Here is a 71314-nt window from a genome sequence, read left to right as displayed (position 1 = left end):
TAATCCTAAATCAAATAGCAAAATTAGGAGTTACCTTTTGAATAACAGTTTGATGAGGAGTGATGAGAGGGATTTGAATAAATACCATTTTGATCACCTTTGACTCTTCATTGATTGAGCTATTATTGTTCGTTGCATGCACGTGGGAATTCCAGTGTGCCTCGAGGGTAATTTTGTCCTTTTAACCCAAAAGTCCACGTATCACCTCCATAATTTTCTTGATTATTTTTTGCTCCACAAATGCCCCCACACTTGTTGGGCTGCTCAGAGGAAATGGCAGCACGTGTAGAGATCATCCCTTGATTTTAGGAAACATAAGATTGTTTCCTATTTTGATGTAGATTTCCATATTAATTGGAAATTAGATCCTTCTAGGAAAGGGAAATAAATCACTTCCAAAGTCTATTTAAATCTAACTTAAGTAGATGATTAAATCAACTTCAAAGAACAATTTATTCTACCATACAAGAAAGAGAAAGTTAGAGGATATTTGTTCCCCCTCCCTTAGCAATCTTCTACACTTGCTCGTGCAAATGACTGTCTTTCGTTGCTTTCTTTGTCTTCACGCTGCACCAAGGTAAGAAAAAAAAATTAATTTTTCCTTGTCTTCGTAAATATTTTGGAGCCTCGGGGCTTGAAATTTGGCACGATAGGGATTGAGGATGTGTGAAAAAGTGGCTTGGAAAGGCCACGACACTATTACAATGGGTGGCATGGTGTAGCGGTGTCTCGGCTTGGGCTGAAGGCTGGCGGTGCGAGCCTAGGGCTCGGCGCGTGGTTGGTTTGGGCTAGGGCGCTTGGATTTAGGCTGTTGTGCCTGGGCTTGTGTTAGAGAGATGAATGAAATGCCTTGGGCTTGGCCCGTGCGAGCAAGAGACTGAAGGAAGCACGGGGGCGCCTGCCCCATTTCTGCTGATTTGGGTCGAAAGAGATAGACCAGGTTGTGAGGCCTAACGCGGCTGCTAAGCTCTTGTAGTTTTAGGTTATGGCTTGGTCCTTAAGCCTAGTGCGTTGCCCTCTTGTTTTTTTTTTTTTTAGCCATCTAATGATTCTTCCTTGTATCTTTGTAGAATTTCTTCGAGTATGTCTTCTTCAAGCCACAAGAGTAACGATGGTATGCTGCAGTTGTATCGCCAAGACGGGTCTTTGAGTAAAGTGGGCTACTTCAAGGCTGCTCACTTCAAAATTAGCTCCGATGACTCGTTCAGAGATTTTCTCAAAGCATATAGGCACACCATTTTGTCTGGGGTGCGTATAAAGCATGTCAAGGAGGGTAGTAGCCATAAGCCATGTAGTGGGGCTCAGAGAGCTATCAAGTTTCACCCCTAATACTTAGTGTTGGGTACTTTTCCCATGTCGTGTTTCTTCCAAGAAGTGCTTTGCTCCATGTAGTGTGCCCCTGCTCAATGTTCTCCAAATGTGGTCCATGTGATGGTGGGATTTCTCAATCTAAGACAATTCTTAGACTTGGATCTGACCGTCAATGAATTCTAGTACTTCTTTGACATAGGTTATATTGATAAAGTTAGGCAGTCGCAATCCTGCATAGGCACTTTGATTATTCGAGCAAGGGAGATCATGATTGGGCCGAAGAGACTTTGGAGATGAGTGGAGAGTGGGAGTCTAATTCTTCCCTTGAGTTGCGCGTTCCGACAATTTTCATCACCAGTAAGTAGACTGATTAGTCTATAGGCTGCTTTGTGCTTTTGTTGAGCTGTTCTTTGATTTGTTAATTTTCCTTCTCTGCTTATGTAAATTCGGAATTTAGCTCAACTCTAAAGACTTCTCCAGATATAAAGAATGTGCATGTTGCTTTAGGTATCCTCGCTAAGTACCGTGAATAACGTTGGCTGCTTAGTCCTTTTTGTCGGGAGAAAGGTAGGCTACCCTTGAGAGAGTAGATAAAGTGGATCAAGGTGGAGACATTAGCTTATCTGATCGCTGTCGTGGAACTTGCTATGAATGAAGGTGGAAAAAAGAAGTCTTCCTCACCTGCTCAATAGATACCGGTTGAGGAAATATCGAAGACTTCCTCCGCTTCTCGTGATGGTTTGCCTGCTTCCGATAAGCTTATGATTGACTTGACTTCTTCCAAAGGGAAGAAAGATGAGGCTGCTAAATCTGAGCCGATGACACATGCCATGCCGAAGGTAACTAGTACGATTGCTGATAGGATTGCTCAGCATAAAGGTTCCATCGTGCCCCAAATGTCGAAATATGTGCCAAGACGTTCGTTGGGAGCTAAGTCTAGTTCACCTTCAATGAGGCTTGCTACTATGAAGAACGATAAAGTGGACTTCGCTGCTAAAGTGGTGCCAAGGCTTATTCCTTTTGCTGCTGAGATTGGTTCGCTTGCTGAAAAAGAGGAGACTACTCGCTTGGGTAGTTATGAGAAATCCACCAAGTATGTTTCTGGAGAAGCTGCTGAGATTTGTGCGCTTTTGAAGCCAGATCTTCTTGAAGACATAGACGCGTGTGCTAAGCTTGTTAATGGTGTTAGAGGGGTTATTTGTCCAAGTTTCTTTGCAAAGCATATGGCCTAATATAAAAGAACTGCTCTGCTTGCTATGATGCAGAAAATGACAATTCTGGCAGCCGAATCTATGCTATTTATCCAAAAGGTTACCGAGGCTACCAAGGAGATGGCAAATGCTATGGCAGCTGAAGCTTATTCTTCTGCTAAGAAGATCAAAAGGTTGGAGTCTAAGCTCGTCATTTTGAAGGGGTCTAATATCTCTGCCCCTACTTCTCAGCAGCTTGAGATCACTCGCCAGGAGATCGTTGACTTGAAGACTAGGCTTGATGCGATCCAAGTTAAGTATGAAAGTGCAGAGAATGAGATTGAATGTTACATATCTCATATTCAAGATCTTGAGTGTGCCGTTTCTGAGTTTCGTTCTGCTGCTTACGAAAAAGATGAATAGTTGATTGCTACTTATAATCAAGTGATCCACTTTAAGAATGTCTTTGATAGGTTTGAACCCCAAGTGTTGGAACTCTAAGGTGCAATGAAAATCAACGAAAATCTGAAGAAAGAAGTGGATGAGTTGCAACGTTTCTATATTGGTTTGCTCAATGATAACGAGCAGCTGAAGAGCTCGAGGCTTCACTTGTTCTAAGTCAGGCTTATTTCTACAAACTGGGTTATGTAGATCATCTCTTTGGTAGGCCGTCTAACTTTGAGTTTGTTGGGAAAGACTTCAAAACATTCTCTATTTCTCCCGAAGACTTGCTTTCCTTTACTTTTTAGGCTTCCATTGGTGAAGTAGTCGGAGAAATTGGTGCCCAGGCTAGGGCAGCTCGGGGTGAAGCACTGGATGATGTTGCTACTGACAGCGCAGTGACTACTGAAGGTGTGGTGACCAATTAGTCATGGGATGTCCAAGCTATTGAAAAGTAGTTTACTAGGTAGCTTTTAGGAATTTCTTTATTTTCCTTGTTGGTTTTTGCTTTGCTTGAACTCCTTTGACCTTTGCTGTTTGTTTATCAATTTGCTAGAAAATTTAACAAACGTGCTTCCTTTATTTTTCTTCATCTTCGCTTCCTTTGTTTGCGCCCAACCTTTGACCTTTAGACCAGCGGTAGGCGTGCTACTTTTATATAAGCAAATAGGCCCGCGTAGCCTATGCAGCTGTAGGTGTATAACTTTTGCAAAGTTGTTAACCATAGGGTCGGCAGCCGGACGTCCTACTTACAGAAGCAGACAATTACGCGTGACCATTTGGCTGTTAACCTTGGCTTTCTTCAATCTTTTGAGTTGTGTGGCTGGCATTACAACATACTAAAGATTTTTGGGTCATGAAATTTGCTAACCTTTCTTGTCAAAAGTACGCGGTTGTATGGAATTTTGTAAACAAATGTCTGAGATAACTCTTTGCTCTTTATGTAACCAATTTCATGAGTTTCGTAGAAAGTATCACAACACTTTAGGAATTAATGTAGATTTAAACAATCATTCTATGCTTGGCAGATGTGAAGCTTACCGACTGCGTAACATGTCGACAGTGGATAAAGTTTTGTATATACACGTTAACTGTTTAACCTTTCACAAAAATGTGAGGTTGTATAAGTTTAGCACGACCTACTGCTTGGAAAGCAAGCCGTAGGCAGTCTTTCGAAAACCGTAGGCTACCTTAGTGCATTCAGTAGCAGCTTTAGGGTTCTAGGGTAGCCGTTCATAAGGCGTACTGCGTAATGTGCCTTTTCCATCTCTGAGGCCCGGTTCCCCACGAATTAGGCCAAGAGACCTGAAATCCTTCAGTTAGCTAAGCCTTGAAAAAGACCATTATGGCTACTTCTAGGAATCTATGTGCAAACGATCATGCACCTAATCACACCAGGGTAGCCCGACTCATCTACGTCTGGATATTTGGAGTGTATAGTTTATTCGCCCACATCAAAGAACAAACATGGTTGGTCCCTAGAGGGTGCAATTCCTGCGATAAGTTCCTAAGAAGGGCACGATCTTCTTTTGAAATGCAGGAGTGATCAGTTGTTGTAAGCATGCAGCCGAGCCAAGTTGTAAATTACTTTTGAATTCCTCATTGAAAAACGAGTGAAACAAACTAAAACTTGGTCGTAAGGTATGAACTACATAACAACTAAATAGTTATCAACTTGCGAGGTGGTGCCCGTCGAGCTGCTTGAGTCTTCAGGCTTTGATGTAGCGGGAGGTCACGTATGGTACTTCCTCAGATTGTAGGTGGTCTACTATTTTTTTATCTCTTCATTGTTCATGGTGGCGAAGGTGTAACTACCCTTGTCGCCTACTCTGATCTTGTACGGACTTTTCGATATGGGATCCATCTTTTTGGAACCTTTTCTGTGGGTAATGACAAAGGGTTTTCTTAGGACTAGATCTCCGGGTTGGAACTGTAGGATCTTGGCCTTTTTGTTATAGTTGGAGAGAAGTTGTTGCTGGTAGGTTATGATGTGGGTGATAACCTTTTCGAGTTTCTCCTCTGTCAGATCTAAGTTTATGGCCATATCTTTTCTATTTTGCTCGATGCTTGGTAGTAGAGTACTGATACTTGGCACGATGACATTGGGATAAATGATAGCTTCTAAACCAAATGCCAAAGAGAAATGAGTCTCACCAGTTGCTCATCGTTTGGTTGTGTGATACGCTTATAGACATCCAGGAAGTTCGTATGGCCATTTTCCCTTCTTGTCGAAGAGAGACTTCTTGAGGCAGTCGAGAATCATCTTGTTAGATGCTTTGGCCTACCCATTACCTTGGGGATACCTCGACGTGGACAAGTGTTGCTTGATGCCATATTTCTGGAAGAACTTTTCCAAATCTTTGCCTACGAGTTACAAGCCATTATCTGTGATGATGGATTGAGGGATGCCAAATCAACAAATGATGTTCCTCTACATAAAGTGCTCTATGTTAAATCCCGCATTGCCCAAGGGAGTTGATCCTCTATGCCTTATATGTACATGCTCACCTCCATTTAGCACTAGGCCTTTTGGAAGCTCACTAGCTTCGGGTTCTGTAGGAACTCCGAAGTTAAGCAAGAAAATGGCCAGAGCATTCCCATGATAGGTGACCCACTGGGAAGTTTTGTTCGTGTGAGTTCCCAGAAACAAAGTCGTGAGGGCATGGTCGGGGCCCAAAGCGGACAATATCGTGCTACAGCGGAGTCGAGCCCAGGATGTGGTGGACCCTGGGTCGGGGTATGACAATTTGGTATCAAAGCCAATCCCTGGCCTGAAGTGTGACGACGATGACGTCGGGCCCCTAAAGGGGGGTGGATTGTTAAATCCCACATCGCCCAGGGGAGTTGATCATCTATGCCTTATAGGTACATGCACAACTCCAATTAGCAAGAGGCCTTTTGAGAGCTTACTAGCTTCGAGTTCCGTAAGAACTTCGAAGTTAAGCGAGAAAGGGGCTCAGATCATTCCTAGGATGGGTGCCATACTAGGAAGTTTTGCTCGCATGAGTTCCTAGAAACAAAACCGTTAGGTCGTGGTTAGGGCCCAAAGCGGACGATATCGTGCTACGGCGAAGTCGAGCCTGGTATGTGGTGGACCCCTGGTCGGGGTGTGACACTCTATGTTCGTCTAAGTTGTGGTTGTCATGGGTTCTGCTGCCATCCATTTTGTGAAGTAGTCAGTTGCCATGATCATCATGCCTTTGCCCCCACTGTATGAACGGCCAATGACTCATCTGCGGATGTAATTCACTGGTAGGCAGTGCTGGTACTGGCTTGTAGCGTTAACAGTGGTCGCATTTTTAAACTAACTCATTAGCATCTTGATGCATAGTAGTCCAGTAGTAGCATGCTTAAGAGCCTTCTGTGCTAAGGATAAGCCTCCGGAGTGATTTCCACAAACATCTTCGTGGATTGAACTTAGAACCTTTAGGTCGCCAGGAAACGCTAGGCAGCAGAGATGTGGTCCAATGTATGATCTTCGAATAAGAATGTTGTTCCACATATAGTAGCATGTTGTCTTTGTCTGGAGCTTTCTAGACTCTGATCTTTTCATGGGAAGTGTGCCGTTAACCAGGTAATTTATAATAGAATCTTGCTAGTCTAGAGTTATACTAACCTGTGACACCTTAGCTGCTGGCTTTGCCTCTATGCTTGGCTTGTCTAGATACTTCACCAGAATAGAGCGTTTGAGTTGATGGTCGAGGGTGGAGTCTAGGCCTACTAGTGCATCCATGTGGACATTGTTTGCTTACAGAACTTGAGTGAAGGTGTAAGTCTAAAACGCCTCAGGTTGCTTTCGTACCTTCTCTAGGTATTGCGCCATCTTCGGATGTTTTGCTGTGTACTCCCCAGTAGTTTGGCTAGTGATTAGGTGGGAATCAGAATGAATTGCAAGCTTTTTCATCGCTAAGTCTTTTGCCATTCAAAGGTTTGCTAGTAGGGCTTCGCACTTTGTTTCTTTGTTGGATACTTTGAAGCCTATAGTGATTGCTTGCTCGAGCATCGAATCATCTTGGAAATAAAGACCAAGCCTACTCCAAGCCCTTGTAGTTAGATGTGTTGTCGACCTGTAAATGCCAAAAGTTTCCATCGGGTGAAGCAGAATGGCTAGGGCGTCGTTGAGTCACTTTGTTGCGTCGACTGGGCTAGGTGTGAATTCTACTATGAAGTCCGCCAAGGCTTGGGCCTTTATTGTCGTGTGAGGTCGGAAAACTAAACCGTATTGGCCAAGTTCCAACGCCCATTTCGTTACTCATTAAGAATCATTTGAACCATGTAGGATTATCGTAGAGGATACTGAGTCATGACGATGACTGTATGAGCTTGAAAATATGGTCTTAGCTTCCGAGCCGCAATAACTAGCGCTAAACTTTAGAACTGTAGAATACCGGTAGTTATGCCCCCAGCTCTTCTTATATGAGGGTAAAACTCACTACTACTTTTGAGATTGCCAAGTAGATGTATAAGTCATTCGCTGTTTGCGGTTGGATAGTAAAGGAGGTGATATGAGATACTTCTTCAGGTATTATAAAGCTCTTTCACACTCATCATCCTATTTGTCTCGTTGTGCCCTCTTAATTGCCTTGAAAAGGCTTCTTGAACATCATGTTTACCAATCATTGGTAATTAGCTTTAGCATTTTTTAAGCCAAAAAGCATGACCTTGTAGCAGTAGGTGCCTTGCTTGATCACAAACGTGGTTTTCTCCTTATCGGGTTTGTGCATGGCTATTTAGTTATAGCCAAAGTATGCGTCCAAGAAACTGAGCAGCTGGTTCCCGGAAGTTGAATCTACTAGCAGATCGATTCGGGGAACTGGATAAGAATCCTTTAGGCATACTTTGTTGAGGTCGGTGTAGTCTACGCAAACTTTCCATTTGCCCTTCTCTTTCTTCATTACTAGGACGATGTTGACAAGCCATGTTGAGTGTGCTACCTCTTTTATGAATCTGGCCTTCAATAATTTGTCGATTTTTGCTTCGATGATCGCCACTCGTTCGAATATGAAATGTCTTCTCTTTTGGATCACCGGTTTGGCAGTGGGATCGATGTGCAGCTTGTGGCAAGCTATCTTAGGATCAATGTCGAGCATGTCGAAATGTGACCATTTGAAGACATCATGATTTTCCTTAAGAAAAACTGTGAGTTCTTTATTTTCTTTTGGCTCTTTTCTTTCGGGCTCAGACGTGAGCCGATTTTAGCTATCTTCTCTAGCTGCGAGGGATCAAGAATGATGTGTTCGGCGTCCTATTTGGGTTTTCATCCCATTTCATCTTCTGGGGCGTTGATTTGGACACCATTTTCTTGATCTATTTGCTGTAATTGCTATTTGGTAGCTTTGTCATCCATTTTGGACCGCGGTAGCCTTTACGGAGATAAAGGTCTTCTTTTTTTACTCCTTCGGTACTTGCATAGTGCATCGTTGAGATGTGGCCTGGTCGGGCTTAATTTCTCCAGCTTCTCCTCCTGGGATGCGGAATTTTGATACTTGACGAAGGTTACGGCATCCAACTTTATCGGCTAAAGTCACCTTAAAATCCCATTGTAGGGAGACAAGTTGCTTACGATCGTGAAAATCTGCTTTGAGACAACTTGCGGTGTTCTCACGTCAAGTGTAATGTTGTCGACGACAATCGAGGTGTGTCCATTGAATCCGGTGAGTATCTCCGCTCAACGTATGATTATGCTTTCCAGGCCCATCTTCTGAATTGTTGAGAATATAAGTAGGTTGACTACACTTCCATTGTCAACCATCATTCTGTCAATTATAGCGTATGTTAGTTGAACAAATACCACTAGTGCGTCATCGTGTGGGAAGTCGACGCCTTCGACATCCTGCTTGATGAAGCCAACAATAGGTCAAGGTTGGGTGTTGACTTCCTAAACCTGGGTGACTCATAAAACATGCTGGATATTCCTTTTCTTAGAGTTGTTAGTGGCCCCCAAGTGCTCAGATTTGATGAAGATGCCATTGATTTGAATTGTCTTGGTTGACAGGTCTTCATCAGTGTCTGCATTCTTTCTACACTGCGTATCTAGCTTATCCAAGTATATGTCGACCTTGCCTTCTTTCACCAGCTTCTCTAGGTAGTTCCTCTAAGTGTAGCAGTCATCGGTTGTAAGACCAACAGAGCCTGCTGAATCTTCATTTTCTTAGAGTTGTTGGTGGCCCCCAAGTGCTCAGATTCGATGAAGATGCCATTGATCCTAATTGTCTTGGTTGACGATTCTTCATAGGCATCTGCATTCATTCTAGGCTGTGCAGCTAGCTTGTCCAAGTATCTATCGACCTTACCTTCTTTCACCAGTTTCTTTAGGTAGTTCATCCAAGTGTAGCGATCATCGGTTGTGTGGCCGGGACCTTAATGAAATACGCAGTACTTAGTGTGGTCCAGCTTTGAAGTATCTCCCTTTGATTGCTTCGATAACTTGAACCATGGTTCGTTTTTTATGTCGCGGAGGATTTAGTGGATCGGGATTGAGAACTTAGAATAGTTTGTGGAAGTCGTACCTCTTTTGTCGGGGATCAGTCCCTGCACTTGGCCTCCTCCCTACTTTTGTTGTTGTACTGTTTCTTGTCCTCCTTATTTTGAGTTACTGCTGATTCCCTTTGAGGTTGCTCGAGTGCTTTGTCTGATCGTCGAGCCTCCTCCCAAAGTGCATGTTTTTCTACCCGAGCGAAAGAGTTTGCCAGAGTTATATCTTCTTTCAAGATCAGTTCTCGGGTGGTCTATTGGGAGTCCTTTTTAGAAGGATGCACTAGCTATTGAGTCGTCACATCCGACTATCTTTGCGTTCTCTGCTTTGAACCTCTTCACATAGTCGTGAAGTGACTATTTTAGGTTTTTCTTGACGTTGAACAGATTATCAGACTTCTTCTTGATCAAGCGGTATGATGAATACTCTTTGGTGAAAACCAAAGAAAGCTCATCGAAACTTTAGATGGATTGTGACGGCAGGGTGTGGAACCAATCTTGCACCTCGCCTTGCAAAGTGGTGGTGAATATCTTACACATAAGAGCATCGTTGTTTCGATAGAGGATCATTGTGCTCCGGTAATGCTTTTAGTGTCTATCTGGGTCTCCTTCCCCTTTGAATGATGAGAAATATGGCATCCTGTATTTGCATGGAGGCTCTGCCTGCTTGATCTCGTTCGCAAAAAGTGACTTACTTATGTTGGTTATATCATGTTGTAGTGCATCATCAGTGACCTCGTTGCGTTGGAAATCATGCAATCGCTCGATTAAGAGCATCTCTACTTCTTCCTGAATTTGCCTTTGTTGGGGGTAGCGGAGCTCTTGGCTGCCCCCGGTTATAACCTGCTGGTCTAAGCTGCTCTTCCATGTGTTCAGCTTGTATATGCCGCAGTTGCAGTGTATATGGTGCGTTCCTAGCAAGCAAGCTAATTTCTCACAGGTTGCTGGTTGAACATGAGCCAGATTAAGTGACTGATTTTCTCCGTCCATCGTGCTGCCTATTCCGATGTGAGGTGAATGGTGTTTATTGTGGGCTTAGCCGTGAATAAACACTTCGCTTGGAACGTTACTCATGTTGATTATCTGAGTATGGCCCCAACCATGAGTGTATGCTCGTCTGTGGGCCTAACCAAGAGTGCACGCTCATCCGCACGCTAAGATGGGAATATACACTATCTCGGGGGCCTTGTCGAGAGTTTACATTGCCCGAACGTTCGGTTCGTGGCTGGTCGAGGGGTTGCTTGCCAAGACGCTGCTGGAGAGGTTCGTCGTCTGCCTTTGTCCTACTTCGGGACACCTTGTCTAGGATACATTGCATCTTAGTATGCTACAAAAGCTAATTCACTAAGGTCGTCTGCTACGCGAAGGCGCTTGTCAACTCTATGACTTGTCAAGACAAGTGTTGTTCACCATTTGGGGTGGAAGAGCTTAGACGATGTACCTCTCCTTGAGTAGTAGAAATGTAATGGACTCCGGACGCAAAATTTGAATTGGGATATGTCAAATTTACTGAGAAATTGAGTGAAAATACCCTAAGTTCAATCGTCGATCTAGAAATCTGAAATAGAGATGGTTGAACCAGTCTTAGACCGGTTGGGATCGGTGGGCCACGGGAATAAGTTGGGCCATGGAAGTGAGTTGAACCGAAGAAACGAATCGGGTAGTGGGAGTGGCCTGAACCGCTAAAACTGGTCGGGTAGAGAGAGCGGGCCGGATCGCTAGCGTAAGCTAGGTCACTGAAGTGCGTGTACGTTAGGCCTCCTCTCTCCTCGGTGTGGCTTGGGCTAGTTGTTGTGTGGCGCAGGCTTGGGCTTGGCGCCACTCTGTGGTATGGGCTGCGTGCGCTAGGCCACTGCTACTGGCGTCTAGGCCTGGGCTGCTGAAGTGGCAACAAGCTGGGCTGCCTACTGCTCCTCTTCGTATTGTGTTGAGCCTCGTGGGTCATCGTGGTGGGGCTACGTCTCGTCCTCTATCATTTGATCCGGTTCTTTGAACGTAGGAGTTCCGTTCATCGTGGTTTCTGAATTTCTCGTCATTGTATTTTTCCCTTACCTCTATTCAAAGAATTAAAAAAAAAATTCTAGGAATAAGAAAGTATGAAAAATTTACGAACGAATGAGAAATGAGAAACTTTGAATGCGAGAGTCTTCTTTGAGCGTGCAAATTAAACTCTCAATGAAAGCACCAATTTGTGGATGCAAATTTCCGTTATCTTTTCCTTTGACGAAAATGCACCTGCAAAATAATAACACCTAAGATTAAAGCTAAAGCCTCACGTGCCCACGATGAATGGGGGGCTTTGGCCGAAAAATCTCCGATGCCACCGTTAGAATTCTGAAAAGAATGTGTTTAGGAGTATGTGGGTAGCAAATGACTTAGCTTTTTAGTGGGAGAATAAGGCTATTTATAGGGGAGTGGCTGCCGGTCATATATGGTGAATTTGTATGAATAATTGCAAGATATTAATATCTTGTAATTAACTTGGCAATTAATCCTAAATTAAATAGGAAAATTGGGAGTTACCTTTTGAATAAGGGTTTGATGAGGAGTGATGAGAGGGATTTGAATAAATACCATTTTGATCACGTTTAACTCTTCCTTGATTGAGCAGTTATTGTCCGTTGCATGCGCATGAGAATCCCGGTGTGCCTCGAGGGTAATTTTGTCCTTTTAACCCAAAAATAACGTGTCACCTCCATAATTTTCTTGATTATTTTTGGCACCACAAACATGGTTCAATATATGCTCGCCCTATTGAGAGCAAGAACTGTTAGGAACTGAGAGAAGAGAAGATCGAAGTACAAACTCATTCACGATGAGTTCTTATGCAGGTACGAACTAATATCAATTAGTGTTTACTTTTAATTAGACATTCTGACTAGTAGAACGTGGTTTAATAGCTTTATTCGTTTGGGTAATTGCTTAGTGGTGTCTATATTACGCTTTTATGGTTTTCTTATGGGTCAATGATTAGATTTCTTGCGTGTTAAGTTTAAGGTTTGCTTTAATTTTCTCTATTTATAGAAGTCTTCGTGTTTGTTGTTTTATAATAAATATGACAAGACATAATCTCTACGATTGAATGAGTTAGATGAAATCCGAAATGATGCATATGAGTCTAGTCAAATATACAAGGAGAAATCAAAGGCATTTCATGACAAGATGATATTAAGGAAGAGCTTTGCCATTGGACAAAAAGTTCTTCTATTTAATTCTCACCCTTGGTTATTTCCAGGTAAGCTTCATTCTTGATGGGTTGGTCCATTTGTTATAACTGATATTTTTCCTCATGGTGCAGTGGAAATCCAAAGTGCAAAGGCTGGAAACATGTTCAAAGTGAATGGACATAGACTCAAGCCATATTATGAGTCTTTTCCGGAGCATGATGTGCAGGTTGTACCCCTCTAAGAACCATCTCCCCTTGGATGATTACTCTTGGTACCGTCCGGCTGCGGACGTAAAAGCAAGCGCTTATTAGGAGGCAACCCAATATTTTTATTCATTGTCTTTTTATGTCATTTTCAATTTTCCATTTGTTTTTGTTTTCTGAATTTTCTTGCATGCTAAACTGTATTATTTCTTTTCTTTGTAGGAAATTTTGATCGTGTCCACCATTAGAATTGATTGCAGAGTTAGAGTTTGTGGGTCATCACTTGATTTTACTTCAAATTGGGGAAGTTTTAGTTTCCCAACCCAATGATATAATTGAATTGACTTTGAACCACAGTGATCAAGAACTTAGTAAGCATGTGTTGTGTGAAATTCCTTATTCTCTTGTTAGCCTTGTACATGTTTAATCATCTTTGAAAACCAAATGCACATAGCCTTGTTGATGTGAAACTAAAGCATGACTTCAAGCTTCATATGTGAACATAGTGACCATATACAGCCTATGTGAGCTTTTGAGCCTGTTGAAAGTGTGTGCATTTTTCATACATTCATATTCTTTCATGTGTGATGAACTTATGTGACGTACATCTCTAGATCTTGCGTAACGATCTTTTGAAATGTTTATCATTTGATTGCATGAACTTGAAAAGGATAGAGGCATTAGGTTTATCACCTTGGCCCAAATAAGCATGTTTCCTAAAGAAAAATGATATCACTAGATTGCAAATTTGAACCGTATATGTTGAGCCTTTTATGTTTTATCACCAGATATGTCTACCCTTATACCTTACACATTTTTCCTTACCATTTCCAAGCTAGCTAGCGAGTAATGTGAGATTGTCTTATGAGAAATATTTGTGAAGTACTTTGAAGGAGTTTGGAAAAAGAATAAGTGTGGGGGTATTTCATGTTTGTATTTAGTTACATGCAAAATCGTTCAAAAATAAAAAGAAAAAAAGAAAAAAAAAAGAGAAGAAGAAAACGAAAAAAAAAATTGTATACAAAGCAAATAAAAAGTTTTTTAAGTTTCAGTTTGGAGGTATTAGCAGAGTGGTTGGAGAGCTTGAGTTCTTATAAATCTCAACAAGAGAATTGCTTGCAATGTAGCTTGGAACTTGTGTTTACCTATCCCTTCATTTCTATAACCCTCTCCCTAAGCCTCATTATATCCAATAAAGGTCCTCTTGATTTAAGTTTTGCAATTATGATTGTGGAGATGAGATCTTTATGCAAGCTTATGGTAGATCTTTCACATTTGATTCTTTGAGCGAAACACGTTAAACTAAACATATGTGTGATTGAGTATATGTCCCGTGAGAAGGTCACTAGTTTGCATGTGGTGTTTTAAAAAACTTGAAATTGCATTAGCATGACTATTACACACACTACACTTCAAGGATGATTAAAAGGTTACTGCTAACATTTGAATAAGGAAGATGAGCTTGTTTGGTGCGAGCTAAGGTTCTTGATGATTTGTTTTCTTGAATGAAATTCTATGAGGGTTACATAGGGGGAAGCTAATGTTTGTCATGTTGCTACTTTTTCATGTTTTCTTTGTTTTGCTCAAAGACTAGCAAAAGCTAAGTGTGGGGGTATTTGATAAGCTCAGATTTATATATATTTTACATCAAATTTACTTGTCTTTTCTTAATTAGTTCCTTATATTTTTGAACTATTTACTTCGTTTTTGTGTTTTGTGGGATTTGTCAAGCAAAGAAAAGAAAAATAGCACAAGTGGGATTTGAAGTAACAAATTCGTCAAAACTGCCTGTGCAGATCAGCTGACTTTGGAAGCAAGTTGCGAACAGTTCAGAATGAATTAGAGAATGAGCCTTATATTCTTGGAAAGCTAAAGATGTCTATTTTCTGGAGCATTTCACAGATTGTTAATATCATTTTTCTAGAAGAAGTTATGGTCATTTTAACACTGAAAGGTTCCCAAGAGGCTGAACAGTTTGTAACTGACAAGAAAGCAATAAATCCAATAAATCTAGCAGCCAAAACTGAGGCAGCCAAGAATAAGTCAGCTAACACCTATTCAAATATCAGAGGAAATAGAAATAAAGATGAGGATTAAGTGGGAGTAATTGGGATAAAGGCTACCCAAAAGAGTTACAATTGTTTTACCATTTCCTCTCACTTATTGCCATCACTAAATGGTTGTTAGTGGGGCAGCAAGTTAAAGGGGGGTGAATGGTTGCAGGTTGCAACGGAAAATAAGAAGAGAAGGAAAAAAAATAGAAAAGAAAGAAAAAAACAAGGCAGCTTTGCGGAAAGGAAGGAAAGAGGACAAGGCAACAGCGTTGGGGAAGTAAGGAAAGGAAGGAGGAAATCTTGGCATTCTCTTCTCTCGGTTTTATCTTCTCAAACTCATGTCTTTCTTTTGGTTTTATTTGATAATAATGTGTAACTAAATTTTTAGTAGTTAGGGGCTGTTTTGAAGCCCCGAATATGATTGCAAGTTTGTTATGACATTTCGTTTGAATTAATTTTATGAATGGATGAAAATTGGTTCACCACTTGTCTCATTGATGAATTCTTTAAGTGTTTTCTACGGATGCATACTTAGTAAGCATATCTAGGATTCTAATGCTATGAATATGTGTGTGTCTGCCCTTGTCGAATGAGGACCTACATATGTTCTAGAGTAGTACTTGTTAATTGCGATTAACATGTGAACCAATTTCTAGGATAAGTAAGACAACACCAGTACTTACAATGCCTTGTGATGACTCAAACTCTTTTCATTCTTAATGGTTTCTACTTGTTAAATCTATGAACACACCATTCTAGATTGCATGCTAGAGACTAAGTTAAGTTGAAAACACTATTCTCTTAACATACTACATAAGAAGGAGTAATAGGTTGAGTTCTAACATTGAGCCAACTTAAGCATCTTCATCTGGAAATAAAGGGAATTTGAATGAAACATTACATGTTTGTATGATTATTTGGTGGTGGATAGCATTTCCCCTAACTCGTTTTCTTAACTTGTGAACTACAATCTATTTTTATTATTTAAAATTCGCTTATGTCCTGTTTTTGTTCGATTTAATTTAAATAGCAAATCAACTTCAAAAATCCCAAAACTTTGTGTGAGTGTAGCTCTGTGTGTCTAGTGTGTTCATATAAAATTTCATAGACTTTAGATAAGTGTAAGTCAGTCTAATAATTATTTTTCGGTGGCTGGTCAGTAGGGACAGCAGCCCAGTTTTTGTGACATTTTAAGTAATTAGATAAAACAATCTTCTACGGGAAAGACCCTTATTTTCATATGCTACAATTGAAAAATCTTAATGTTAATAAGGAAACTCAATAAGACATTTGTGTGCTACTTTGTGGTGTGCTTTTAATCCTATCAAGATGTATGTAAAAGTAATTTGGAGTTCATTTGATTAAAAACATTCATCGTTGCGCACACGAGGTTTCAAGTTTGATTTCAGCCTCCTCATCAATTGTATCAGGGAAAAAAGTGGAGCTTGTTAAGTTACATTGTATTTTACTTGTGAAATTCACACTGGGACTTTACATTTTTTTGCATGCCATGTGACATTTCTTCTTAGTCTAACACGTGATTAGTTTTTATTTAGAGAACGTGAAAGTACATGTGACTGTTGGACTCCAACCAAAATTGCTAAATCACACTGAATAAAAGACTAATCTCTAATGTATTGCACTCTAAACTTAACGAGAAGATATTGTCCATGCATTCCCAGAATTCCAAGTCTAGTGGTAGAATATTCCATCCTTCTTTGTTCCCTATTAAAAACTGTTTGTATGAAAATCGCGGATATGTATGGATTGGACAAACCAATCACTATAGGAGATGAACCACTTGTGTACCGTGACAAGCAATCAACTTAACTTATTGTATTTTTCTACGTGAAAACGACTTATTTGATTTTGCGTGGCAGTCGACGGTCCAAGTTGTAATAGTGTAATAACATTTCTTCTCGAATGTCGGCTATAGACTAAAGTCGAGGACTTCATACAAGTAACCTACAAAATATCACTGACAGCATTTGAAGAAGGATATGTGAAAAGTAAACAAAATGTTTGGCAAACACGCAAGAAAAACAGCCATGCTTTTCAAGCTTGTAATTCTTACACTAGTAACCCTAGCAGCAGCTGAAGATCTTAACTTCATCTTCAATGGCTTCCAGTCTGCCAATCTTCACCTCGACGGCATAGCGGGAGTCACACCGAATGGCCTCTTGAGGCTTACAAACGACACTAAGCAGAACCAAGGCCATGCATTTTATCCGAACTCCATAATCTTCAAGGACTCATCCAATGGCAGGGTTTTCTCCTTCTCTACAACTTTTGTGTTCGCCATCAGGTCAGAATATGCAGATTTGAGCGGCCATGGAATCGTTTTTGTGGTTGCTCCAACGCAAGGCCTTCCCGGCGCTTTTCCAAGCCAATTCCTTGGTCTTTTTAACGAGTCCAACAATGGAAATGCCACCAACCAAGTTTTCGCCGTGGAGCTTGACACCATCCAGAGCAAGGAGTTCAATGACATCAATGAAAACCATGTTGGGATTGATATCAACGGCTTGCACTCTGAGAAAGCTGCTCCGGCTGCATACTATGATCAAAATAATGGCGGATTACGGAATTTAACTCTCATCAGCGGCCAACCGATGAGAGTTTGGGTGGAATATGACGGTGCCAAGAAGCAAATCGATGTCAGTTTGGCTCCAATCAATGTTGTTAAACCCTCCACTCCGCTATTGTCTTTGAATTTCGATCTTTCGCCGATACTCAACGACACAATGTATGTCGGCTTGTCTTCATCAACCGGCTCAGTCCTCACATCTCATTATGTATTGGGTTGGAGCTTCAAGATCAATGGCCAGGCTCAAGAACTTGTTCTGTCACAACTTCCTAAGTTGCCGCGGACGGGAGGTAAAAAAAGGTCGAAACTTTTGACAATTGGCGTGCCAATTTTATTTGTGAGTTTGATTTTGCTAGCAGTTTACGGTTTAATTTACATCATAAGAAGGAAGAGGAAGTATGCAGAATTGCTTGAAGATTGGGAGCTTGAGTATGGCCCTCAAAGGTTTAAGTACAAAGAGTTGTACGTTGCAACAAAAGGGTTTAAAGAAAAGGAGATTTTGGGAAGTGGGGGTTTTGGTAAAGTGTATAGAGGCAAGTTACCCACCACAAAAAATGAGATTGCTGTGAAGAGAGTCTCACATGAATCAAGGCAGGGGATGAAGGAGTTTGTGGCGGAAATCGTGAGCATTGGCCAGCTTCGCCATCGAAATTTAGTCCCACTCTTGGGATACTGCAGAAGAAAAGGGGAGCTGCTTTTGGTGTATGAGTACATGCCTAATGGAAGCTTGGACAAGTACCTCTATGACCAACCGGCGGTCACTCTCAATTGGAGCCAGAGGTTTAGGGTTATCCGAGGCATTGCTTCGGGGTTGTTTTATCTTCATGAAGGATGGGAACAAGTTGTGATTCACAGAGATGTTAAGGCAAGCAATGTGTTGCTAGACGGTGAATTGAATGCAAGGCTAGGGGATTTTGGGCTTTCAAGACTATATGACCGCGGAACAGATCCTCAAACTACTCATATAGTTGGAACACTAGGGTATTTAGCTCCGGAACATACAAGAACAGGCCGGGCCACAGAAAGCACCGACGTGTTTGCTTTTGGGGCATTTTTGCTCGAAGTTGCTTGTGGAAGAAGGCCGATAGAGGCGCAAGGTCCCGAGCAGCATTTGATCTTGGTGGATTGGGTTTTTACTTGTTGGAGCAGATGTAATATTCTCGAGGCAAGGGATCAAAACTTTGGGACGGATTTCGTAACCGAGGAGGTGGAGTTGGTGTTGAAGCTAGGGTTGTTGTGCTCTCACTCGGAGCCTTCAGCGAGGCCGAGCATGAGACAACTGGTGCAGTATTTGGAGGGGGACATTGCTTTGCCGGAGCTCTCAGTTCTTGGGATTTCTTCCAGTGGGTTGACTTTTGCTCACCATGAAGGTTTTGATGATTTTGCTATGTCATATTCATCTTCTGTGGCCAAGGGGTTTTCACATTCATCATATGCTGCAGAGTCCACACTCCTCTCAGGTGGTCGCTGAATGAAGAGTACCGCTGCGTGTTTTGGAGACACCGAAAAATTAGTCGTGAATGGATTGCGATTCCAAGCAATAAGGATATTATCTAGTAAACTGGAACTCAATTCATAGCCATAGATACAATCTATATATTACTGCAACAATCTGTATGTAAGGTGTTATGCAAAACATCATTATTCCTTGAAAAAATTCGTGCCAAGATAGTGAATATTCTAGTCAGCAAAATCATCATGAGAAGAAAAGGACAAGGTGTATTAGTTTTGGTTATCAAAGTAATTAATGTTCATATGCTAATTGGGTACTGATTTGAAACTTATTGTCTCTAACATTTTTTAGCAAAAGGAATGAAAATATGCACAAATAGAACACGTTAGAAATTTTAAACAAAAAATTAGTAGATGTTAAAACGAAAATAAGCGATAATAAACCACAATTTAGTGACCCTTTATTATACGTATAGTTTCTCTCAAATTCAATTTTTGGCTAAAAACTTGTAAGGATTTTGTTGTTCTTCTCCACTCAAGTTTGATATGAAGAAAATGGTGAATATTAAAGCCTAGAACGAGAATTTGTTAGTGCAGTTGATTAGAGTAGTATATTTTCCCTTTGCATTTAAGTTTGAAACACCTCACCCTAGTTTTAAAGACAAATAAAAAGTGCTTCCAAGTTCTCAACTTTCAGATACTTCACCACCGCCCAATGTCACAGAAAATGTGCTTCCACCATTTCCTAGGGTTAGGGTTTGGGTCGAAACCTCCACTAAACAAGGTTCCTCCATTAAAACCCTCAATGTGCTCGGGAATTCTCTCGCTGCATCACAGAGCTCTCCTGTCTCTCGTCACACTCAACAGGGTTCTGCTTCTCCCAAGCTTCTGGAACCCCTCCTGATCTCCACCACCGCCAGGGAACTCTCCTCTTCCTTGCTCGGACCTTCCAGCCCAGAAGCATAGAATTCAAGATAAAAAATAAAAAAAAATGGAGAAACGCTGCTCCTGATCACCCAAAGCCTGATATCATCTCGCAAATCCGGCAATGCAGCCCACTCCCATCCCGCCGACAGCATCAACCATCAACCATCAAATATTAATTGATGGAGTCAAATCACGAACCGGCCCACAAATCGAGTCATGGTTCTTTCATCAATTAATCAAGCCCACAATCAAGGCAAAATCCATTTGTAGTCAAAGCTTAGAGAGTTTATAAATAGGAGGCTCTAAGACAAAGAAAAATGTCCAGAAATCATTTCACGCCCAGACGCTAAAGTTTTGAAATTATGAAGCTCTCAAGCACTCAAACCCCAAAAACACTCAAACACTCAAGAAGACTCGAAAAACCCTTCGTGTTCTTTGTCAAATCCCGTGAAGAACCACCAAGCACCCCTACACATGCCAGTTCCTCCATTGCCAAGAGCCAAAACCTTGCGGCATTCGTTCATCCAAGATCAAGTCATCGTGACCCTTGGATCAACAACACTACACATTTACACATTTCGGAGATCAAATCATATAATCAAGTTGTAAAGAGATTGTAGCCCTACAAATTCATTAATACAAACATTTACTTTGTACACTTGTTCTTGTCTCATTTGTCATAGGATTTTCGTGTTTACAAACATGTTGCTGGTAAATGAGAAGCAGAGTAAGCAAATTACAGAGATACCTCCAGAAGAGTACAAAATGCCATTGGTATGGATTTACTTGGAAATGACTGATGAGGGTAATATTGCTTAGTATATATGAAATGTATGACTAAATAACATTGATAATTTCTTCGCTACTCTTGGGAACTAATTCTATGTGGAATTTTGTTGTATGGGCTATGGAGTAAATACATGTTGTATGGGCTATGGAGTAAATACATGTTGCATGACGTCACTTATTTGAGTTCATTAGAGGGTCGTGGCGATGCCCATGGAAAGACAAGCTCCAGTCCTTTCCATGTTCTTTTGTAATCTTCGTTTCACAATTGGAATGGGGGAAGTTTTGCTTCTGTGATGATATTTGGGTTGGGATTCCTATTTCAATGTCATTTTCTCCAATCTTTATAGGATCTCTTTGCCATTCTTCCCGAAATTACACAGGTTGTTCACTATTTAACTTCCCTTCTCGATGTTTCCTTTCGCTCTTCTCTCGCTTCTTTCTTGCAACAACTTGTTTTCTGTCTTAATATCAATTGAGAGTGTTGAAGGGATGTGCAAATAGATGGGGAGAAGTAGAATTCATTTTGATTAAAGAAATTGAGAAATTAACCTTGTTGTTTTATACATCTTGGTTGTTTTGATGAAGTTGGGAATAAGTTGAATAAATTGACTGTAACTACCAGTATATGGAGGAAGGAGGATAGAGGGCATAATAATTTGATTTGGTTTCCCTCTATACATTCCGTGTTTCTAATGGCAATTTCGAACCTTTTATTTTCTGCTTCTAGATTTTTATGCTTTATGGGTTTTTTTTATGCCAGTTTTGAGGAAAAGCATAACAAACAAAAGTACTACTATGACAATGTGAGTGCCCTATATCCTTAATATGGTCAAATGGGGGTGCAAATTTCATATTTGTCTTAGTATGGTCAAATGGTATGCAAATGAGATTGGGTTAAGCTTTTGGGGTTAACTCTCTCAACCTCTTTGCTTTTGGGTTCCATTTATGGTTTTCTTTCTTCATTTCTCTATTTCATTTTTGCTTTGGTTTTAACCCATTTTTTTATTTTGTTCATTCATGTTTAACTATTATCGGCACATCATGAGGTCTAGAGCAAACTGATAAATTGAAAAATTTTGAATACTCAAAACTTGCCCTTTTGTTCTGGTTTTGCAAAAATCGGCCTAATTTTAATTTTTGCTTTCATCTCTCTGGTAATTACTTTAAACCCCCAAAAGATTTGAAATTCCTGGTATTTTTTCTCATTGCTTCTGACAATATGTTGTTAGAATTTGTATAAATTTCTGCCATTATGTTGTGAATTTAGTTGAAAATTGGGGTTTCAGGCAAATGACGAGATCGGTATATGGGTAAGACAATAAAAATCCATGCTTTCACCTATTTGTTTGATTAAATATAGTTTTTGTCCTTTTCGAACCCCATTTTGTCAATTGTGTAGGAAATGTTTGATTTTGCTTGGGTTTCTTGAAGGTTCAGCAACATCAGGTTCTTTTTGGTCCAATCAACCACCAAGAAACAGGTATACTATTTTCAAAATTTTCAATTTGATACACTCAGAATTGTATCCATATAATTTAATTCTTAATTTTTTTAAAATCCTAATTATTTCGTGTATATTAGATTCTCCAATATTTCTTCATATTAGCATTTGATTTTTTCAGGTCTGTTACCTGTTAGCATGCTTCCTTTGTTTCAGAAGGGAGTCAACTCAATTGGTAAGCCATTTGTTTCGATCTTTTGTCTCTATGATTTGTCCTTAAGAAATTACATTACTCTCTCAAATGGTAAGACTAGAACCGGTAATCCTTGCATGCCAAAGTACCAACCCGGCATTTTTAAGTTTTCAGTATTATTTGCAAAGGGAGTATATTGTTGGGAAATCGTATTTATGGGGAATGTGAGTTGGGTAGTTCTTAGAGAGCATATGTGTAGGTTGAGGAAGAAATTATGAATAGACTTGTTTGGGTTAATATTTAAACATTGGGCTACAAGTAGGTGGAAGCCCAAAGATGACAATTGAAAGAAGACCTGCTCGAAGCCCAACATCGAGCCCAGAGACAAGTTGGCACATTTCCATTAATGCATAGGTCATGTGCCTATGATTTAAAATGTCAAGTGATGGGGACTAACTCACAATCAGCCAAAATGCACTTTTCAGTGGCAACACAAGTAAAAATTTGATGACTCATTACCCTCCAAGTGTTTTTCAGCAAGAGCAAAGTCATTCCAGTGGGGCTAATCTGCCTATAAAAGGAGGAAGAGGCCCCAGAGATAAGGACACTCAACCAATCAAACAAACAAACATACAAACTCTGCTCTTAAGCTAGATTTGCATCTAAAAGCTGTAATCAGCCCAGATTTCAGTCCTTTTCAGGATCATTCCCTACAAAAGCCATTTTTTGTCTAGTTTAGAAGCTCGGCAATCACCCATAGTGGCGTAGTATCGATTCCTTTGTGTAAACCTATTTGCCATCCATCCTTTTTTAGTGAATAAACCATGTAAACTCAAAAGAGAAGTGATTGCAAGAAGTTCAACATTGCTCAACGCTCTTTGATTGTTTTATCAGTTAATAGATCTACTGCTTAATGTCTTCTCCAACATGTATTCAAGCATTTCCATCAATTTTCCCATTATAAGAGTTCCTTTTGCATCCGGATTTGGTTTGTTTAATGAATATCATTAAAATCAATCAAGAACCAAGTAAATGACTTAAGGGGATCTGGACTCCCTCCATTCGAGCATACAAGACTATGAACTGAAAGATCTTGTTCACAAGGCAAGAAAAAGAACTTAATGTGGACTTAACCCATCCACAACAATCTTTTGATAACAAGAAGTTCGAGTAACTTGGGGAGCAAGTAATCGACTAAACATAATCTTGTTTTACATTTGCTATACTGAGATAGTAGTGGCACACCTAGCACTTGGTTAGTTTTGATTGTGAGCCTCAAGGCCTACACTTAAATCCCCACAAATGTACCTTTCAAAACCAATTATGTCCTCTTTTTGCAGCACATCAGCAAGCAAAAACCCGACTACTCATCCAAAGTGCCAATCCTTTGGGGAGCTATACTGAGAGCCCAGGAGCCCTCTTGAGAGAAATCTTCGCCCAAACAAGACCGACCAATTTTTTAAGGATGGTTTAAAGGCTTAAACTAAGATATGGTGATCAAATATGGAAAATGAGTAGTAAGTAGGTAGGTAGGGGATTAATTTGAGAAATGAGTAGGTATGTAGGGGATTAATTTGAGAAATGAGTAGGTGTCTAGGGGATTAATTTGATTGCATTAGAATTTGTGATTTGGGATTGTTGATGTGTGGTTTTTTTGTTTTTGTGTTAAAAAGTCGGAGAAAATGTCATGGCCAAGATTGGTGGTAAGCAAGGCGGTAGAGGTTGGCAACAAGAACAACCTCACCTGCACCGTCAGGAACTACACCGACTCCATCATCCAGCTTGTCGGCTAAACGATTCCAGGACCGAATGGTAATTTCACAATTTCCTTCATTTTTCACATTTGCCACCATTTTTTTCTCATTCACATTTGTTTACAGGGAGGTCGGAGCTTTAGGAGTGTGAAGAAAAGTATATAGAGATTGGAGGAAGCAGTTGTGTCCTGCAGGGGACCTGAAAGACTTGAGATACTGAGAATGTGGGTTCTACTGCTTAAAGAGCTGGAGAGGCTGAAGCTTTCTCAAGGTTCCGGCGATGATTCCTACGATTCCGTCAACCTCGAGGTTCGTCTCAAGCAACGCCACATAATCTCAGGTACTTAATGTATGTGAAAATATGCATCAAATTTGTGATTTTCAATTCAAACCCTAACTACTACGTTTTCCAATGAATTTATAGAGAGCTAGGGAGCTCAATTCCGGCCAGATTCTATCAAATTAGGCAGTAGTTGGCCACTCGTTCCTAACCCCCTAGCATGTGTTACGCAGAGGCAAGGTATTGTAATCTTTCTCTCCTCTCTTCCTCAATCTAGCCCTATTTCCAGGATTAATTCAATTTTGTAAAAATCTCCTGATTTTGGTTTTATGTTCAATTTTTCTGTTTGTAGGCCCTTTATCACTCTGTCAACTAAATGAGAGATTTTTTAGTGTGACCAGCAGACGAGGTGGTACACTACGTGTCAGTATACAAATGGTGGGCTATGTGTGTTAAAAGGTTAATAACTTTCTGGTCTTTAATTTGTTTCAATTAGGCTCATGAAGTTTGATTACACTCTTCATTTTCAATTGCACCAATTAGGGCCATAAAGTGGTTCAAAGAGCTCTAGGAGCTTGATTCACCCAATTTATACTTTTCATGTAAAACTTCTTTCAAAAAGTTAAAACATCTTCCATTGTAAATAAATTTAACCATTGGTAACAATATTTTATCCCTTCTTTTGGTTTTTACTGCATTGTTTAGGTGGTGAATTGCATAGAAAATGGGGGAGAAAGGGGTACAATTTATTTAATTTGAGCAAAATAGTAGCATTTAAGCTTAGTTGATTAGTGAGGATTAGAGTCGTATTAGGCATCCTCTGTTTGTATCTGAAATCTAAATTCATTGAATGGTGAATGAGGCTGTAGCAAGGAAGAAAATATCGGTAATATCGGAAATATCGGTAGTTCGAAAACACGGAAATATCGATGGAAATATCGGGATAATATCGATATCGATAAAAATTACATGGAAACCACGGAAATTGTAAGAAAAACTTGGAAATTTTTAATGAAACTATGCAGGATGTTTATTTAGTCAATTATCTATTAGTTTATCACAAAAAATTGGAAGGAAATGCATTGCATGATGGATTTAACTGATTTAAGTTGATTATATAGCGAGCTGGCAAACATTATGAGTGTAGAAAATATGTAGTAGTTAATGAAAGAAGTTTAAACACACCATAATCATTTATATATAATTAATTAGTACAATATTGGGAGGTTTTATTTAGGATATTAAAAAAAAAAAAAAGGGAAGTGAATAAAATAATGAAGAATAATGTGCCGAATTTGACACTGGTTTTCCGGCCAAACCACGGCGAGTTAGCCGATGTGCAAGGTATCAATCTCTTCGTCTCGTCGAGTAGTACAACTTTCCTTTTTGTTTCACTCAATTTCGTTGAGTATTGAAAAAGTTATACTCATTTGAATCTTACCCAGTTTTCGGCGATCTCAGTGACTTTCGAGGCATTTTCCGGCCAAACCATGACGATTCAGACGTCATGTGAGTACCATTCTCTTCGTCTCTTCGAGGGCTACAACTTTCGTTTTTGTCTTGCTTGATTTTGTTGAGTTTTGACAAAGGTATGGCCGTTTAAAGTGGGTGTGGATTTCCGGCCGAAATTCCTATTTTCTTCCTTGGTCGAGTCCCACATCACCCATGTGAGGGCAGTGAGCAAGCAAGAAGGCTTATAAAACCCACATTCCAAATCTGTGAAAATCATGTCTTGGTTGGCCTTAGGGCTATGATCAAGTGTAGTATGTGTTGAGAATTCTCGACATTTTTAAGTATTTTTTGAATATTATATCACGATATTATCGATAATTTTGAAAATATCGTGATATTATCAATAATATCGCGATATTTTGACGAAAATCATTTGGATAGTTAAAAAAATATCGGATTTCCAAAAAAATGATAATATCGGCGATATTATCGATTTTTTCTTCCTTGGGCTGTAGTGAAAGAAATTGAGAAAGTCAAGAAAAGACAGGAAGATGAAGCTACAAATATACAACAAACAATAATGATAGATAACTTTATCTATGTTGGTTTATTAAACTTGGTCAAGCAAGCCCTTTATTTTAATTGGGATTTAGTTTGGTACTTTCATACTAACTTCAATTGTTTATAAGGAAAACTAATGAAAATGACTTGAAAACTTTGAGTTTTAATGATAAGGACAAAATAAAAGGTAAAGTGAATAGTACCATAATTGACTTTTTAATGTAAAAATGTGGTTTTTCGTTAAAGGGAACAGTGCCTGGAGCTTTTCGTTAAAGTTCCCTTGTTTATAATAGTTAACCAACTAAGAGTGCTTAATTTTGATTATTTTTCAATATATTTTAGCCAATTGACAATCCTAAAATATTTATGTAGGAACACATCAAATTGTGTATTATACATGTACCTAAGATATAATGCTAGATATATTTTATAGTTGTCTCATATTATATAAAAAAAAATTAAAGTACTCTCTTTCTCTACATGAAAACTATCCATTTTATCATGCATTTTGTAATTTTTTTTACTGAGGAGGAACAGTGGCTAAAGTACCTACAATTGTTCAAGAGGAAGCTCATGCCATAGTTTGCTTCGTAAACCTTTATAGTTAGCTTCCATACAGTATGTTGTATGTTTGGGGATATCTCTACATCTTAATTTATGCTCTCTAGTTATTGAAAGTTTGTAATTTTACTTGCTACTTGATTATAAAAATGTAAAACAAAATATGTCCGTGATTTACAAATTTGTATTCGATTTTAGACCTTTTTTTAGTGCAAGGCATATGTTGCAAATGCATGTAAATGGTACAAATTGTTTTGGTTTTGGATAGTAGGCTTTTTGAGTTTTACAATCCTTGCAAGGGGATTGTGACTCAAGTGAACAAATTTAGTGTTTGGGGATTCAATTTGGTTCTCTTTAATACATAATATAACAAAGGTCTAGAAATTTGCCTTCCAAGAAATATGCAAATGTTTTTTGCGATCTTGGCCTGCAGTTTGTATGAAGGGGCATTAGTGTGTGTTATCTATGTTGGTAAAATGTGTGTTATCTACATTGGTGCATTTGAGGGTGTGGTTCCGTACCTACACCACTACAATGTACCTTATCACTAGCGAAGCAAAAACCGACAAGAAACCCAATTTCTGTCGGAAATTTAGCAAAAATCCGACATAAAACAATGTAATGTCGGATTGGAATAACGACACTAATCATAGCGTCACGAAAGGGCTTCAGTGTCGGTTTGTACGCTTAATCCGCCAGTACGCAGTGTCGGTTAAAAGCGACATTGACACTGACACCGGTTTAAAGCGACACAAACTTCAACATTACGTCGATTTAAAGCAATGCAAACTTCAACATTACGTCAATTTTACCACTTGTAAAACAAAGGGTTAAACCATAGAAAATTCTTGCAAGAACAAGTGTTGTAGTATAGAATGGCTCAAGCAAGATCGATCTCCTCAGGGACTGGTATAAACAATTTATGAGCTTTTGTGTATTTAACTTAGTTAACTCTAAGAACTACACTAATTCAACAAAACTAAATACTATTGGACGTGACTTAAACAAATATCTAAAATGGGAATTGGCTTATAGGAATAGTGATCCAACTGAACAAAACAAGTAAAAATATAAACTCAAGGTAATACAATTAATTTAAGAAAATTAGATTGACAAGGTGCTAAAGTTCAACCTTTTACCAACAACACTCCTACATAGCTCTTCCAATTGCTTAAGTAATCGAAAACATATATGCTTTGAAGGTTGGGTTTTCCTTATGTATGTTTTACTTGTGATATTTAAGTTAAAACGCATACCACTACATGCAATTTATCCATGACATTTGGATTAAATATAAACATGAATGATTCATTAATCTTGATGAAAATCATTTTGTTAAACCATGTAATCCCTAAGAGTATGATATTTACCTTAGGAGAAATTACAATCCTCAATCACAAGAAGAATAACCAATTTTAACGTGACATTTGTTCAAAATTGCATCCAATGACTTTTCTAAGCATCCTAATGGTGATCAATCATCAAGACACATAGATAGTTTAATTTAGAGATTGAAAATATCAAATCAAGCATGTAACAACACTTAAGAAATTGAAAGAGAACTCTACGTAATCATGTTGCGGCTCATGGTCTCACTCTAGCAAAAGAAATTAGTTACATATACTTGTATTAATACATAAGAAATTATCCATGAAAAAACAAAGAAAGAAGACATCCTTTTTACAAGACGAGCTCTCCGTTCCTTTGCTCTCCTCTGCTCCTGACTTCCTCTCCTTTGCGCTTCTGCTCTCTTCTGCCTTTCTGCTCTTCACTTCTTTTCACCTGTCTTTTCCTTTGCTCTCTCGTAGTTCCAGTCTTGGTACACATAGAATTGATTCTAATAGCTTAAGCTTATCGGAAAAGTAGGAGTGTAGCCATCTGCCTTGAACCAATAGCTAGTGCCCTTATGACTGATGCTTAAAATATATTCAATCTTTTTTTGTAGGGTCTGAGACATCATTTGTTCTCATCACATGATCTCTTCAACTTTGAATTTTGGGTCAGTATTCTATGAGAGCAAGTCCACCCCTAAGGACTTTGTGCCAGCACCCAGCACATTTATCCACTCCAGTAAACAGTAATAGACTCCAATGAACAGTAATAGGCCAATGCATCTCCACCCCTAACAAAAAATAGCCTAGTCAATTTTATTAAAATATTATTATTTTTTATTATAAAATAATAAAAATAATTATTTTTTATTATAAAATAATTATTATAAAGTTGGGCAGGGTTATGTTTCTTACATAAAAAACGGAACAAACTGGACAGGAAAGAAAAAAGGGGATCTTTCGCGGGGGGTCCAAGCTGCAAGTTTCGCGGGCGTGCTGGAGGGCAGCGGCGCTGTCGGCCCGTGCGTAGGCGTCGAAGAAGATCAAGAGGGGGGTTTTGAGAATGAGGTCGAGCGGGCGCGGAGACGGCGGGGAGGAAGACTCCACGGTGCTGCTGTGGTTGCTGTTGATGTTCGTCGTCGCAGCTAATTTGGCGGCGTTGTTCATGTTGGCGATGTTGACGGCGTCGAGATGGAGCTCAGTGGGGGTGGGGAAGTTGGTCTTCACCTTGCCTCCGTGGATCCTTGCCCTCTGACACCACGCTGGCGTCAGCTAGACGTCACTTGAGCCGGTCCCAAGGTCTGTCGATTTTAGGCCGGCCTGTGGACTGGCTTGGGCTGGGTGCCAGTCGATTTCACGGGATGGAGTGGATTGGCTGAGTCTCAGCCTGTTTTTTTCACTGGGTGCCGGCCTATCCCACCCCCGGTGGACTTGCTCTGAGAACCTTAGTGGGATTATGTTCATTTAATTATGGTAGACCAATGGCTACTAAAATGATGATTATTTATAGGTAACCGAATAATCCCCCTTCCTTTTCCTTTCTCTTTTTTTTTTTTTCACTTTCGTGTGTTCCCTCCTGCTTTTATTTTATTTTATTTTTTTCTTCTCTTTCTTTCCCACTTCCGTGTGTGCTCCCTGGCCACATATTCCCTTAGCAGTTCTTTGGCCTGAACCAGCTTGGAAAGCAGATTGTCATACACATCAAGGTCCTGGTCCACATTTCTTTTGTCAATGTTTAAGGCTCCACATAACTGTTGAACATAACCAAAGTGTAAATGCTCAAACATTGCTATCATCGTGCAAGGCCATTGAATAATTGAATCCAATTCTTTTTTTTATTTTTTTTTTATTAATTCATTTTCTCCTTTTTGCTTGAAATTGATCCTAAAGCAAATTTAACTGCACATTAACACAAGGTAAGGTAAAATGCATCCATTTTAACACAAAAACATCACAAAGACTTTAGAAATTGATGGTATAAATGCATGAAATATATGAGTGATCAATAAAATAAATCATGAAAAGTTTACCATTGTTTGTTCTTTATTCTAGTATGCCACCATTGGAATATTTCTGTAATCTTTAACCTTTGCCGCTATATGTTTCAAAAACGCACTAATGCATTTTCCAGACGAATCAAACGAACAAGGTTGTTCTTTCCAATTCGAAATTGAGATCTCCGTTGAGTTGATCCTTATAAATACAGAAAAAACAATTAAAAACCAAGAAACAAAAATAAATTTTCAATTTAAGCATAAAACTAGTTAGAATACAAAACAGAAACTAAAATTAATATTCATAATAATTTAAAAATGAACCACTTTCGAGCTCTTCCTCTTCGAATTGGAGTTCCTCAAAATGTTGATCTTCAAAATGGTGATCCATAGCAAATGGGGAAGGAGAAGAGGAAAAACTTGAAAAGGAGGAAGAAAGGGATGCACAGATGAAATGGGGAAGCAGAAGAAGAAAGTCTAAAATTGGGGGAGAAATGAAAGCACGGATGAAATGGGAAAGAGAAGGGTTTAAATATGGGTACTTAGTTTTCGTCGGTTTAAACTGACGCCAACTTTTGACACACTTTTTCAAATTCACATAGCGTCGCTTTAATGAAACTAGCGTCGGTTAAAACCGCCGCAAACTTCTAACACACTTTTTGAAATTCACATAGCGTCGCTTTAATGAAACTAGCGTCGGTTAAAACCGACACTAAGTTTCTCCATCCATGTCCTCGTGCAAAACAAGCGGGAAATTTCCCGCCTAATATTTCAAATACTATAATTTTTTATATATTAATTTTATAATTTTATAACCCTAAAAAATACTATAATAATTATATATATTAATTTAACAATTTTATACCCCTAAAAACTATAATAATTATATATATTAAATTAAATTTTAAAAATTGGTGACCATTGGATCGGCTTAAATATACATACCATTCAATTTCTTTAATGTTATACGTACAAAATAAATAAATTTAAATCTACTTAATAAATAAATAATAAAAAAACAATATATATATATACACACACACACCATTGAACTTGATGGGATACAAATTCTACGAAACTAATTTCAACAATCCAACTTTCAAACTTGCTTGTATATGCTTTAAGATCACATCAGCAAAAAATTGTAGAAAACAAGAATTCAGAGATCAATTAACGAGACAACTTTTCGACGGTTATAAAACAAAAAATCACGATTTAACGGTTATTTTAACTCCGATTTTGATTATTTTTTATAGCTACACTCTTTGATCCTATATGAATACAATGAATGAATTCAATCTTCAATTTAAAATATTTACATTAGTGGATACCACAAAATCTTATGTTATACTTAATGAAAGTATAAATAAACTCTAAGTGTTAGTCAATCTATCGTTTTGATGGGATATGCATCCTATGAAACTAATTTCAACGATCCAACATTCACACTTGTTTGTATATGCTTCAAGATCGCATACGCCAAAAATCACAAAAAACAAACTTTCAGAGATCAAGTAACGGGACAAAACTTTTCGACGGTTCTAAACGAAAAATCACAATTTAACGGTTATTTGAACTCCGATTTTGATGATTTTTTACAGCTACACTCCTTGACCCTATATGAATACAATGAATGAATTTGATCTTCAATTTAAAATATTTACATTAGTGGATACCACACAAATCTTATGTTATTCTTAATGAAAGTATAAATAAACTCTTACATGTTGGTGAATATATCGTTTTGATGGGATACGCATTCTACGAAACTAATTTCAATGATCTAACCATCAAAATTGTTTATATATGCTTCGAGATTGCATACGCCAAAAATCACAAAAAACAAACTTTCAGAGATCAAGTAATGGGACAAAACTTTTCGACGGTTATAAACGAAAAATCACGATTTAACGGTTATTTTAACTCTGATTTTGATTATTTTTTACAACTGCACTCCTTGACCCTATATGAATACAATGAATGAATTCAATCTTCAATTTAAAATATTTACATTAGTGCATACCACACAAATCTTATGTTATTCTTAATGAAAGTATAAATAAACTCTTAAGCGTTAGTGAATATTTCGTTTTGATGGGATACACATTCTACAAAACTAATTTCAACGATCCAACCATCAAAATTGTTTATATATGCTTTGAGATTGCATACGCCAAAAATCGCAAAAAATAAACATTTAGAGATCAAGTAACGGGACAAAACTTTTCGACGGTTATAAACAAAAAATCACAATTTAACGGTGATTTTAACTCCAATTTTGATGATTTTTTACAGCTACACTCCTTGATCCTATATGAATACAATGAATGAACTCGATCTTCAATTTAAAATATATTACACCATTCGATATCACAAATTCTTATGTTATATTTAATGAAAGTATGAATAAACTTAAAGTGTTAGTGAATCTATCTTTTTGATGGGATGCGCATTTTACGAAACTAATTTCAACGATCCAACCGTCAACCTTGTTTATATATGCTTCAAGATCGCATACACCAAAATTTGCAAAAAACAAACATTCAGAGATCATGTAATGAGACAAAACTTTTTGATAGTTATAAACGAAAAATCAGGATTTAACGGTTATTTTAACTCTGATTTTGATAATTTTTTATAGCTACACTCTTTGATCCTATATGAATACAATGAATAAGCTCGATCTTCAATTTAAAATATTTATACTAGTGGATACCACAAATTCTTATGTTATACTTAATGAAAGTATAAATAAACTCTAAGTGTTAGTGATCTATCATTTTGATGGGATACGCATTCTATGAAACTAATTTCAACGATCCAACCGTCAAACTTGTTTATATATGCTTCGAGATTGCATACGCCAAAAATCTAAAAAAACAAACATTCAGAGATCAAGTAATGAGACAAAACTTTTCGACTGTTATAAACGAAAAATCACGATTTAATGGCTATTTTAACTCCGATTTTGATGATTTTTTACAATTACACCCCTTGATCCTATATGAATACAATGAACTAATTTGATCATCAATTTAAAATATTTACAGAAGTGGATACCACAAAATCTTATGTTATATTTAATGAAAGTGTAAATAAACTCTAAGTGTTAGTGAATCTATTGTTTTGATGGGATACGCATACTCCAAAAATCGCAAAAAAAAAAAACATTCAGAGATCAAGGAACGAGACAAAACTTTTCAACAGTTATCAACGAAAAATCACGATTTAATGGTGATTTAACTCCGATTTTGATGATTTTTTTACAGCTACACTCCTTGACCCTATATGAATACAATGAATGAATTCGATCTTTAATTTAAAATATTTACACTAGTGGATACCACAAAATCTTATATTATATTTAATGAAAGTATAAATAAATTCTAAGTGTTAGTGAATCTACCGTTTTAATGGGATACGCATTCTATGAAACTAATTTCAACGATCCAACATCAAACTTGTTTATATATGCTTCCAGATTGCATACGCCAAAAATGGAAAAAAAACAAACATTTAGAGACTAAGTAACGGGACAAAACTTTTCAACGGTTATAAACGAAAAAACACGATTTAACAGTTATTTTAACTTCGATTTAGATGACTTTTTACAGCTACATTCCTTGACCCTATATGAATACAATGAATGAATTCAATCTTCAATTTAAAATATTTACACTAGTGGATACCACAAAATCTTATGTTATATTTAATGAAAGTATAAATAAATTCTAAGTGTTAGTGAATCTATCATTTTGACATAGATATTTAAAAAAACTAAAATCTATGTCACTCATAACCGACGTAGGCTTTAAAATATTTAAACACAATACTTTATGTCGCTTAAAAGCGACACTGTTTTGTTTAAAGCGATGCCCGTATTTAAAGATTATTAAAATATATGTCGGTTATTAGCGACATTAAATGTTTATGTCGGTTTAAAAGTGACTTAGACATTTTATGACGCTTATAAGCGACAGTAAATCCGACGTCATGTTCAGTTAGTGTTGCAACTGTCTTGTCCACCACTATATTATATTAAACCGACACCACCTACTAACACTATAAGGCCCTTTTGTAGTAGTGCTACCACCTTTTTAGTGCATCTTTCTTTGCAAATTATTTATGCCTGTTTATATTCAATTCCCGCAGCAAAGCGCGTTCAAATTTTCTAGTTAGAGCTAAAACTTGGAATCTTACCAAAGGGGTTTTGAAGGAGTCGGAAAAATGCTTCCGGATGATTTTGCACCTTGGTAAGTAGCATTAGAAGGACTTCTGTTCTGTTTAACAGAAATAGAATTTATGGGGTTTGAGATACTTGTACAAATCTTATGAACAAAATTGTGATGTATCTATTAAATGTTCATTAAATTATTAATGTATGTAGTTAACTTGTAAATTAGTTACATGTGATCATTTATATTTTTCAGTAAAAAAAAAACAAAGTAACAATGCAAATACAATATACAAAGACAACTACTAAATTTAGCTTAATTTAGATAAATTATGTACATCATGTGCCCTATGCCATTATTGTACTTAAATCATTGTTAGAACCCACTAATGATTATGGTTAAATTATTTTATCATGTAAACTCTGCACTATTTATGAGTACTCATCTGCCCTCGTGGACATAACCCAACTTAGGATGAATTATGTACATCATGTGTTTGCTTCATTATTTCTACCTCTTTACATATTTACTTCTACTCAATGACCAAACGAACCATGCGAATGTCACAAACTTAACATTTTACGTTGTTCCAAAATCTCACTAATTTTATATATCAACGAACATCATATTTTGAAGATTCTTTTGTGATTTTAGTTGCCTCTTACCTTTTTATTTTTTTTATTTTTTTATTTTTAAGACCTCTATTTTTTGTATACAAAAAATAAAGGACTAACTGTGTCATGGTAGAGAATTTAGTCTTGGTACATATTTAAATCACGTGTTGCTGTCAACTGTGTCAGTTCAAAATCTACGGCGGGTGGAGAGAGGGCATAGCCACCTTTGGCCCCCAGTCCAAAATCTCAATTGAAAAGCAGACAAGATGGCTTGACTAGTATGACAATGGCGCCAAAAAACCAGACAATGACGGTTGAAGTTGTTACTAATTAATTTACTCTTTCTTCGCCTAGAAAGCAAGCTGCATTGATTTTCCTTTTTTTTTTTTTTTTTCCGGAAGATAGAAATATATTAGATTCTAATAGGGAGATTTACATCCTGGGCTAGGATGTTAAACAAAAATTCAGGCCTAATACAGTCCCACCCAAATTTACAACCCTCCTTAAACACAAACTTAGCAATCGAGTGAGCAGCAGTATTGCTCTCCCTAGGCACGGCAGAGAACGAAACAGACCTCAACCTACGCGCTAGTACCTCAATATCACCAAGAATACATTCAAGACTGAAATCAAAAGCCAGTTCATGTCTAATCATCTGACTATTCTTTTCCTTTTTTGGGTTTCTATAACTGATGCCCTAAAGACTTATCGTGAAGGGTATGTGAAAAGTTTATAGAGGCGTGAGCTTTTGGATAGACTATTCTTTTCCCTTGTCATCCAGTCATAATAATAATTATAATAATAATAAATTTCTGATGATAAATGCTTTTCCTCTTTCTCGTCCAGGGTTTTGTCATGAATTTGCAGCCATCTGAAGCAGAAGCAGACTGTGATATTAGGGTCCCACCAACTGCTGATCAGGAGTCTTTGGAGAAGCGGATAGCTGGAGAATGGGCCCCTGCCTCACGAAACATGACATTCAGGGTAATTAGCACATTGATCTTATCTTATGAAATACACAATTATTGAATACTGAAGAACATTAAGTAATATGTGATAAATCAGTCTGATAAACACTTCAAACTAGTACTACCTCTATTAACGATTAAACTGACCTCTCTCAAACAAGACTGACCAATTCTTTAAGGATGGTTTAAGGGCTTAAACTGAGATATGGGGAGCAGATATGGAAAATGAGTAGTAAGTAGGTAGGTAGGGGATTAATTTGAGAAATGAGTAGGTATGTAGGGGATTAATTTGAGAAATGAGTTAATTTGATTGCATTAGAATTTGTGATTTGGGATTGTTGATGTGTGCTTTTTTTGTTTTTGTGTTAAAAAGTCAGATGTCATGGCCGAGATTAGCGGTGAGCAAGGCAGTGGAGGTTAGCAACAAGAACAACCTCACTTGCACCGTCAGGAACTACGCTGACTCCGTCGTCCAGCTTGCTGGCTAAATGATTCCAGGACCGAATGGTAATTTCACAATTTCCATCATTTTTCACATTTGCCACCATTTTTTTTCTCATTCACATTTGTTTACAGGGAGGTCGGAGCTTTAGGAGTGTGAAGAAAAGTATATAGAGATTGGAGGAAGCAGTTGTGTCCTGCAGGGGACCTGAAAGACTTGAGATACTGAGAAGGTGGGTTCTGCTGCTTAAAGAGGTGGAGAGGCTGAAGCTTTCTCAAGGTTCCGGCGATGATTCCTACTATTCCGTCAACCTTGAGGTTGGTCTCAAGCAACGCCTCATAATCTCAGGTACATTCTACACTTAATGTATGTAAAAATGTGCCTCAAATTTGTGATTTTCAATTCAAACCCTAACTACTACGTTTTCCGAGGAATTTATAGAGAGCCAGGGAGCTCAATTCCGGCCAAATTCTATCAAATTAGGCAGTAGTTGGGCCACTTGCTCCTAACTTCCTAGCATGTGTTACGAAGAGGCAAGGTATTGTAATCTCTCTCTCCTCTCTTCCTCTCTTTCTCAATCTAGCCCTCTTTCCAGGATTAATTCAATGTTGTAAAAATCTCCTAATTTTGGTTTGTTTTATGTTCAATTTTTCTGTTTGTAGACCCTTTATCACTCTGTCAACAAAATGAGAGATTTTTTAGTGTGACCAGCAGACGAGGTGGGTCTTTCCCGCAGAAGATTGTTTTATCCAAATACTTAAAATGTCACAAAAACGGGGTGGCTGTCTCCACTGACCAGCCCCCGAACAATAATTATTAGACTAACTTATACTTATCCAAATGCAACGAAAATTTATACACATAAACTAGACACACCAAGCTATGCTCACACAAATGTTTGGGATTTTTGGAGTTGATTTTCTATTTAAATTAAATCGTACAAAAACAGTACAGAAACCGATTTTTAGTAGATCACAAGTTTGAGAAAAATGAGTTAGGGGAATTGTTATCCACCACCAAATAATCATGCAAACATGTTATGTTTCATTCAAATTCCTTTTATTTCCGGATGAAGATGCTCAAGTGGGCTCAATGTTAGAACACAACCTATTACTCTTTCTTACGTAGTATGTTAAGAGAATGACGTTTTCAACCTAACGTAGTCCCTAGCATGCAATCTAGAATGACGTGTTCATAGATTTAACAAGTAGAAATCATTAAGAACGAAAAGAGTTTGAGTCATCACAAGGCATGGTAAGTACTGGCGTTGTCTTACTTATCCTAGAAATCGATTCACATGTTAACCACAATTAACAAGTGCTACTCTAGAACATATGTAGGTCCTCATTCAACAAGGGCAGGTAAACATATATTCATAGCATTAAAATCCTAGATATGCTCACTATGTATGCATCCATAGAAACACATCAAAAATTTATCAATGACATAAGTAGTGAAACAATTTTCATCCTTTCATAAAAATCATTCAAACAAAATATCACAACATACTTACAATCATATTCGGAGCTTCAAAACAGCCCCTAACTACTTAAAATTTAGTTACACATAATTCACAAATTGAACCAAAAGTAAAACATGGGTTTGAGAAGATAAAACCAAGAAAAATAGAGTAAAGCTTTGCTCTTGCCGTGCCTCTTGCGTCTGCTGTCAATCTGTGCTTCTGCTCTCTGTCAGTCTCTCTCCCCCCTCTGTCTGCGCCCAGTTTTCTGCTTTTTACGTCAGTCTCTCTCTTTTTAATTCTTCCACTCAGTCCGTGCTGTTCCCACTTCTTTATTTTCTGTTTTCCTTTCTCTGCTTTTTCTGTCCGTGTCTTCCCCACTTCTTTGCCGTGTATTATTTCCCCTTTTTCCTTGCTGCTGTGCTATCCTTCTGTCAGTCCACTCTCCCTGCTTTCTTTTCTTTTATTCTTTCTGTCCCGTGTGCCATTCTCTTTGTCTACTTCTTTATGCCGTGTCCTTTCCTTTAACAAAAGGCAGCCATTTCAATTCACACTTCCTAGTGTTCCACCTTCTAGTCTTTTATTTGTTTTCCTTTTTTTTTCAGCCCATTTTATTTTAAATTAACCCTAAAACAAAATTAACTGTACATTAACACAAGGTAAGGTAAAATGCCACAATTTTAACACAAAAACATCACAAAGACTTTAGAAATGGATGGTATAAATGCATGAAATATATGAGTGATCAAATACCCCCAAACTTACATTTTTGCTAGTCCTCTAGCAAAACAAAACACAAAACAAAACCACTCAACTAAGACTAGATTCAACAACTCAGTAGCCAACTTCTCAATTTCGATTTCAGAGATAAGTGCTAGTCATGAAATACACTGCCAAGAAGTAAGCAAGAGCTCAAAACATCATCCAATAGTTAACCAAATTTCCTTCAAACAAAACGTTGAAATGCCATGTGTGAGCTAGCCATGTCAATGCAATTCCAAGCTCCTTTAAATCATCATATGCAAACATGTGAGTTTCTCACAAGACATACGCTCATTCACTCATAATTTTTGGTTAATGTGTTTCACTCAAGTAATCTCATTGTACATGCCGCCATATGCTTGCTTGTCTACCTAACTCGCTTATCAATATTTAAGTAATACCTTGGATCAATAGGACTTTAGTACGGTTGTAATGGGGCTAAAGGTGATAGGCTAATGAAAGAAAGGATATGGAAATCAAAAATTTTGAGAAAGTACACTTTGGTAGTTTTCCAACACCTTAATATCACACCACCTCAAATTGAAAGCAAAATAATAAAACCTCGAGCACCTGTTATTCCCCAAATTTAACTTTAAAAGGAAATTTACCGACACATTTTCAACAAATCAACACTCTCCAATTTTCATTTTTTTTTATTTTTTATTTTTTTTTTTTTTGGAAACAATTTTCAAAAGCTACATCACCCATCAAATTCACATTTCATTGTAATACACATACTCCATCCATCTTTCTACATAAATGAAACCCCCAAAAGCACAACCCATGTAATACTTTCTCAAAACAATAAGGAATCGATTTTTGTGTATGGGCTCAACTCCAATATTGGAGCAAGGTAAAGAGATGTGGCTAACAAGGAAATGGCTTAGTTAAAGGCTCAATGGGCTACTATAGATAAACATAGCATCTAAGGTAGGCATGAAAGGCTCAAACGATCCAAAGATGGCCTATATCACTTCCAAGTTATTACATGAATTGATTAATGAATCGAGTAGTATAAAGTAAGTTCTAGAGATACATGTACAGTGAGATCATACGCACAAGAAGGAATGAGATTGATGCATAATGGTTCAATCATGTATAGGCTCAAAAACTCACAAGGTTTACATAATCTCACATGATTCACATATGAAACGCTAAATCATGCTCAAGTTTCACATTGACAAGACTAGGCACATTTATTTTTCAAGTTGATTTCTGGAAATCACAGTTAACACAAAGACAACGAAAAGAACTTAGACTTTCTTGAAAGTAAGAAGGAAATTAAAATCAAATCTCATCATTGAATTGAGAAGTAGCTACAAACAACAATAAAAATGCAAAAAAAATTTTTTAATAGAGAAATAAACTAACGAAATATATTTCCACCCCCAAACTTAATTAGAGCATTGTCCCCAATGATAATGAAAGGAATTTTTTTTGAACAATAAGACATGAAAATGGAAGGAAAGAAATATAAAATGAAATAAAGACACATAAAGAAAAGGAAAGAACACACCAATTTGTGTAGGCGAATCTCGAACTGGTTTGGAATCCTGAGCGAGGAATATCAGAGTTCCTGGGTTTCAATTCAGACTCCTTCTGCTGGGTTGATTTGATTGTGCAGTCTGCATTCTTCTCTGCTTGTTTCTTCTGCTCGGTAGGCAGGCACGAGGTAGAGGTGTCAGTCTGTTTCTTTGTTCAATCTTTCCAAGTGCCCACCTCTTGCTTGCTTTCTCCCTTGTCCTTAGTTGAGGATGAATCAGCACGTTGTATCCACATGCTTCGAGGTATCATTATCACTTCCCCTATGTGGTAGACGAAGAGGAAACATAAGAAGGATGAGTACTCGAGAGCAAGGTTAGGTAAGCAATCAGGAAGGGGTTCCAGGCAGTCGGTCCCCGCTCGAAAGATTGATACCAAGTGCTGGCGAGACAAAGGACAGGGAGAAAGCATGATATGAGATACTCTTGCTCTCAACCGTTATGATATGAAATACTTTTGCTCTGGGTGGGTTGTTTGCAGGGGTATCCCAAGGGATGAGAAATACAGAGTGACTCGAGAGGCTTCTTCGGGAATACATTCTCAGAGAGGAATAAAGGTTGAGTGAGGCTGAAAGTTGAGTGAGGTTGCCTTTAACATTTGTAGAATTTTTCTTAATGGCTGGGAAGGCATTGTTCTAGTACTCGTGTCAACAAGCCTGGGGTAATTTAACAGTAAACTTCATGTGCATTCCGCTTCTCCAGAAATCTTCGACAGATTACGCGTGATTTACGCAACGCAAATGTGCAATTGACAGATGCTGACACGTCTGATAAAGCAAAGGCTTCTTTAATATCCGGAATTGGCGCTTCGAGTTTTGAGCTTCGTTGAGTGCAGAGGTTGCATGTGACAAGTGCGGACAAATTTAGAAAAGGGAGATTGGCCCGTGATTTCAAGCCCAGCTTTTGAGAAAGCGAGTGCCGACGAGGCTGAGAGAGACAGGCCGTTGGAATCGGCGTTTCGACAAACTGCCCGTGATTTCCTCAAAGCTGACGAGGCTGAGAAAGACAGATGGTTGGAATCGGCGCTTCGACAAACTGCTCGTGATTTCCTCAAAGCCTTCTCTGCATGTGATAAGTGCTGACGGGGCTGAGAGAGACAGGCGCGTCTTCGCTATCTGAGATCAGCCTGTGATTCTTGAGTAGGCCTAGCTTTGGAGAAAGCAGGCGCTTCATCGATCTCTGAACTCGCCTCTTCGATCCCTGAAATCCCATCGTGTGCTGTTTTTTTATAGAGGTTCGCAGGATGTTCAAAGCACACATGAATTTCTGCCTGTGAAAACTCCCTTCTTGCATTTCTACGATCTTGACTTGTCTGACCTCTTCTTTCTTTAACACCTCTGAAAATGTCTGGCCCCTCCGACCATCGTTTTGACCTGAATATCGAAGAAGATATTGACCTCTCGTCTCCAGGTAATATTTGGCAGCCATCCTTCATATCCTTCAACGGTCCTCTTACACGATGAGAAATGATGCAACAGCTGCAGTGGTTGCTAGAAATCTTCATACTCCAAGAGACAGTAGGATGCTATCTAAGCGGTCTAACGAGCAGGCTGTTCAGGATTCTTTGGCTTTCAGCGTCCAAAGTGCAAGCTCAGTATCAAACATGGGCCAACGCCTTCTTGCTCGAACTCGTCAAGTTGAGTCGTTGATGGCTGAAGTGGCTAGCCTTCGGCAAGAGGTCAGAGCGCTTAGGCATGAAAATAAAGAGTTGCACATGCTCGCAACTAGCTACTCAACAAGCATGAAGAGGAAGTTGGACCAGCTGCAGGAGGCTGAAGTTCGGGCTCGGAGTGATCATCAAAGGTTTATGGCTTTACTCCCGAGGTAACTTATGCCCTCATCATCTGGTGCTTCACCAAGTGCTCCGGACAATCAAGCTCTGACACTTCGTCTTTTTGATGTTCCTTCGACTGCTGCAACACCTCCTGACCAATGAAGACTCCTTGTTTATATGCTCATCTTTGAATTTTTCTACCGTATGTTCCTTTTCGTTTTTATGAATGTAAAAATACCTTGCAAGAAGTTGTGGTAGAGATTGCAAAATCATTACCTGCATAAAGGAACAAAAGTAGGATTTAAACACAAAAACCAGAAAACAAGAGAGAGAAAAAAAAAAAAAAAAAAAAAAAAAAGAACAAGAACATTTAAAATTATTCAAAATAAAGATGAAAGATAGAAAGCTTGGGTTGCCTCCCAAGAAGCGCTTTAGTTACTGTATAGAGCTAGACATAAACTTTAATTTTGCAATCAACTCCAAGGGTGGACATAACCCAAATACAAAGAAAAGAAATAATTCAGTTTAGCACGCAAGAAAATTGAAAATGACAGAAAAAGGCAATGAATAGAAATATTGGGTTGCCTCCCAATAAGCGCTTGCTTTTACGTCCGCAGCCAGACGGTACCAAGAGTAATCATCCAAAGGGAACTGGTTCTTGGAGAGGTACAACCTCCACATCATGCTCCGCAAAAGACTCGTAATATGGCTTGAGTCTATGCCCATTCACTTTGAACATGTATCTGGTCTTTGCACTTTGGATTTCCACTGCACCATGAGGAAAAATATTTGTTATAACAAATGGACCAACCCATCGAGAACGAAGCTTACCTGGAAATAACCGAAGACGAGAATTAAATAGAAGAACTTTCTGTCCAATGACAAAGCTCTTCCTTAAGATCATCTTGTCATGAAATGCCTTTGATTTCTCCTTGTATATTCGACTAGACTCGTATGCATCATTTCGGATTTCGTCTAACTCATTTAATTGAAGATTCCTTTGCTTTCCGGCAACACTCATGTCCATGTTGTAGGCTTTGATCGCCCAATAAGCTTTGTGCTCTAACTCCACTGGAAGACGGCATGGTTTCTCATAAATTAACCGAAATGGGGACATTCCAATAGGAGTCTTATAGGCAGTCATATAAGCCCACAATGCATCGTTCAAGCGCATGCTCAAATCCTTCCTACTAGGACTCACAGTTTTCTCCAAAATTTGCTTCACCTCACGATTTGATACTTCTGCTTGACCGCTAGTTTTCGGATGATAAGGTGTAGACACCTTATGTGTGACATTGTACTTCCTAAGCAACGCTTCAAATGTTCGATTGCAAAAATGACTCCCTCCATCGCTAATGATTGCTCTAGGTATTCCAAATCTTGCAAAGATGTTACTCTTAATAAAATCTGAAACAACTTTTGAATCATTAGTTTTGGTGGCTTTTGCTTCCACCCATTTAGAAACATAATCCACAGTCAATAAAATGTAAAGAAAACCATTTGAAGATGGAAAAGGTCCCATGAAATCAATGCCCCACACATCAAAGATCTCAACAACCAAAATAGGGGTTTGTGGCATTTGATTTCTTGGGCCCAAGTTACCTGTTCGTTGACAACGATCACATGTTGCACAAAACTCGTACACATCCTTAAACAAACTAGGCCAATAAAAACCACTCTCTAACACCTTCAGGGCTGTCCTCTTTGCTCCAAAATGGCCACCACATGCATTAGAATGACAAAAAGTTAGAATAGATTTAAACTCAGATTCAGGGACACACCTTCTAATCAATTGATCAGTGCAATATTTCCACAAATAAGGATCATCCCACTCGTAGTATTTGGCTGTTTTGACAAGCTTATCTTTTTGAGCACGTGTAAAATCATCCGGAATCTTTTTGATGACCTTATAATTGATAATATATGTATACCAAGGGTCAGTAATCTTTAATGAAAACAGTTGCTCATCCGGAAAACTTTCACGTAAAGGGATGAGATCTTCCTCTGTGTTTGAATGCACAAGTTGGCTAAGATGATCTGCTACAACATTCTCACTCCCTTTCTTATCCTTGATCTCCAAGTCAAACTCTTGAAGCAGAAGTATCCATCGAATGAGTCGTGGTTTTGCATCTTTTTTTGTGAGTAGATACTTCAAAGCTGCATGTTCAGAAAACACAATAACTTTAGTCCCAATCAGATAAGATCTAAATTTTTCTAAAGCAAATACAACAGCTAGAAGCTCATTCTCTGTTGTTGAATAATTCAACTGTGCATCATTGAGTGTTCGAGATGCATAATAGATGACATGTGGCACTTTGTTGACACGCTGCCCTAGAACTGCACCAACAACATAGTCTGAAGCATCGCACATTAACTCAAAAGGTAAACTCCAATCTGGTGGCATGATTACAGGAGCCGTGGATAACAACTCCTTAAGCTTATTGAATGCTACCACACACTCTTCATTCATATCAAATGTTACATCCTTTTGAAGTAAACGACACAAGGGTCTAGAAATCATTGAGAAGTCCTTCATAAACCTACGGTAAAAACCTGCATGTCCAAGAAAAGAACGAATCTCCCTGACAGTAGTAGGGATGGGTAAAGAGCTAACAAGTTTTACTTTAGATTTATCAACTTCAATTCCCTTTTCAGATATGATATGCCCTAAAACTAATCCATGCGAAACCATGAAATGGCATTTTTCCCAATTTAACACTAGATTAGTTTCTTGACAACGTTTTAAAACTAGGGACAGATTATGTAGACATGTATCAAAAGAATCACCATAAATTGAAAAATCATCCATGAACACTTTAATTATTTTCTCAATCATATCAGAAAAGATACTTACCATACACCTCTGAAATGTGGCAGGGGCGTTGCACAGTCCAAACGGCATCCTCCGGTATGCAAATGTGCCAAATGGACATGTGAAAGTCGTCTTTTCTTGATCCTCCGGAGCGACTGCAATTTGATTATACCAGTTAGCCTTTCTAACATTTGATCAATGAATGAGACTGGAAAGTGATCATTGCGTGTGGTGCTATTTATCTTTCGATAGTCTGTACAAACTCTCCAACTATTTTGCACACGTGTAGGCATTAGCTCATTAGCTTCATTCTTAACAACTGTGACTCCAGATCGTTTAGGGACTACTTGAATAGGGCTTACCCACTTGCTATCCGAAATAGGATATATGATGCCAACATCAAGAAGTTTGATAACCTCTTTTTTTACGACTTCCATCATGAGTGGGTTTAAACGGCGTTGAGCTTCCCTAGTTGGTTTTGCACCTTCTTCCAGCATAATCCTATGCATACATGTAGCTGGATTTATACCTTTGATATCTGCAATGCTCCAAGCTATGGAAGTTTTGTGATCCTTCAGTACCAGGATCAGTTTTTCCCCCTCTTCTGTTGAAAGTTGTGACGATATGATGACGGGTAATGTTCCATCCTCTCCCAAAAATGCATACTTCAAATGTTCAGGAATTGGTTTAAGCTCCAATTTAGGTGCCTGAATCACAGAAGGAAGAGTTTTTTTCGTTAGAAGTAGGAAGAGAAATAAAATAGGAAGAATACTTACCACGAATTGGTGAAAGAGACTCAAGAGAGGCCACTGTTTGGATTAATTCTTCTTCAATGTGCTATGAATAGTTAAAATTTCCATGTGTAATGCTATGCACTAATGCCTTCTCTAAATTATCTTGTCCCACACATTCATTAAAACAATCCTGCACAAAATAGTCAAACACATCAATAGACAAACAAGATTCTAATTCACTAGGATACCTCATAGCATTGAAGATTCTGAACTTGACGCTTTCCCCATCAATTTCCATGGTTAAGGTACCATCGTAGACATCAATCTTCGTCCGTGCTGTTCTAAGGAATAGTCTTCCCAATATAAGAGGAAGTGCAGTAGGCATAGGATCATGTTCCATCTCAAGAACAAAAAAGTCAGCGGGAAAAATGAGTTGCACAAGTACATCCTCCAAGGTTACTTTGGGATATTTATTTGAACGATCTGCCAACTGGATTACTACCTTTGTTTCCTTTAAGTCTCCAAGGTTCAATGACTCATACATTGAATATGGCATCAGATTGATGGATGCCCCCAAATCACACAATGCTCTCCCAAACTCTTTGCCTCCAATTACACATGGAATGGTAAAGCTACCGGCATCTTTCAACTTCGGTGGCAGCTTTCTCTGTAAAACAGCTGATACTTCCTCGCTTAATGCCACATTTTCTTGATCATTGAATCTCCTCTTGTTTGTACAAAGCTCTTTAAGGAACTTTGCATACTTGGGCACTTGTTTTATGGCATCTAAAAGAGGTAAGTTCACTTGGACTTTCTGGAAAGTATCCAAAATTTCCTTATCAGTTTGCTCTTTCTTAGACTTCATAAACCTACGAGGAAAAGGAATAGGGACATAGGAGTTAAAGGAATTTTGAACTTCTTTACTTACCTTATCATAATCTTTTTTGTTCAATTCTGTATCTTTAGGAGACTTTTCAGTTTCTGTTGAAGCCTTATCTTGCTCAAAAACTTCTTTTCCACTCCTTAAAGTCACAACATTCATCTGCTCCACATTTGGATTCACCACGGTTTGGCTAGGCAACCTTCCTGGTTGGTGTTGTTGCCCCATTAAACTTGCTAACTGACTCATTTGGCGCTCAAGGTTTTCAATTGCTTTGTCTGTTTTCTGTTGATGAGATTGAGTAGAGTTAGCTAAAGAAGCAATTAAATCCTCAAGAGACTTACTTGGAGCTTGTTGTTGTTGAGGCTGAAATGGTGCCTGCGGTCTTGCTTGAAAGAAGCCAGGCGGACGGTTATAGTTGTTGGGAACAGATTGTTGTCCATTGTCTTGATTGTTCCACTTTAAGTGTGGATGATCGCGCCATCCTGCATTATAGTTGTTGGAATATGGATAATACTTTTGCCTTTGTTGCCCTTGAAATCCTCCTAATGCATTAGCTTGCTCAAGACCACCTTGATCCATCAACGAAGGGCACATGTCCGTGGCATGTCCCATCTTTGAACATACACCACACACCTGTTTTGGAGCCACAATAACCTGTTGCACAAGATTAGTCAAGTTAGCTAATTGTAATTCAATACTAGAATTAGCACTTACCTCGTTAACTTTCTTAAAAGGTAGCTCATCTCTCCTTCCAAATTGTCGTGTGTTGCCAGCAATGTTCTTTAATAATGCCTTAGCATTTATTGGTGTCTTGTCCATGAATGCTCCTCCACTTGCTGCATCAAGCATTATACGATCAGTACCACGTAATCCTTCATAAAAATACTGTATTAGTAAATGCTCTGAAATTTGATGATTAGGACAAGATGCAACCAAATGTGTGAATCGCTCATAGTAATCTCCAAAGGGCTCTCCATGTTGTTGTCGGATTGCACATATGTCTTTCCTTATGCTTGCAGCTCTGGTGGCCGGAAAATATTGCTCCAAGAATGCTTGCTTCACCTGGTTCCAGGTGTTCATTGATCCCGGAGGTAAATTGTAAAGCCACTCCTTTGCCTTGGCTTCTAATGTAAATGGGAATGCCCTCAACTTGACTTGCTCCTCATCCACATTTGCTGGTCTCATTCCTGAGCATACCACGTGAAACTCCATGAGATGCTTGTTGGCATCTTTTGTTGAGAAGCCATGAAACTTAGGCAAGTAGTGAATCATGCCGGACTTGAGCTCACATCCACCTTCTTCATTTGGATATGTGATGCACAATGGTTGTTGATCCGTGTTTGGCATTGCCAACTCCCTCAATGTACGGTTATCAGCCATGCCTTCTTGTGGTTCCTCCTCCTCTTCCGAACTTAAATGTGGTGGAGAAGATGGTGGTAAAGACACCGATGCACACTTTTGCTTGATTTTTCTCTGAAGCTTTCGAAATGTTCGTTCAATCTCTGGATCGTAGGAAGCTAGATCAATGCTCTTAGACTTTCGAGTATGCATGTACTACAAAGAGTACCTGAAATAAAAACAAAACCAAAAACACTAAATAGACAAGAAATAGAAAATAATAAAAATAAAAAAAAATAAAAATAAAAAATAAAATATAAGCAATCAGAAATAACAATCCCCGGCGACACGGCGCCAAAAATTTGGTAGTAATTATAATGCACCACAAAGTAGCCCACAATAATCCTATTAATTTTCCTTATTAACACTAAAATTTGTCGATTGTAGCATATGAAAATAAGGGTCTTTCCCGCAGAAGATTGTTTTATCCAAATACTTAAAATGTCACAAAAACGGGGTGGCTGTCTCCACTGACCAGCCCCCGAAAAATAATTATTAGACTAACTTATACTTATCCAAATGCAACGAACTTTTATACACATAAACTAGACACACCAAGCTATGCTCACACAAATTTTTGGGATTTTTGGAGTTGATTTGCTATTTAAATTAAATCGTACAAAAACAGTACAGAAACCGATTTTAGTAGATCACAAGTTTGAGAAAAATAAGTTAGGGGAATTGTTATCCACCACCAAATAATCATGCAAACATGTTATGTTTCATTCAAATTCCTTTTATTTCCGGATGAAGATGCTCAATGTTAGAACACAACCTATTACTCTTTCTTACGTAGTATGTTAAGAGAATGACGTTTTCAACCTAACGTAGTCCCTAGCATGCAATCTAGAATGGCGTGTTCATAGATTTAACAAGTAGAAATCATTAAGAACGAAAAGAGATTGAGTCATCACAAGGCATGGTAAGTACTGGCGTTGTCTTACTTATCCTAGAAATCGGGTCACATGTTAACCACAATTAACAAGTGCTACTCTAGAACATATGTAGGTCCTCATTCAACAAGGGCAGGTAAACATATATTCATAGCATTAAAATCCTAGATATGCTCACTATGTATGCATCCATAGAAACACATCAAGAATTTATCAATGACATAAGTAGTGAAACAATTTTCATCCTTTCATAAAAATCATTCAAACAAAATATCACAACATACTTACAATCATATTCGGAGCTTCAAAACAGCCCCTAACTACTTAAAATTTAGTTACACATAATTCACAAATTAAACCAAAACTAAAACATGGGTTTGAGAAGATAAAACCAAGAAAAATAGAGTGAAGCTTTGCTCTCTGCCGTGCCTCTTGCGTCTGCTGTCAATCTGTGCTTCTGCTCTCTGTCAGTCTCTCTCCCCCCTCTGTCTGCGCCCAGTTTTCTGTTTTTACGTCAGTCTCTCTCTTTTTAATTCTTTCACTCAGTCTGTGCTGTTCCCACTTCTTTATTTTCTGTTTTCCTTTCTCTGCTTTTTCTGTCCGTGTCTTCCCCACTTCTTTGCCGTGTATTATTTCCCCTTTTTCCTTGCTGCTGTTCTATCCTTCTGTCAGTCCACTCTCCCTGCTTTCTTTTCTTTTATTCTTTCTGTCCCGTGTGCCATCCTCTTTGTCTACTTCTTTATGCCGTGTCCTTTCCTTTAACAAAAGGCAGCCATTTCAATTCACACTTCCTAGTGCTCCACCTTCTAGTCTTTTATTTGTTTTCCTTTTTTTTTCAGCCCATTTTATTTGAAATTAATCCTAAAACAAAATTAACTGTACATTAACACAAGGTAAGGTAAAATGCCACAATTTTAACACAAAAACATCACAAAGACTTTAGAAATGGATGGTATAAATGCATGAAATATATGAGTGATCACATGTGTTACGCAGAGGCAAGGTATTGTAATCTCTCTCACCTCTCTTCCTCTCTTTCTCAATCTAGCCCTCTTTCCAGGATTAATTCAATGTTGTAAAAATCTCCTAATTTTGGTTTGTTTTATGTTCAATTTTTCTGTTTGTAGACCCTTTATCACTTTGTCAACAAAATGAGAGATTTTTTAGTGTGACCAGCAGACGAGGTGGTACACTACGTGTCAGTATACAAATGGTGGGCTATGTGTGTTAAAAAGTTAATAACTTTCTGGTCTTTAATTTGTTTCAATTAGGCTCATGAAGTTTGATTACACTCTTCATTTTCAATTGCACCAATTAGGGCCATAAAGTGGTTCAAAGAGCTCTAGGAGCTTGATTCACCCAATTTATACTTTTCATGTAAAACTTCTTTAAAAAAGTTAAAACATCTTCCATTGTAAATAAATTTAACCATTGGTAACAATATTTTATCCCTTCTTTTGGTTTTTACTGCATTGTTTAGGTGATGAATTGCAAGGAAAATGGGGGAGAGAGGGGGTACAATTTATTTAATTTGAGCAAAATAGTTGCATTTAAGCTTAGTTGATTAGTGAGGATTAGAGTCGTATTAGGCGTCCTCTGTTTGTATCTGAAATCTGAATTCATTGAATGATGAATGAGGTTGTAGTGAAAGAAATTGAGAAAGTCAAGAAAAGACAGGAAGATGAAGCTACAAATATACGACAAACAATAATGATAGCTAAATTTATCTATGTTGGTTTATTAAACTTGGTCAAGCAGGCCCTTTATTTTAATTAGGATTTAGTTTGGTACTTTCATACTAACTTCAATTGTTTATAAGGAAAACTAATGAAAATGACTTGAAAATTTTGAGTTTTAATGATAAGGACAAAATAAAAGGTAAAGTGAATAGTACCAGAATTGACTTTTTAATGTAAAAATGTGGTTTTTCGTTAAAGGGAACAATACCTGGAGCTTTTCGTTAAAGTTTATAATAGTTAACCAACTAAGAGTGCTTACTTTTGATTATTTTTCAATATATTTTAGCCAGTTGACAATCCTAAAAGATTTATGTAGGCACACATCAAATTGTATATTACACATGTACCTAAGATATAATGCTAGATATATTTTTATAGTTGTGTCATATTATATAAAAAAAATTTAAAGTAATCTCTTTCTCTGCATAAAAACTATCCATTTTATCATGCATTTTGTAATGTTTTTTTACTGAGGAGGAACAGAGGCTAAATTACCTCCAATTGTTCAAGAGGAAGCTCTACATCTTAATTTATGCTCTCTAGTTGTTGAAAGTTTGTAATTTTACTTGCTACTTGAGTATAAAAATGTAAAACAAAATTTGTCCATGATTTACAAATTTGTATTCGATTTTAGACGTTTTTTTAGTGCAAGGCATATGTTCATGTAAATTGTACAAATTGTTCTGGTTTTGGACAGTAGGCTTTTTGAGTTTTACAATCCTTGGAAGGGGATTGTGACTCAAGTGAACAAATTTAGTGTTTGGGGATACAATTTGGTTCTCTTTAATACATAATATAACAAAGGCCTAGAAATTTTCCTTCCAAGAAATAGGCAAATGTTTTTTGCTCATCTTGGCCTGCAGTTTGTACGAAGAGGCATTAGTGTGTGTTATCTACATTGGTGCATTTGAGGATGTGGTTCCGTTCCTAGCTACCACCTTTTTAGTGCATCTTTCTGTGCAAATTATTTATGCCTATTTATATTCAATTCCCGCAGCAAAGCTTGGGTAAATTTTCTAGTTGGAGCTAAAACTTGGAATCTTACCAAAGGGGTTTTGAAGGAGTCGGAAAAATGCTTCCGGATGATTTTGCACCTTGGTGAGTAGCATTAGGAGCACTTCTGTTCTGTTTAACAGAAATAGAATTTATGGGGTTTGAGATACTTGTACAAATCTTATGAACAAAATTGTGATGTATCTATTAATAGTTCATTAAATTATTAATGTAAGTAGTTAACTTGTAAATCAGTTACATGTGATCATTTATATTTTTCAGTAAAAAAACAAAGTAACAATGCAAATACAATATACAAAGACAACTACTAAATTTAGCTTAATTTAGATAAATTATGTACATCATATGCCCTATGCCATTATTTTACTTAAATCATTGTTAGAACCCACTAATGATGATTATGCTAAAATTATTTTATCATGTAAACTCTGCACTATTAATGAGTACTCGTCTACTCTCGTGGACATAATAACCCAACTTAGGGTGAATTATGTACATCATGTGTTTGCTTCCTTATTTCTACCTCTTTACATATTCACTTCTACTCGGTGACCAAAGAAACCATGCGACCAAAGAAACCATGCGAAGGTTACAAACTTAACATTTTACGTTGTTCCAAAGTCTCACTAATTTTATACATCAACGAACATCATATTTTGAAGATTCTTTTGTGATTTTAGTTGCCTCTTACCTTTTTATTTTTTTTATTTTTTTATTTTTAAGACCTCTATTTTTTGTATACAAAAAATAAAGGATTAACTGTGTCATGGTAGAGAATTTAGTCTTGGTCCGTATTTAAATCACGTGTTGCTATCAACTGTGTCAGTTCAAAATCTACGGCGGGTGGAGAGAGGGCATGGCCACCTTTGGCCCCCAGTCCAAAATGTCAATTGAAAAGCAGATGAGTATGTCTTGACTAGTATGACAACGGCGCCAAAAAACCAGACAATGACGGTTGAAGTTGTTACTAATTAATTTACTCTTTCTTCGCCTAGAAAGCCAGCTGCATTGATTTTCCTTTTTTGGGTTTCTATAACTGATGCCCTAAAGACTTATCGTGAAGGATATGTGAAAAGTTTATAGAGGCGTGAGCGTTAGTGAAAATTGAGAAAAATAACCATGTTGTTCAAGTTTGTAATACTCATTCTGACAAGCGTAGCAGCAGCTGAAGATTTCAATTTCACCTACCTTGGCTTCCGATCTGCAAATCTTAGCCTAGAAGGCGTAGCAGAAGTGACATCCAATGGTATTCTGAGGGTTACAAATGATACTGTTCAGAGCATTGGTCATGCCTTCTATCCCAACCCAGTAACTTTCAAGAACTCATCTGATGGACCAGTTTTATCTTTCTCTTCCACATTCATCTTTGCTATGAGATATAAAGTTCGCCAAGGCCATGGAATCGCCTTTGTCATTGCTCCAACAAAAGGGCTGCCTGGAGCTTCTCCAGTTGGCTTCTTTGGCCTTTTCAACAGGACGAATGATGGCAGTCCAACGAATCATGTTTTTGCTGTAGAGCTGGACACTTTCGAGAACCCAGAATTCAGTGACATCAATGACAACCATGTCGGGATTGATATTAATGGTGTAGTCTCTGTGGTATCTGCCCCAGCCGGATATTATGCTGATGAAAGATTGATCACGAGTGGGCAGCCTGTGCAAGTTTGGGTGGACTATGATGGTACCAAGAAGCAAATCAATGTCTCTATGGCACTGGTTAGTAATGGTAAGCCCTATAATCCACTTTTGTCTTTGACTCGTGACCTTTCCCCAGTCCTTCACAGAACCATGTACATGGGTTTCTCCGCATCCACTGGTAATCTAACAGCAATTAATTATGTTTTGGGCTGGAGCTTTAAGATGAACGGTCATGCTGAAGAACTTGGTCTCTCACAACTTCCTAAGATGCCTCGTTTAGGACCTAAAAAAATACCTAAACTTTTGACCATTGGCCTGCCTGTGATATTAGTGAGTTCCGCTTTGCTAGCATTTGTTTTTTGGGTATACTATGCCATAAGAAGAAAGAAGAAGTTTGCAGAACTGCTTGAAGACTGGGAGCTTGAGTATGGGCCTCAGAGGTTTAAATATAGAGAGTTATATATTGCCACAAAAGGGTTTCGGGAGAAGGAGCTTTTGGGCAAGGGTGGATTTGGTAAGGTTTACAGAGGTATATCGCCGACCTCGGGAACTGTGATTGCTGTGAAGAGGGTCTCGCACGAATCAAGGCAGGGGATGAAGGAGTTTGTGGCAGAAATTGTCAGCAATGGACGTCTTCGTCACCGGAATTTAGTTCCTTTGTTGGGCTATTGCAGAAGAAAAGGGGAGCTATTGTTGGTCTATGAGTACATGCCTAATGGAAGTCTGGACAAGTACCTCTTTGACCGACCGGCAGTCACTCTCGATTGGAGCCAGAGATTTATAGTCATAAGAGGTGTAGCATTAGGTCTGCTTTATCTGCACGAAGAATGGGATCAGGTTGTGGTTCACAGAGATGTCAAGGCCAGTAATATTTTACTAGATGGGGAATGGAATGGAAGGTTAGGAGATTTTGGGCTTGCAAGATTATATGACCACGGCGCAGACCCTCAAACTACTCATATAGCTGGAACATTTGGGTATCTAGCTCCAGAGCATACAAGATCATGTCGGGCGACAACGAGTAGTGATGTGTTTGCTTTCGGTGTATGTTTGCTGGAAGTTGCCTGTGGAAGAAGGCCAATAGAATATCATGGCTCCGAGAATGTGATTTTGGTTGATTGGGTGTTTTCTTGTTGGGAAGGACGTAATATTCTTGAGGCGAAAGATCCAAAATTAGGTAATGATTTTGTAGCAGAGGAGGTGGAGTTGGTGTTGAAGCTTGGGCTGTTTTGCTGCCAATCAGAGCCTTCAATGAGGCCAAGGATGCGCCAAGTTGTGCAGCATTTGGAGGATAAAGTTCCTTTGCCTGCAGAGTTTTCACTTCTTGGTCTCTCCTCACGTGGCTTAGGCATTTCTCATAATGAAGGTTTTGATGAATATACAATGGCCCCAGGGTCTTCAGTGTCATCGTATGCTCCAGATTCGTCATTCCTCTCCTGCGGTCGCTGAATCTAAAAGCAATTAGGATCGTCTTTGTAAATGGTATTCATAGCGTAAGCATCTTTGATTGGTACTCCCAGTACTTATGATTCTTGTAAACTTCAATACTTTCAAGGCCAATAATACGCTAAGCAAGTTTGTTCTTTTGATCTTTTCTATTCTGTCTGCATTGCACTCATACTAAGTGTTTCCTCGGTGTAGAAGGATCCAATTATAGTCGTACTCTCATCTGTCATTGTTCTTGTTCACTCGTGTTCATTAATGTTGTCTTTAAATTTTAATGGAGAAGACCATGTGTGTGTAGTGTTTTTCGTTCACTCTATTTCATCTCGATCAGATGTTTATAACCTTTCTAAGACTCTTAACATTAACATTTTCAGTTCTTTCAATATACGGTTGTTGTTATACTACTGTGTTAAATACAATGTCACTGGAAATGTTGTTTAGTGTCTTTGTGTGCAGTGCAGAATTGCAGATGAATGTGCTGTGTCTCCAGGACAACCTGAAAGCCGCAGTTATCAGACAACGAGAACCATTGCCGGAAAGCTTGCGTTGAGAGAATGATGCAGGTGAGTCTGTCAACCATCTTTTAATAAAATGTTAACCAATAGTTGACATGATTCGATTTGATTCATGTAGATTTTATTCGAAGGATTGTTAATGTTGTTGTTGCACTTCTAGAACTTTATTCAAACACGTGTTTTCTTATATAAAAAGAAACTTGCAGACTCATGAATTGAGAAAAGAGTGTAAAAGAAGAGAGGACTGAAATAGCAAATTTAATATTCTTCACAATATAAAAAGTCTATTGACTTAAGACATACAAAAATAAATCGTAAAATCTCGAAAACTCGTGGAGTTCCGTGATATAAACAAAACCTCACGCGCGCGCGAAGAGGCTAGTATCTCAAATGAGAAGCAAGTACCTTAATCAAAGTGGTAAAATACTATTTAGGTCATTGTTTTGCATAAAGTTTTATTTTGCTGGCTACGTTACATTTTTCACCAATTTGGTCGCTGTGCTTAAAAATGCTTCTAATCGCAGTCCACTCTGCCATGTCGTCCTGGAATTCGAGAGGAACCGAGTGATGTTTAAACACGTTTTCATCTCAACATGAACGGAGTTTACTTGTACATTTTAGGAAAGACATTGGAAATCGACAGAGATTATAAACGATATTAAACACCATGAACAGAAAGGTATTTATCCATAATTCAATGTCATTAGCCATGTAACCACCGCAAATGTTTTAACAGTTGAATGTTTCAAATTGATTACAATTTTATAAGAAAACATGAGGTGTGTTTTAGTTGATAAATAATACATGAGAGAAAATACAACTGTCAAAGCACCTTCATTAAGTCAATGTGATCTTCAAGGTGTGCAAGCACAACTCAATCGATTGCCCGAAAAATTTCGACAACCTGATCGATTAAAAAGTCTTATTTCATCAGCTCCACCCTCCATGTCTTTCTCCCAATCTCCCAATCCATTGCAAGCACAATGGTAGTAGTACTAATGTGTTTCAAGCTTGCAATATTATTTCTACTAGTTAGCCTAGCAGTTGCTGAAGATCTCAGTTTCACCTACCATGGTTTCCGGTCTACGAATCTTAGCCTAGACGGCATAGCAGAAGTGACATCCAATGGCCTTTTGAAGCTTACAAATGAGACCGCCTTCAAGATGGGTCATGCCTTCTATCCCAACCCAGTAACTTTCAAGAACTCATCTTGTGGCACAGTTTTCTCCTTCTCTGTCACCTTCGTCTTTGCTATGAGATATCCTGATCTCTGTGATCATGGAATAGCCTTTATCATTGCTCCAACCAGAGGGCTGCCCGGAGCTTCCTCAAGCCAGTACCTAGGCCTTTTCAACAGGACAAACAATGGCAGTCCTACCAATCATGTTTTTGCTGTAGAGCTTGACACTTTCAAGAACGAAGAGTTCAAAGACATCAATGACAACCATGTAGGGATTGATATTAATGGTATGGTTTCTGAGGTGTCTGCTCCAGCAGGATATTATGTTGGAGAAAGAGTGATTACGAATGGCCAACCCGTGCAAGTATGGGTGGACTATGATGGTAGCAAGAAGCAAATAAATGTCTCTATGTCTCCAGTTAGTAATGGTAAGCCCTACATTCCACTTTTGTCTTTGACGAATGACCTTTCCCCAATCCTTAACAAAATCATGTACATAGGCTTCTCCGCGTCCACTAGCAAGCTTACTGCATCTGCATATGTTTTGGGGTGGAGCTTTAAGTTGAATGGCCAGGCTGAAGAGATTGATCTCTCAAAGCTTCCCAAGCTGCCTCCGCTAGGACCAAAAAAAAGATCTAAACATTTGACCATTGCTCTGCCTGTAATAATTGGGAGTTCGGTTTTGTTAGCACTTCTTTATGGTGTACACTTTGCCATAAGAAGAAAGAAGTTTGCGGAACTGCTTGAAGACTGGGAGCTTGAGTACGGACCTCAAAGGTTTAAATACAAAGAGTTATATATTGCCACAAAAGGGTTTAGGGAGAAGGAGCTTTTGGGAAAGGGTGGATTTGGTAAGGTCTATAAAGGCATATTACCCAACTCAAAAGCTGAGATTGCTGTGAAGAGGGAGTCACACGAGTCAAGGCAGGGGATGAAGGAGTTCGTGGCAGAAATTGTTAGCAATGGAAGACTTCGTCACCGAAACCTAGTTCCTTTGTTGGGCTATTGCAGAAGAAAAGGAGAGCTGCTGTTGGTGTATGAGTACATGCCTAATGGAAGCCTCGACAAGTACCTCTATGGCCAACCGACGGTCACTCTCAATTGGAGCCAGAGATTTAGGGTCATCAAAGGCGTAGCATCAGGGTTGCTTTATCTCCATGAAGAATGGGATCAGGTTGTGATTCACAGAGATGTGAAGGCCAGTAATGTATTACTCGATGGAGAATGGAACGGAAAGCTAGGAGATTTTGGGCTTGCAAGACTACATGACCACGGCGCAGACCCTCAAACTACTCATATAGCTGGAACATTTGGGTACCTAGCTCCTGAGCACACAAGATCAGGCCGGGCCACAACGAGCACTGATGTGTTCTCTTTTGGGGTATTTTTGCTTGAAGTTGCCTGTGGAAGGAAGCCAATCGAGACGCATGATTCAGAGGTTGTCATTTTAGTTGACCGGGTGTTTTGTTGTTGGAAAAGAAGTAACATTCTTGAGGCAAAAGATCCAAACTTGGGAACCGAATTTGTAGCAGAGGAGGTGGAGTTGGTATTGAAGCTCGGGCTGTTATGCTCTCAGTCAGAGCCTGCAGCTAGGCCAAGCATGCGCCAAGTTGTGCAGTACTTGGAGGGAGACCTTCTTTTGCCGGAGCTGTCACCCCTTGGTGTTTCTGCCAGCGGCTTATCGTTTCCTCACAAAGAAGGTTTTGACGAATTTGCAACGGGCACGGGGTTGTCGCATTCATATGCTTCAGAGTCATCACGCCTCTCAGGTGGCCGCTGACACCAAGCACAAAGCATTCTCGAGTACTAAATGCTTATTAGCTTGTCAATGTAACTTATATTTATGATATATTTACTCATTGGTATGTTCATCGGGTTCTCTCTGTCTTCGTCAAACATGTGATTATCTCTAACGTGTTCCGATGTGTTTGAAATTACAATCTGTGTGTACGTGAACGATGGATGGTCCGTCGCTCGATATCTCGATGCTAGACTGGAGAAGAAAGTGAGGTGAAGGACTTCAACTAAACCGGAATCTCCAGCGACTTCTGTGCGGTATTGCAGGAGTGACATCCAATGATCTTTTGAGGCTTACAAATTTCACTCAAATGGCATGCATGCCTTGTATCCCAACTCGGTAAACACGAATAAGAACGATACTCACTCCTTGCAAATTCATTCGTTGTACCTATCAGAAACAAATTCATTAGTCGTACCCAGTGCACAAGGCTCCCGCTCTACGCAGGGTCTGGGAGAGGTGAATGTCGGCTAACCTTACCCCCATTTATGGAGAGGCTGCTCCCAAGTCTCGAACCCGAGACCTACCGCTCATGGGCGAAGGCACTTGCCATCGCACCAAGTGCGACCTCTTTGATGATATCAGAAACAAATTCATTAAACGTCTATAAAAGTACAATTCGGAAACCTCAAAAACCAAAATCAAAGCATGTAAACGTAAAAATCCAAGTACGTTTGTAGTAAAAGTAATAATGGAGCACACGTGCACAACTATAGTTTATTGTAGAGAGAGGCCATGGAGGCTCCACAAGATGCTCTGTTATAAGAACGTAGACGACTCGAGACTACTTGTAGCTAGTCTTATTAATTAGGATATAACCTTTTTATTGGAGACAATTTTTGCACATTTTTTATTAAAAGTGACCTATATCCCTTTATTAGACATGACATTTTTTTTCATAAAAAAATATGTGTACTATAAGCGGTTAGGAAACAAATTGGTTTCGAACTCATCATTTACAATATCCGAACCTATGAAAATAAATAAAACTTGAGAGAAAATGAAGGAGGAAAAGGAGAGGAACTATTTGGAGGCGGTTGCGGGTCGGGCTCATTAGACAGGCGCGGACTCTGGATGGTGTGTTGAATTGGCGATAGCATCGGACTCGCTTACTCCTTTCCGATTGAACCAATCAAAGAAATGCCGGTGAGAGTGGCGGAAGCCTCCGCGCCTTCTCAACTCTCAGGTACTTCTCCGCCCCTCTCTCGTTCTCGATACCGAATGCCAAAGCAAACAGCGGTTTCCCCATTTAGTAGAGTTAGGGATTTTGCCGAAATCTGCACTGTTCGATTCATGTTGTAGGATATAATCCTCAAAGACACTACCTTTTTTCTGTAATTTTTCTTCCAATCGTTCACATATATGTATATATGTGTTTATGTATATGTTAGTATTTGTATCTATGTGCAGGTTCAAATGGTGGACAGACAGCTCCTCCAGCCTGCACACTTTTAAGCGTTGGACAGGTTTATCTCTGTTCCTGTGCCTTTGTAGTTCTTAAATTTCGTTCCTTTTTTCTTGAAATTGGTTAGATTATAGAGAATTTCTAATTAATATTGATTTTTTGAGCATAAGCACCGATTTCGGAAGTATAAATGTGTGTGCATTGTAGAATTAAGTTCATAATTCTATGGCAGGCCTTCTCCGGTACGCAGAATGTTTGTAGTATGAAGAAAGATGAAGCGTGGAGAGTGAATGTTCGGATACAGGGGTGTGACCTTGAACATGGTTATCTATGTGGAACCATGGAAGCTCTTAATGTTCCTATGGCAGACACACCGGTAAGGAGTTTCTTCTTTTGTGTCTGTTGTTCATCTGTCACCATGAATTTTTTTGTTTGAGGATTGGTATTGAGAATAAATATTTCCCTGAAATGAATTAAGAACAACAAAAGAGTGAACGAACTACTGAGTTTTTTATCGGAACTGCTCTTTACTTGAGGAGTTTCGTACCCCTTTTTGGTACCTTCGGTTTTTGTACTGCTGTTGTTGTCTGTATTCCACATCTAGATGGCGAACCTCATATAGTTAAATCTTAAATCAAGCATTCTTTGGGTTCATTGGGTGCAGCAGCTACAAACTTGATTTGCCTAATTTTCAATCTTCAATCCATAAGATATCATTATGATATTCACTGCTTATCGTGTGTCTCATACGATCTATAAATTTGGCTGATTCTAGTCTGCCACTTTCATGCAAGACGTGTGCATTAGAAATGACACCTTATCTACTTTTTTGTGGATATGGAAATCTAGTTATTGTATTCCCCCACTCCCGTATTCTGATATTTTTGTAACCTTCATTTAGTGTTTACTTTGTTTTTCAACATGTATGTTAGGTAGTTACCTTTTGGGAAGGAGAGATTGTTGACACCAAGAATTATACTTTCTTCACTGGAAAATGGGAGGCAACGTATGTTTCTGTTATCCTTTTAACCTCTATGTTGACCCTAATTATCGTATCATGGTTGTGGAATAACGATCTAGTGCTAATTTGTTTAACTCTTTACAGGCCAGAGGATGATATAAGGCACTGGACCAAGTTTCCTTCTTTTTCTGCTCTGCTGGTATGGAGTCTTAATCTTCTCAATCATATGGCAAACTTCTGTTATCTTCTAATTAATTCTATTGTTTACAGAGCCAAGTGGAAGTTGATGGCGGCAAATCATTAGATCTGAGTAATTATCCATACATATTCATGGTAACTGATCTAATTGTTCTCTTATTCATTGTATAATGACTACTTATTCGTCAGATGCAATGTTGTTGACTTCTTTGACATTGTGTTGGTGCAGAGATGGAAAGAGCAATATTTTGTGAATGTTGGCACAGACTGTGGGCTAACAATAGCTGGCTTTTACTATGTCTGTTTCTCTTGTAGCGATGGCTCCATCAATGGCTTCTATTATGATCCTAACAGCAGGTATACTGGCCAGCGTATTTCCTTCCTTTATAATGGGATGTGTAAATGCTTACAAAGTAGATTGCCACTTCCCTTATTATGCATTGTCTTTCTGATTTAATTTTCTGAACACATTGCAACCAAGTGACTGATAAACGTTACTTGAACCGACTTGCAGCCCTTTTCAGAAGCTTGAGCTGAAATCCACCAACGAGGGACGATCAGGTTTCAGCTTTTCATCATATGAACTGCGATAGATGAGAATATGTCTACCGTGGATGCCTACTAGGAATTGCACAACTTTGGGTCATGTTTCAAGAGCATTTAGCTCCTTTAGTACTGCAAGAATTGATAAAACTTGTGCAGATGTACATTTGTTTGTGTTCGTAAAAGTCTATCGCAGAGCTGTGTGGTGTTCTTGAATATGGTAATCACCGTGTACTAGTTACTTTGAGGTGATGTGAAATCTTGCATATGTAGCGAAACGTTCAGCTCGAAATCAGAATTTATGATTCTTCTATTGTAGTTTTTCATTAGACGTTTGATTACATAGCTTGGTGTTATTATTTCAAGGAAAAACTTAGCAATTTCCCGAACTTTGTACCTTGTTCTACTTTGCCCTGTGAATTTTCGTTTTGGTTGAGTCCCTCTAAACTTTCAGTTAATTTCATCACTTGCAAACCAACTTTTAGGAGCATATATGTCAAAAAAAAATGCAACATTCACAAGAAAAATTAGTAAATCTTAAGTATTTCTTAATTGAGCTATGAAAAAAAATTTCTTTTTTTAGGGAAATTGAAACTTTAACACGTGTATTAAATCAAAGGCATCTATGATACGACAAAATACCCGTAATTTCACTTAATAAGTGACACAACTAACAGGAAGGGGAGAGAATTGGACAATTGAAACTTAAAACTAATGCATTAAATCCAAGACTTATACGGTACAAAATGAACGAAAATACCCTTAATTTCACAAAATAAGTGACAAAACTAACAGGTTGGGGAGAGCATTGGACAATGCTTGGCTCCTTACGTGTAAAGTTCATTTGATTAAAAAACTATTTAGTCGTCCATGTGAATCAAACACATTGAAAGTTCATCATTAAGATGTTATATGTTGTCGTAAATGTTGATTTGTTTGTCACATATAGATGCTTAAGTAATCTCCAAATTAAATCAGTTTTTCTACATAGTTTTTGGAAGATGAGAAAGAGTATTAATGGGTTACAATCATGAAGTCTGTATGGTTAAATGATTGTCATGAACGATTGAGGGGGCTTAAAACAGAATTGACTCAATTGAGAGTTCACATGCCCTAGTGGAATGAAAAAAGAGTTCGGCTTAGGCTGCTTAGCTAATGCTTCTTAGGGTTGTGAATCAGTTTGAAACAGCTCAAACTTGCACCTGTTCGGCTCGATAAGAAACAAGTTAAGCGTGAATATTGATATATTCTTCAAGTCTCATAAGTATCTCATACTTTTTTACAAGACAACTCGAGCTACATACTATTCAAGAAGTTTGTTTGTAATGAAAAATCATGTTTGAGATTTTTCTTTCGAATAATTATGTGTACTATTTTTCCTAAGATTATATAAACTATTTTCAGTTTGGACTTTTTTTAAGACAAAGATTTAGTTTCTAAAAGTTGAACCACTTGTTTTTGACAAGCTCATTGTAAGATTAGTGTAAATGCTGTCGTTTGTTCAAAAAAAAAAAAACTACAAGCATAAAAAAGTTTGGGGCGTTCATAATATGTTGTTTATGTTTTATATATCTTTTATTACAAAAATGTGTTATCAAGTTGTGAACTTCTGCAACTAAAGCATACCAACTTATTATAATAGATAGCTTGATATAGTTTGAGCTTGGTATCGAGTTTGAAGTTTTTAAGCCCACTCGAGCTTGTATAAGAAGCAAACCAAACCTGGTTTGAGCTTGAAAAAAAATTAAACAAACCAAACCTTGAGCAAAATGTTATTCGTGGTTCAGCTCGTTTACAAACCTAAATGCTGCTAGTAGAGAATATGTCTTGTGGACCTAGTGGTCCCAATCCAACTGTCCAGGCTTCAAGGATGAACATCTAAACCATTCAATTAGCAGCTTTTGTTGGTGGAGACTGTAGAGAGATTCAATTCAATTAGAGATCATTGATCTTGCACTAGCAATTTGTCCCAATAGAGAAATGACTGATGAGATGAGGGATTTGCCGTCACCATTAACCACCAAGGCCCTCATGATCAAGCGTTGAAGACGATCACGAAGACCCACTCATTAACACTGAGATTGGGGCCCACATTTGAGTCTCTAAATATTATTCTCAAGTTCAGTGCCAACCAAACCAAACCACCGCATCAGTCACAAACCTTATTAGCTTCTGCCCTCGTTTCCTGCATTGAAGGGAGGACGATGAGAGAGAGAGAGAGAGAGAGAGAGAGAGAGAGAGAGAGAGAGAGAGAGAGAGAGAGCATTTAGCCCACTACGTAGCCTACAGAGACATCCTCGTGCATGGATTCACGCAATTGGTAGCGATCACAATAAAACCCTAGCTAATTTAATACAAAAACACCAATATATAACAAAAATAATATAAAACAAAGCTTTTTATATTACCACCCCACAAAATATTGAATGCACCCCACATTAAAATTTAATATTAATTAATTATTTACTTTACTATGCAATGATAATTTTGACCTTATTAGGTTTAAAAAATAATAAAAATAATAACTTTTAACGCATTATTTATCTACTTCAACTCTCAAAACCCCTCACACCCTCCATTGTTGAATAAAACCCTAAGCAATGAAACTACAAACATGTTGATTAAGAAAAATTATTTTTGACGAATGGAACACGAATTCGGTGTTTCGAAAGCTTTGAAATCATTATTATTGTTATTGAAAAAACATTCAAATGAACCTAAACATTTTTTCAAATCATTCAATTTGAAATCATTCGGCAAACTAAAGTTTAGATGGTTTGAAATCATTCGGCAAAATTAAAACTGATTGTTATAAGATTTGAGAAATGTGGGGTGTATTAAAAATGTGGGGTGTGTATAGAAAATGTAAGGTGTATATTAAGAAAGTGGGGTGTGAGGGTATTATGGGGAAGGAAGTGGGGTGTATTAAGATAATTTTTAATTGAAAAAGTAAATGTGAGGTGTAGTAAGTATGTGAGGTTTATTCAACAATTTGTGGGGTACTAATATAATAAGCCTAAAACAATTTCTTAACCCACCACTACCACTACTATTCGGACTGCATTTACCCCATTTCATGAGGGGCGTGTCCCTCTTTTTATTTCTCTATCTGTCTGTAAGACTGTAACTACCCACCAACTCTTATATAACTTCCCCTCAACTTCCCTCTTTTCACCATCTTCCAAGTTTTTCTTAATTTCGTTTTCTCAAACCGCTCATCTCTCACTCGATCGAGTACCCTGTTATTGAAACAACTGAGTACATTTTTTAGACTGGCTAGTGACCATAGCTTCTTTTATATTATTCAAAACATGATTTGCATGGAAAGTTTGCTTTGCGATGAGGTATGCCCTGCAAGCCCTGCAAGCCCTGCAGTGACTACTGAAACTATCCCTGGCAATAACTTTGGTTCAAAAAGTTACTGTAGATCAATATTAATGTATACAACTAAGGAAGAGTATGAGCAGGCTCTGACCATATGCATGGAGAAGGAGAAGAGCTATATGCCTGAACCTAATTACCTCGATAACCTGTGTTCGAATAATTTGGTCATTGCTAGGTTAAAAAGCATTCAATGGTTCATCAAGGTCAATACACACACACGCATATATATATATATATATATATATGTATGTATGTATGTATATGTATATGTTTAAGGTATATATTTGAAAATTATCATGGTAGTAGTGCTAAATATTTATTTAATTCTTTTGTTTGTGTTTTCAGTCTTCAAGTCGGTTGAACCTCTCCCTTGGAACTGTTTTTTATGCTGCAAATTACCTTGATCGGTTCATATCCACGAACCATTGCAATGTAAGGAATACATGATATATAATGCTTTTAAGTTTAATTAATCCGAGTTGAAAGGAAATCTGTTTAATTAGTTATGTATTGGGCAAAATTGAAAGGAAATCTGACTTAATATCTATGTACATGTATGTATTTTCGGGGATGGAAATTTGGATGGTGGAATTGGTGTCTATTGCCTGCTTATCTATTGCCTCCAAGTTCAGTGATACCTACAATCCTTCCATGCTTGAAATTCAGGTGATAACCTATTCGTTAATTATTTGCATTATTAATGAAGAATGACACCATTATTTGTTCCTGCAAAGGTTTAATTACTGTGTTGATTCATTGATCGCAGATGGAAGATCTGGAACATTCATTTGAGCCAAGCACAATCCAACGGGTGGAAATGATGGTGCTAAATGCATTAGGATGGCGCCTTGCTTCTACAACGGCTTACTCTTACCTAGAACTGTTTTCATGGTTTCTGGACTCATTGAAGCCCCAACTTCATGAAGAGATCATTGCCCTACTCAACAATTTGCTTCTTCGAGCTATTTCGGGTATGTTTTTTCGAACTTAATTATTTGATGTATGTATCCGGTATATCCATTATTAACTCTAAATTTCCTTTTTTCCCAAGTGTTAGAAAGGCTTTTATTTCACACTTCTTCTAGATGACTTACTCCTAAAGTATTGTAATAGTAATTAGTGTTGGTTAATTACTTAAATTACTCTAGATGCAACCCTATATATGGTAAATGATTTATATAATTCAATCAATGAGATTCATAAAATTTACACCAAGTGATACTTATTAATTCTAAATTATCCTTTATTTTATACGTTAATTTCTCAAATTTATAGAAACTCTTAAAACACTTGTACTACAAGTGGCTGGATTACCCTGGTGAATATAGTTTTTCTTTCAACTCATTACGTCCAGTGTTGAAGCTCTTCACCTTTCTTTAATGTAACTTAGAGTAGTAATATCGATTATAATTATAAAACGACTCACTGTTTTTATTTTCTGATAGTACACATAATTAAGAAACAAAAATTATTATGAACTTTCCAGATTCCAAGTTTCTGGATTATAGGCAAAGTGTGGTTGCAATATCTGCTCTAAGGTGCAGTCTGGATAAGATACAACTTTCAGCAGCCATATCGGGCAATGCCTACCTCACGTGTCTTACAAGTCTATTGGATCATGACCAAAAGGTCACTTAATTAATTTCAGTATCAAATTCCCTTTTTAATTTCCCCTTTTCTTTTGCTGATTAACATCTAACATTTTATTCCTGGTACTGACTGGTAATTTGTCCACTACTTGTATATTATAGGGCGAGTTGGTGAAGTGCCATAAGATGATGGAGGAGCAATATTCATCAGTTGATTGTCTGCACAGATTAAGAGATCACGAGGATTTCCATTACTGCCCTTCAAGTCCAACAACAGTGGGCTTCCAAAATGAGAATCTAACTAAAATTTAGGAAGAATTTGAAAAATACCATCTCTGATCACACTCTATCGTGCTCCTAGATTAGCAAAATGACTAAGAGCTCCTAAATATAAGGAATAAGGAGTAAAAAAGGAGTTCCTAAGGGCTTCTAGCATTAAACAAATATATTTTTTAAACAAACGATATTATCTGTTGTAGACTTGTAAATTTCGTTGCATGCAAATGATGCATCACAAAGCTCTATGTGGCATATGACTCATCACAAATGGACAAGTTATCAATGACATGTAGCACAAATCAAGCAAAGGAAGATCAAAAGCATTCCTAAAATACAGTGAAGGGGAAGAAATCTCCTTAAAATCGGTAAGGGGCCCAAATTGCTCCCAAAATCGGAATGAAAGCTTAAAACTTGTAACGATGTTCGATTCAAGATCAAGTTGCCAAGACCCTTGAATCAACAAAATCCCACATCAACATCACCGTTGTCGCAGGTCATACACAAACCTAGAGGTAAAGAATATCCACGCATTGTTTCAAGTTCAAAACTTGAAGCAATTGTTCGATCGTTCATCCGAGATCAAGTTATTACAACCCTTGGATCAACAACCTACGCATCTACATCAAATTTGATGACTGAATCAAAGGAAAATTATGAAAATGAGGAGCCTCTGATGGACAAAGATGAGGAGAAGCTAGAGGTAGACCGAGCTATTACGCTCATGTGATCTCTCTCTATCCAACTATTGTAAGAGATGATCACAAGCATGATCAAGGCACAATATGAAGGAAGCTTGCATGATTCCGTGTTATACTCAAAGCCATTCTCTAAAAGGATTGACGCCTTGAGGATGCCAAGGGGTTATCAGCCACCCAAATTCATGCAATTCGATGGAAAAGGCAATCCTAAACAACATATTGCTCATTTCATTGAAACCTGCAATAATGCTAGGATTGAAGAGACTACCTCATCAAGCAGTTCGTGCACTCGCTAAAAGGTAATGCCTTTAACTGGTACACCAACCTTTATCCTGAGTTTATCAACAGCTGGGACCCGTTTGAAAAGGAATTCCTCAACCCTTTTACAGCACTCGCCGCACCGTAAGCATGTTGGAGCTAACAAGTACGAAACAGTGGAAGGATGAACCTGTCATCAACAACATCAATAGGTGGCGTTCATCAAGTCTGGATTACAGAGATCGGCTTTCTGAAACCTCCGTCATTGAGATGTGTGTCCAAGGCATGCACTGGGGGTTACATTACATCCTTTAAGGCATAAAACTGAGAACATTTGAAGAATTGGCAACTCGATCCCATGATATGGAGCTGAGTATTGCCAATCATGGGAAGAAATAGCCGATCACCGACTTAAAAAAGAATAAGGTATACGCCCTAAATGTAGACAAGATTAGGAAAAAGCACACCAATGAAGCTTTTGCCATCCATAATACCCTTATCAAGACCTCATCCGCGCTCATCAAGATCTCCTCCAAAAACAAAACGAATGAGATAAAGAGAGGTGAGCCTTCTTGCACCCAAGACATGTGCAAAAACACCTTGAGGGAACTAGAGCAGAAGACGTACCCTTTTCTTGACTCTGACGTGGCTGCAATGCTAGACGACTTGCTGGAAAAGATGGTGATTGAGTTACCTGAATGCAAGCACCCCAAAGAGATGAATCGTGTTAACAATCCTAGGTACTGCAACTACCATCGTATCGTAAATCATCCTGTCAGTAAGTGCTTTGTCCTCAAGGAGCTTATCATGAAGCTAGCACAACAAGGGCAAATCGAGCTTGACCTTGACCATTCTCGTCCATGTTTAAGCTATACAACACCTTCTGCATAACAATTGTTAGGGGTAAGCAACAAAATGCGCCTACCAACAATGAAAAAGGGTGGGCACTGGTAACCTACAAAAAGATAAGGAAGCCAAGACCACAAGCCACACGGCCAAAGGTGGAACAAAGGAGAAAACACCGCCGCCTCAACAATAGGAAGCCCAAAAGAAGCGTAAGAGCTGCTAAGCCAACATACGTAAGGGAACCTATGGAGCAAGAGCAACGCATTCCTTTCTCCTTGCACGAGTACTTCCCAAATGACTTCTTCCAATAGTGCACTACTGTTGCCTGTCACATGGTTGAAGTGGAGATAGAAGAGCCCTCAAAAGGCAAAGTTATCGCCATTGAGGAAGTGAATACCCTCACACCCAAAGAAAGCCTGCCGACACACTTTAGCATCGAGGAAGCACTACGATTGCCCAAAGAGATGCAAAAAGCACTAGTAGCGATCTTTGCAAGTCCTGATGACCACGAGGTGCAAGTAAGCAAAGACGAAGGCTTGAAGCTTCAGCCACATGAATATGCCATATGTTATGCCACCCATGACGCAATCAACTTCACTGATGAAAACTTGATACTAGGGTCAAAGCCTCACAACCGTCCTATCTTCGTCTTTGGGTACGTGAGACAGAACAAAATCAATCGCATGTTTGTGGATGGTGGATTGGCCATAAACATCATGCCAAAGTCAACAATGACCACAATCAGCATCAAGGTGGATAAACTATCCTGAAACCGCCTCCTAGTCCAAGGTTTTAACCAAGGAAGACAATGAGCGATGGGCATAATTCGAGTGGAAATGACCATTGACGAACTCAAATTAAGCACGCTATTCCATGTGATTGATGCAAAAACTTCCTACAACTTGCTCTTAGGACGACCTTGGATCCACAAGAATTGAGCAGTGTTGTTCACCCTTCATCAATGCTTAAAGCTCTACCGAGAATGAGTAAAGGTGATACAAGGTGACACCAAGCCATTCACGGAAGCCAAATCACACTTTGTGGACGCCAAGTTCTACATGGATGAAGACATGGTGCCCGAAGCTCTTCCAAAAGAAATCAAATCCATAGACAAAGCCATACCTAAGAAACAATAGTGGCAAGCCATGCCCAAGAAACAAGAAAGGGAACTTTTGTCATCTTCAAGCAAAAACGACGATGAGCCTGCTAAGCCCACAACAATCAAAGGAAGTGTGACGCCCTTAAAAGGACCAAACACACCTGTCTTCCGATAAATCCCAATGTTGAGAAGAAAGAATGGGTAATCCCCATTCGAAATTGGAACAAGCAAAGCTGACACACAGCTGCATAAAGATGATGTAAAGCTACTCAAGACAAATGCAGTTTTACCTCTAACACAGCTAGGCAATGATAAAGTTTCAAAACCACCACAAGGTTTTCTAAACCCCTACCAAAGGGGGCAAAACCAAGCTCTCCTCCAACTAAGAGGACCGAAAAAGGTTTCGACCCAAACGCCTACAAACTCATGTCAAAGGCCCGGTACGATTTCGCCTCCTCTTCAAATCTTGGAAAGAAGAATGCAAACACTGTCAACCACAAAGAATGTGACCTCACAAAGACTCAAAAGAAGTTAAGTGAGAATGGTTACAGAGTTGACAACAACAAAGTTGGACTTGGCTTTACACCAAATACACTTGTGAAGATTTCAAGCAAAGTAAAAAACGTTAGCGCTCAACACATCTGCGTGAGCATTGAACAAAATCAAGATAAGCCTAAACCCACCCCTTGAACGTCTGTCTTTGATAGACTGAATTGTTCAAAACCCAGAATTTCGGCACTTAGTCGCATTGGTGATTAAAACCGAACTTCCGTCTTCAAGTGGCTTAACATGCCAACACCCTAAAGCTTTTTTTTCGAAAGGTTGTCAAAACTTAAAAAACAAAGCAACGTGGCTAGCTTTCCTCCACGACGACCAGCCTTAGAAAGACTTGAAGAAACCAAGCAACCTTCTAAAAAGAGAAAGACAACGCCAAAAGAAGACAAGTTCGACGATTTAGCAACCAAAGACGACGTTCAAAGCTTGATACTTTCAAGGATGAAGTGCCAAGCAACCATGGAAGTTGACACAAAAGGACAACTGAAGTTAAAAAAGCGCACCGTCATCCACACGGGCCAATCTTCAAGCCAACAAGCCTAAAAGGACGGCAATGAAGAGGAGGTCCAAGACGTCTTCCACATCACAATCCAAGAAGACAAAGAAGATGAAATCCTCGAGGAAGATGTCACTGTTGCGCCGCCATAGCTTGAGGATAGGGCGCAAGCCATGGTTAATGATCTCAATGAGCTCAACTTAGGCACAAGCGAGAAACTGAAGCTTATCTTCGTAAGTGCACTACTAAGTGCAGATCGATGAGTATTACCAACTGTTAATGAAGTACAAAGACATCTTTGCTTGGACCTACAAAGAAATGTCTGGCCTTAACCCTACCATCGTCGTGCATCATCTTGTAATCACACTGGAACGCAACCAATAAAGCAAACTAAAATACGATATCGATCCGAGCTCATCCCACAAATTAAGGCCAAGATTAACAAACTAATCAAAACAGGGTTCATTCAAGAAATGCAATACCCTAAATGGATCTCCAACATCGTTATTGTTCTTAAGAAATCTAGACAAATACGTGTTTGCGTAGATTTCCACGACCTCAACGATGATTGCCCGAATGATGACTTTCCCTTACCAATCATCGAAATCATAGTGGATGCAACCATTGGCCACGAATGGTGTTCAACAAACTATGACACTACAACCTCAAAATGAACCTGTTAAAGTGTGCATTTGGTGTCACTTCTGGGAAGTTCCTCGACTTCATTGTCAAGCTCCGTGGTATTGAAGTAAACCAATAGAAGATCAAGGCCATCCAAAACATACCCGAACCAAGGAACTTACACGAGCTGAAAGTCTACAAAGACGGCTAGCCTTCATCAGACGCTTCATCTCCAACCTTGCTGGACGTTGTCAACCCTTTAGTTGACTCATGAAGAAAAAGGCTCCATTCATATAGGATGACGTCTGTCGCAATGCCTTTGAGAGCATAAAAAGGTACCTGGAACGCCTACCTATCTTAGGAGCTCCCGTGCTTGGAAAACAGTTCATCTTATACATTACCACACAATAAGGTTCCATTGGAACACTCTTAGCACAA

At 38.4% G+C, this 71314-nt stretch overlaps 6 protein-coding genes across 6 annotated transcripts; 5 read left to right on the top strand and 1 right to left on the bottom strand.

Annotated features, from left to right (window-relative positions):
- Nucleotides 1-16828: 16828 nt before the first annotated feature.
- LOC126618529 (L-type lectin-domain containing receptor kinase IV.1-like) lies at nt 16829-19186 on the top strand. Its single transcript, XM_050286626.1, has one exon. It carries the CDS (start codon nt 16859-16861, stop codon nt 18893-18895), a length of 2037 nt encoding a protein of 678 aa, XP_050142583.1. The 5' UTR covers nt 16829-16858; the 3' UTR covers nt 18896-19186.
- Nucleotides 19187-45593: 26407 nt separating this feature from the next.
- On the bottom strand, nt 45594-47874 carry LOC126618186 (uncharacterized). The gene is made up of 3 exons (XM_050286270.1): nt 47247-47874; nt 45689-47159; nt 45594-45630 (listed from the first exon to the last, which is right to left on the bottom strand). Exons 1-3 carry the CDS (start codon nt 47872-47874, stop codon nt 45594-45596), a joined length of 2136 nt encoding a protein of 711 aa, XP_050142227.1.
- Nucleotides 47875-52375: 4501 nt separating this feature from the next.
- LOC126618531 (L-type lectin-domain containing receptor kinase IV.1-like) lies at nt 52376-54592 on the top strand. Its single transcript, XM_050286629.1, has one exon. It carries the CDS (start codon nt 52487-52489, stop codon nt 54452-54454), a length of 1968 nt encoding a protein of 655 aa, XP_050142586.1. The 5' UTR covers nt 52376-52486; the 3' UTR covers nt 54455-54592.
- Nucleotides 54593-55915: 1323 nt separating this feature from the next.
- LOC126618530 (L-type lectin-domain containing receptor kinase IV.1-like) lies at nt 55916-58025 on the top strand. The gene is made up of 2 exons (XM_050286628.1): nt 55916-56574; nt 56647-58025. The coding sequence occupies exons 1-2, from the start codon at nt 55950-55952 to the stop codon at nt 57924-57926; spliced, it is 1905 nt and encodes a 634-aa protein (XP_050142585.1). The 5' UTR covers nt 55916-55949; the 3' UTR covers nt 57927-58025.
- Nucleotides 58026-58963: 938 nt separating this feature from the next.
- LOC126618532 (uncharacterized) lies at nt 58964-61364 on the top strand. Its single transcript, XM_050286630.1, has 8 exons — nt 58964-59130; nt 59355-59410; nt 59582-59725; nt 60282-60355; nt 60455-60509; nt 60581-60643; nt 60738-60865; nt 61023-61364. The coding sequence occupies exons 1-8, from the start codon at nt 59085-59087 to the stop codon at nt 61099-61101; spliced, it is 645 nt and encodes a 214-aa protein (XP_050142587.1). The 5' UTR covers nt 58964-59084; the 3' UTR covers nt 61102-61364.
- A 2921-nt stretch (nt 61365-64285) lies between these two features.
- LOC126618185 (putative cyclin-D7-1) lies at nt 64286-66586 on the top strand. Its single transcript, XM_050286269.1, has 6 exons — nt 64286-64638; nt 64781-64881; nt 64963-65101; nt 65202-65406; nt 65922-66064; nt 66187-66586. Exons 1-6 carry the CDS (start codon nt 64363-64365, stop codon nt 66334-66336), a joined length of 1014 nt encoding a protein of 337 aa, XP_050142226.1. The 5' UTR covers nt 64286-64362; the 3' UTR covers nt 66337-66586.
- The last annotated feature ends 4728 nt before the right edge of the window (nt 66587-71314 follow it).

Source organism: Malus sylvestris, chromosome 4 (assembly GCF_916048215.2).
Source record: "Malus sylvestris chromosome 4, drMalSylv7.2, whole genome shotgun sequence".
NCBI lineage: Eukaryota > Viridiplantae > Streptophyta > Magnoliopsida > Rosales > Rosaceae > Malus > Malus sylvestris.
The sequence above is the reverse complement of the archived record's forward strand: the minus strand, read 5'-3'. Positions and strand labels throughout refer to the sequence as shown.

Excerpts from the sequence above, each read along its gene's own strand:
- LOC126618529 (XM_050286626.1), top strand. The coding sequence starts at position 16,859 with ATGTTTGGCAAACACGCAAGAAAAACAGCCATGCTTTTCAAGCTTGTA.
- LOC126618186 (XM_050286270.1), bottom strand. The coding sequence starts at position 47,874 with ATGCATACTCGAAAGTCTAAGAGCATTGATCTAGCTTCCTACGATCCA. Across the intron at positions 47,160-47,246 it reads CACACATTTGGTTGCATCTT|CAAGTGGAGGAGCATTCATG; the intron begins GTCCTAATCATC and ends TGCTTGATGCAG. Across the intron at positions 45,631-45,688 it reads AGAATCTTCAATGCTATGAG|GATTGTTTTAATGAATGTGT; the intron begins GTATCCTAGTGA and ends TATTTTGTGCAG.
- LOC126618531 (XM_050286629.1), top strand. The coding sequence starts at position 52,487 with ATGTTGTTCAAGTTTGTAATACTCATTCTGACAAGCGTAGCAGCAGCT.
- LOC126618530 (XM_050286628.1), top strand. The coding sequence starts at position 55,950 with ATGGTAGTAGTACTAATGTGTTTCAAGCTTGCAATATTATTTCTACTA. Across the intron at positions 56,575-56,646 it reads TATGTCTCCAGTTAGTAATG|GCTTCTCCGCGTCCACTAGC; the intron begins GTAAGCCCTACA and ends TCATGTACATAG.
- LOC126618532 (XM_050286630.1), top strand. The coding sequence starts at position 59,085 with ATGCCGGTGAGAGTGGCGGAAGCCTCCGCGCCTTCTCAACTCTCAG. Across the intron at positions 59,411-59,581 it reads CACTTTTAAGCGTTGGACAG|GCCTTCTCCGGTACGCAGAA; the intron begins GTTTATCTCTGT and ends ATTCTATGGCAG. Across the intron at positions 60,510-60,580 it reads CTTCTTTTTCTGCTCTGCTG|AGCCAAGTGGAAGTTGATGG; the intron begins GTATGGAGTCTT and ends TATTGTTTACAG.
- LOC126618185 (XM_050286269.1), top strand. The coding sequence starts at position 64,363 with ATGATTTGCATGGAAAGTTTGCTTTGCGATGAGGTATGCCCTGCAAGC. Across the intron at positions 64,639-64,780 it reads GCATTCAATGGTTCATCAAG|TCTTCAAGTCGGTTGAACCT; the intron begins GTCAATACACAC and ends TTGTGTTTTCAG. Across the intron at positions 65,102-65,201 it reads CTTCCATGCTTGAAATTCAG|ATGGAAGATCTGGAACATTC; the intron begins GTGATAACCTAT and ends CATTGATCGCAG.